The 51,374-nt window shown below is 34.1% G+C and overlaps 1 protein-coding gene across 1 annotated transcript; it reads left to right on the top strand.

The window, feature by feature from the left end:
* Positions 1–2,372: 2,372 nt before the first annotated feature.
* Positions 2,373–44,037, top strand: LOC117120084 (angiopoietin-1 receptor-like). Its single transcript, XM_033265084.1, has 10 exons — positions 2,373–2,559; positions 29,205–29,600; positions 30,771–31,016; positions 32,565–32,696; positions 33,404–33,544; positions 35,411–35,539; positions 37,676–37,819; positions 38,020–38,325; positions 39,832–39,899; positions 44,005–44,037. The coding sequence occupies exons 1-10, from the start codon at positions 2,493–2,495 to the stop codon at positions 44,014–44,016; spliced, it is 1,641 nt and encodes a 546-aa protein (XP_033120975.1). The 5' UTR covers positions 2,373–2,492; the 3' UTR covers positions 44,017–44,037.
* Positions 44,038–51,374: the final 7,337 nt, after the last annotated feature.

Raw genomic sequence — 51,374 nt, 5'->3', positions numbered from 1 at the left:
TATATATGGTACGCACCCATATGTAGTTAGTAACACACAAGCATATTGTATTTAAAATAATTAATTCTAGAACCCAAATGCTAACCCTAAATTTGCAAGATTATGCTTTTTTATCATGACCCCGATATCCTGAAGTTGATGCACATTGTTTGTCATATAGCTAGCATTTGAATTTCTTTGAAAATCACTGCATTTCTTTCGTTTTTTATTTTCCTTTATTTTCTTCTTTGTCAGCACAACTACCTCTTCCTCTTGGTCACCATCGCTACTGCTCCAATCACTTTCTAAATCGTTCTCTTCTTCTAAGAGGTCAATATATGTATGCTGTTATACACAAAAAAAGTAGTTTTTTGTTGATTGTAAACGTGACCTTTGACCCTGACCTTTCAAATTTAGATCATTGTGACCACTTTGCATTTCTGATAAAAATTGTTGGCTGTTGACTGTTAAATGTATATAAGAAGTAGTTTTTCATAGATTGTGACCTTGAACATAGACCCTGACCCTTCAAAATTTAATCACTTCCACATCTTTGGTCAAAGAACATTATGTCCAGGTTTGACGAGTTTTCGATAAAAAAATATGGACTGTAGGCTGTTCACAGACACACATACATACACACACAGATAAATAAATAAACATAAATTTACCCCTGAATAGGCCTGGGTACCCCTATTCAGGGGACACTAACCAAAAACGTGAAATTGTCCCTTTAGTAGGGGCCGGTTGTTTTTGTTCAGTGACGATATAGATTCTTTATAATTTTATCTTAATTGACTTAAAAATGAGTTAAATTGTAACTGATTCATAACAATAATTGGCAATTTAAAAAATAGTTCATTTATGATATGAAATCAACAGATATATTAAAACTACAAAAGACTAAAGATTTATTTTTGAATATTAGGTTTTCTATTGGATGCACTCTTTGAAAGTGTCCCCGTCTCCTTTATAGGGGTGTCCCCTTAATAACAGTTGACAGTGTGCTAAAAAATATATTCCCCTTCGTTTCACAGAAAAGCGTCCCCTTCATAAGGGTGTCCACTGGATAGGGATGTCTTAAAGGAGAGGTTATACTGTATTCTTAACACCAGTGCGTGTTAACTTATGGTAATTCGGTAAATGTCTTTTTTATTTAGTTCATTTCGGTTATAACTCAGCAATCAATTAATCAATTTACAAGGCACTATACCCGAGAGTTTTGCGGAGGTCAGATGCTTACTATTATATGGCTTATGATTGCTTTGTTTAGTAAAGAGAGAAAGTTTCTCCACTCGAGTGGAGGTGTTAAAATGGTTCTCTCTTAATAAATCTGGATAGGAAGTGGTGTGCATTTCTAGTTTATAGCCAAGAGTTCCTACTTTAGTATTTATATCTCTAAACTGACATCTGAGGGACTCTGTACTGCACATTTGTAATTTGTTACCGTAGGTCAAGTTTACTTCCTTATACCTGAATCGTTGTGATTTAGACATATTTAGGCGTACTTGAATATCAAAGTTTACATTACACGCCTTATGTTAATACCTTACCGTAACTTCCTTGTTTTACTCACCATGAATGGCAAGTAAAATAAGCTCTTGACAGGCCGAACGACTTTTCTTATTATTAACTTGTTAACTATTCTTCAAATGGGTGTATATAAAAATATAAGAATCTACGATTTGTATAGTTTTTCATGGTTCAATGATGCTTTCCCATACTAAATATTTGCTATTTTTAATAATATAATTATCTAACTGATAATTTGTTTAGAGTATAATATATAAATGAGAGCATAATCTAATGACTTCAGAGGAGTTTTGTTACGCAATATCTGATATTAGTTTAAATTTAATACATGTTTTCTTATTAATTCGTTTATTTTTGCCATACTTACCCAATTTCAATTTTGTGTACTTATTGTTTTATATTTTTTGTCCAACATTGCTCTTTTTTTTTTTTAAACTTTCCAAAGTTGATATTAAGATTTATCTATTTTTTATTCATTCCTAAAATGTAGGCTTATAACCAATATCATATTACATTTGTATACAAATAAATATATAAAGGGAGTCTACCCATTTCCATAGTGACAAGAACATTATGTACATTTATTAAAAACAATGTATTTGTATCTGTTCAATTATCGATTCATATAATACCTAAATTATCCCACATGCAAAGACCCTTGAAAATAAGTATAATTTTGAAAGTAATTTTCCAAATAAAAATACTGTTGTTAATTGATATTAGTCGTTTCGACTCCTTAATCTTATTCTGACTGGCAGTCATCACATATTTGCATATCTCGCTATCTCGTTTTACAAGTCCCCAGGCAAACAACTAGAGTTCAACAGTCAATAGGCCTAACAGGAAGAGAATTTTTTAATTCCTGCTGTAGCTTTAGTTTGTTAGTAGACAACTTCCAAATAACATTAATAGTGATATTGTTGATCAAACGAGCTATGAGTTAAGTTAAAGTTGCTTCAAGTTCATACAACCTGTTCATAATGATATTGCGATACATTAAATACGTAGGCCTAGTAGTAGTATTTATATATTCTATCGTCAAAGCAGGTAAGCAACACTTTCTTTTAACAGGGTAATCACAAACCATCATTCTTACGCAAACGTTGTAGTTAGCTAGGCCCTATGTCGTTCATTTCTAGACACTTCGTCTAGGACATATTATTGATCCTACATGCCTCAGCCCTTAAAAAAGAAATATACAACTTAATACGCTAACATAACACTTCTTTGTTTAGATGCACAAAAAATAATTACTGTAAATTTCGTCATACTTGTTTAAAAAAATTGCCATGATACTTCAATTTTGAGTAGAAGCATAAAAAGGCCGATTTCTCATAACTTGTAAAACATATGGCATAGAAATATGAAAATAACAATAAATGATGCAGAAGTACTACTTCCCTTGTATACTAGGTTCAGCCATATCGGAATTACATGTCTTCCCATATTCGCTGGAAAAATAATGAGTTATCTCATAGTGTTTTTCATGATATATGATTTGACGCTTATGTGGCTGTTACTTTGATTGAAATATACATGTAATACCAAATATTGCTGCAAAAAATATTAATGCAAAAAGTACTACGTTCTATTCACTTTCAATAGAAACATATACTCCATATGAGTTATTCATAATACTAATTCTTGTCCTATTTAACAACCATTTAAAAATAGTGAAACATTTTACCCTCAAACATTTAGGAGCGATGACCCAATAACGTGTTCATAACATATGTAAGAAAATGAAATACGAAAGGCTATAATTCCAATAAATGTGACCAATGAGTATTTAATCAAAACAGAAAATTGTCATTCTTTAAAATTATATATATATATATATATATTATATATTTCTGTCTTTTGTGCGATAACACTTTCAGTGACGTAGCACAGGTATCACAAGTGGATCACAAGTAAAAAGAATAAAAGAAAACCGAAATGAAAAAAGAAATTGAACTTAAAACAAAACTAATGAGTTGAAGAAAAACAATATGTACATAAATATAAAACTACTGCATCAAAAATAAAATAGCTTAAAACTTAAAACAAATTTGAAAAAGGAAAAGGCGAAAAGAAAAATTCAGTAAAATTTTGATTCAATATTTTGTCTAGAACTAGAAGAGAGTAAATAAAGTTAAATTATATATCGTTTAAATGATTTTTAAAAGACTTAGGGAAAGTTCATTATATATTGTTTTCATTTGTTCAATCAAGTTGTTATTAGACTTGTTCCTAGTACATTGAGGGTGATTATTGTTGTTAAAGATAAATTTATTACATAAATAAGATGGGCCTTTTCTTTTAGATATTTGAAAGTTAATAATAGAAGATGTTCATTCCATCTGTTGACCAATCTTTTCCATCTCAACTCATTCATGATTGTACGAATTGGAGTATGAATGTCAACATATAAAAGAATTCTTCCTAGCCTATTTTGAAGAATTTGAAGTTCATTGAAGTGATTATTGGTTGGTCTCTTAATGAAAATAACCTTAAGTTAAGGAAAAAGTTTTCTTAGCTATAAAAGGGACATAAAACCAGACCTCTGCGAGGGCCAAGGTTCCTATGCGGGCATTCGTAAAATATTGCACTACTGTATTTTCGATGATGTAGACATGGCAACTAACGAGGGAGTGCTCGTGTTAATTTGAGATGACAAACACACTAGCCTTTGCACAGCCATACGCAACGCATCTTCTTTGACATCTTCCTGTGGGTATATTTTAACTAGAGTTTTTGCTACAAAAATAGCTTGGTACCCCTGTTTAATTAGAAATTTATGAAGTTCTAAGACAAATCCATTCTTGATTAATTTAATATTTTTTTGGAAAAAAAATATAAAAATTTTCTTCAACTGTACTAATAAACACTTTCTACAAGAAAGTCAAACTTCAGCAAGAACAAGAAAAATATTCACATGTACGGTACATACATATAATTAATAGGCTAGGCCTAGGCATACACCATTAATTAATTGAATTATAGTAATAAAAACACTAACGAACTTTATAAAAATATATATAGCCTAGTAGGCCTATTAGTAGAAAATGTATATGTGCAGTATATAATAATTAGTTACTAGCCATATAACAGGCATTGTCCCTTTTTAATATTTTAATTGATAGTATATAGTTTTCTTTTTATTTTGAATGAAAAATAAATGCGATCGTTAATATCGATCTTGGTACAATGTAAACCTGTATTCATATGACTACTTATACAGAATTTTACTATATTATAGGCCTAGACTAGGACCAGGCCTCCTACTATATTATAGAGGCCTAGTCCAAGACCTTGTTGCAAATCCCAGCAAACATAAGCCTAGCCTATAATGTCAAGCACAGGGCTCGTGATCGCGGTACCCTGACCATTAAAAATTAGCAGACGCATTGGGAAGCGTTGTTCACGGCATTGGACTGCAGCGAAAAATTATTCCCCCATCATTAATGGAACAGGCCCACGTCATGCTTGGCTGATTAGTTTTGATTTACATTTCGCAAGTCTAGTGCCATACGCAGCAAACTTTCTAGAATCTAGTGTTGTTGTCAAATGCATTTCATAACCAGGCTGGTTTTTGATTTACGTTTTGGAATAGAATTTGGAGAGGGCGTTTGATCAAGTCAGACCTACGTTTTGAATTTGAATTACATTTTAAAGAAATTAGAACTACATTTTGAAAAATTTGAACTACGTTTTGAAAAATTATAACTTCATTTTAGGAATCTAGAACTACATTTTGAGAAATTTACGCCTACGTTTTGATAAATTAGACATTGAATTTTGCAATTACATTTTGATTTTAACATGGACTTTTGCTGCGTAAGGCACCCCATCTGAGCCGACTATATCAGGCAGCCCTCGATTGATAGTCAGGTAGACTTGAGCGTCTTTTTGTTTAGAACGGCCACGAAGTTACGTCATTCTCTAATCACCTTGTTTCTTTGACCCCTTCTCCACAGGCATGTAAAACGGCATGTCGTTCAAGTTCAATGAGAGGTATCATATCATACCTCCATGATTATAGAGGATAAATGGAACATCGGATAGTTTTCGTTGTATTAAACTAATGTAATTTAATTAATATTGAATTTTGTATGTGAGATTGTTTTTTTTTTTTAACAGACAGACAGCAATGATTACCTGATTTCAATTTGATCAGCGGTAGATGAGTACCAGCAGCACTTAGGCCTAGGTCACAGATATGAATATGTAATCTTACTATGATCTAACCTAAAACGACCAACATCGATGAGGCAGTTTCAGAACCATTACTTTATTTGTCTGTTGTATAATTTGTAATATGATTATAAGAAGGCTACAATAATATTCAATAAAGAAATTTATCAGAAAAATCAGTTTAATTCATGTTTTATTCCGTCCGTCGTCGAATGTACACGCCATGTCTACTACTACGCACTGGCTCACAGTATGTTATTTGCATATTTTTGGATGTTGCTTATTGTTACTATCAGCGATTCCGTGATGTTGGGTTGCGATATCTTCAAGCTAATTTGCATAATACAATGCCGTTAGATTGTGGACAATAGTCTTATTTGGTATTCGGACAAAGGCACGGTAACATGGATGACTTTGAAGATTTTAATTGGGATAAATGTTTTGGTGAAAATGAAGTTGATAATGCTGAAGAATGTACTGCCGATATGAACTAGACATCATCCTCAACAAAAACACAGGGGACAGAAAAACAATGTGAAAGTACATTTAGTAACCAGCTTATTCATTTTTATCGGGCTTGTATAAGTGATTTACTATAGAATATTTCATTTCATTTATTTATTTGACCAAAAAAGCAATACTGTACAAGAATTAGAACAAACAATAAAACAAATGGTCAGGAAAAACTAAAGTGACAAAAGTCACCTGACTCAGGAGTCAGTAATTCCAACATAAAATAAATCTATATATTATATACAAGACATAAAATACAAATAAAATAAGGAACAACAATAAGACTTCAAAATGGATAACAGTCATTAAAATGAAAGTTAAAATTTAAAAATTTAAATTTTAAAATAAAGTGGAAAATTAAGTAATAAAATACTTTAAATAAGAAACATAAATTATGCCTACATATATTATGATACACATTACATAATTTTATTATTTAATATCACAGACCCTATAGGGTATGTGATGATACCTTGGACCCTATAGGATCTGTGATGATATCAATACGAGCAAGGGGGTAGAAGGTATAATAAAAGGATTTAGACACGATAAAAGATAAGAGTCCCAAAATCTTCCCGAACTTTACAGGAACTGGACACTAGAGGGTGCGCGAAAATTGCTCCAGGGCATTTACAAGGCTATCCTCAGCCACTTATCCAATTAGCGAGGTATGCAGTGTTGTAGGTATATGAGCGCAGCGGGTGGTTTCGATCGTTTCTAATCCGTTGTATATAGGGTCTGTAATTTAACAAAAGGAAGCGTGAGATAAAAGTCTTAAATTTAAAAAATTTGAGTCAATATTTTATCTAAATAAATCTGTGGGTAATGCAACATCATATAATCGCTCTGTAGAAAATATTTAAGAAATTATCATTTACATTCCACATGTATCCAAAGTTATCTAAAGCGTTTCTTATCCCAACTGCCTAAACAGTCCATTCTATTTTCAGCCCACAATCTTTGCTTTTGTTAGCATATATATGGTAACCTTGTACATTATATAGTATTTTCTGTCTTACAGCATTTACATTTATGCAAAAAGTTTACAATTTTTATGTGTTGATAAAATTTAATGGGAAATCTCACAAATTTATTTTGAACTTTTTTTGGAGCATGACGGGCATTTACAAAATTTTATATGGACATTTCATCACAATTTACATCATGACCCCAAAGCTCTCTGCCATATTGCATTATTGGTATTATTTGGCTACTTAAAAGTTTAAAGCCCCATTCCTGGCAAAATTTCACTAAAAAGGATTTTTTTTAGAAAAACTGCATATGGATTACTCTATTTATTATTAAACAATTGAAAAATATTGGCTAAATTTTAGTCTTGCGCAAAAGAATAAAAATAATGAGAAATACAGACTGTTTCTCATAGGAGATTACCATTTTCTCGACGAATTCTTCGTTACTAGGCAAATTCAGAGGTTATAGATCGCATCCGCTGGAATGCTCTCGCTTTTATGCATACTATATACAGTCAAAAAAGTGCACCCTCTCTAGTGAAATTGGTTTTTGTACTTCATATCTCGCACACTGCGATCGATCGACTAGGCCTGAGATATGTTTGTTTAATTGTCAGTGGTGCTATACTGCCTTGTAAAGCCCGGCAGTTCTTCACAAATTGTATCAATAACTCGTTTTTCATTTTTTGTACCACAAGACACATTTTGCCACGACAGCCCAAAAATAATAACATATTTTTCCGAAGATGACACAAAATGAAATAATAAAATAAATATTGTCGTGTGTATATAATTTTGTATACTTTGAGTCTAATATTATTGTAACCTTATTTATATTTTCAGCCGAAATCACTCCCGATAGACGTTCTATATCCGCCAGTGTTGGAGATAATGTGACCTTAAGTGTAACCAGTATCATAAGAGATATTTCTGGTTTTCTATGGAAATTAAATAACAATAGTATACCTGAAGGAAATGGTAAAGATTCGTTGACCATAAATAATGTCAGACCAAGTGATGCTGGAATCTATGAATGCTACACAGGAGAAAGAAATGGAAAACACGCAATCATGAGATTGATCGTTAGAGGTAGACATAGTTTTTAAAAGATAGATCTACTACCATCTCCAACCCGACCCCACACTATAAAGCAAATAACCTAGTGTTCAAAGATATATTTGTGTCACACGTTCACACTAATAAATATAGAGACAAGTTTGTATGCAATATATGCCACTTTTATTATACCAACATTTCTTTTCCCTTGCATTCAAACTAATCGTATACACCATACAGTATAATAAAATAATATCTGTATATTAAAAAATAACGATATGAACGGAACGATTAAGTTACGAAAAACTATATGGTTAATAATTGGTATATTGAATCAGTTTAATAGTAAATATAATATCTGAATGGTATAATAAAATGCCTATATAGAGTTGTAATAATTTTTTAAGTAATAAAAATATATAAGGCCTTATTTATACATGAACAAAATAGTAACATAATATCATACACCTGTTTGGTGCCACCAGTGGCAGACGGTAGAGTATAATTGCAGGGTATTCTAGGCAGTGGCGTATCTAAGGTGTGGGAGAGGGGCGCACCCCCACCCAAAAAACACTCACCCCCTCCCCCTCCCTTAGTCACCCCAAATCATGCTCATGTGGTTAAAAATCACCTTAAATTTTATTTATTTATTAATTTATGTTTGTGTGATAACACTTTCAGTAACGTAGCACTGGTATCACTAGTGGATCACAAGTAAAAAGAATAAAAGAGAATTAAAATGAAAAAAGAAATGTTATTCCTGAATGTTGCAAGTTAGTGCCCATCACCTATTCATCGATCTCCCACTTCACCTAGCCGGCATGATCAGCTCCCCTTCCATTTCAAGACCCTTAGATTCCCCACTGATGCTAGAGCCTGCTAATAGGAAAAGTTTGTAAGCCTATATCATAATCAAAGATTGCGTTCTATAGACAAAATATAAATGCATGTTCTTTTATATACCAGCATGGTTGTTAATACATTTAAATTTAGATAATACAAGTTCCTTCTATACCGGGCATTATCAACGCTTCCATTACATTGTTAAATTGGCTATTCCAACACCACCACGTGGTTGGCACAATTGTATAGGGTACTGTATACTCCCACTTCCACTCACTGAATACGCGATTGGCTGATATTTGATACTGGCCATGCAAAAATTCTAAGCAGCTGAGAGTACGATGGAATAGGCTCGTCGAGTGTGACTTATCCTAAATACCAAAGTAGGCCAAAAATAAAAAAAAGTTTAGCAATCCCTTCGAAAAATTACGGTTTGTATAGAAGTCTGTGGCTAAGAAATGCTAAATAAACGGAGAAACTGTACAATAATATTATTAATTTTTTTTTTAGTTTCAGCCAGGATATGTGCTTGCTTCCCTTGACGGTGCACCACTAGGTGCCATAAGGGTCGGAACACATTGTAAAAAGAAAGTAGAAGGATATAGGCCAACACATACAGGCTTATGCTAAACAACAACCTTAATTATAATATGTAAAATCATCCGTCATTTACTACCACATACAATAAACAGGGTTCTATACTGTATTTTCTATACTGTGTATGAAACAATTACATAGGTCAGCTATGAGAGGTATTGTGCATGCTTTACGCCTGTTTTTTTAAACTTTAAAATTGAAAGGTTGCCCTACAAGAATGTATGGATCAAACTGTGATTTAAAGTGTCCTGTTTGTTACAATGGAGGAATATGCGATGATGTGACTGGATTTTGTGTCTGTCCAGCAGGATTTCAAGGTGAAGACTGCTCAGCAGGTAAAATAAAAAAAAAACATTAAAATGTGATTTGGCGGATATATGGGGGTTTTGATTTTTAATATGGTACCAAATTATTTATTTCATTAACAACTTGCTGAAGTATTAAAATCGGCAAGTAAATTTACTACCGGTACTAAAGCATGTTAGGATCGAGCAGTGTCATTTTAAATTGTACAAGTACTATTTGAAAGTCTTTTAAGACCATTTAAAAATGGTCTAAAATTGCCAAAAAGCAAGCTTGTCATGTAGCAATTCTTATGTATAAAACTCTATATCGTAATATACTTCTGGTGAATATTCATGATATTTTTTCACACCATGAATATAGTTTCGCCAAAATTCCCTTGTTAAAATTCATTTACCTAAAACAGAATTTTAAAAAAGTATTTCATAATATGTGGAATGCACTTTTTTGATAGTCAACTAAATGCAACTAACCTAAACAAATATAAGAAATCGATTTCAAAGTTGTAATTTTATGTTCAATTTTGATTTTTTTCGTGCTTAAGTTATTTTCTGAATAATGGTTTTACTTTTAAATTTAACATTTTAACATTTACATGTCTGTATTTTATGTATGGCCCCAGGGAAGAACAACCTTGTTTGAGCTTTTCTGTGTTAAATAAAGTTATAATGTTATGTGTATTTCTTTTTTTGATAAGATTTAATGTTCCTTTTCTAAATAATCAATTGTAGGTTGTGGAAACAATAACTGGGGGCGTACGTGCAGTATAGTTTGCTCTTCGAGTGGAAACTGTAAAGGGGTAATGTTCTGTCCTCCTGATCCCAGTGGATGTGCATGTCAAGCTGGTTTCAGTGGTGTTACTTGTGATAATGGTGCGTTGTAACAAATAATTAAAAATAAAACCAACTGTACCTTTAGCGATTTAATATACAAATGCATTTTATTCTATGATCAATGTATTGGTTTCTGGAATCCATCATAGCATACCCTATTCTGTACCCTCACCTAAGCCTACACCCCAGAGATTGCCCCATTAAGTTTTTTCATGTATAAGACTAGTATTGCATTTTTACGCAATATGTTGGCATTGAGCCATAGCGACTGGATCGAGAGACCATGCCGCAGGCGACCTATCAATGTGTTGTGATTCACTGTGATTTTTTACACGAGTTGCGTATTTACAGATGCAAAAATGAAAACCATCATTGGTAATATTCAACGCTATGACGAGAGGGAAGTACGGAGCTCATATCAGGAGCGGCTCGAGCAGTATTTCAAGACTAATAGTATAGCCGTGGAAAAACAAGTTTCAGTGCTCATCAGCTCACTAGGGAGACGAACTTACAATTTCCTTAGAGATCTTGTCAGCCCGGAGAAGCTCGGTGATAAAGGATATACTGATTTAGTTCAGATTTTAAATGAACACTTCAGCCCGAAACCGATCAAGATGGCAGGGTGTTTTCATTTCTACAAACGCGAACAGAAGCATGATGAAACGATTAAAGAATACTGCGCTACTCTAATGAAATTGACTGAACAATAGTATAATAAAATTCTGCATCCCATACGAATACATGTTTACATTGTCGAAATTAAGGATTTCATTTTTTTTTTATTGAAAATACAAAAAACAAAATTTAAAAAATTATTTTAGTATAATGGATAAATATGGATAAATAATTAATGGATTCTAAAATACTGTAAAACCTTGGAATTGAAGCCCAATGGGCTTAATATTAAAAAGAAGCCCATCTCAAAAAGAAGACCATGAGCTTCTTTTAAAGATAGCATAGTCATAGTATTTTTTTTCAAAGTAGTACACTGTATATAATTTCAAAATAACAAAATAAACAAAAAACGCACTTGGTTTATAGAGTATTTAGGTGACTTAATGAAGGTTATTACACTCCATGATACAGATTGATGTTATGTAACAACAGTGGCTCTATCTATTGTTTTATTTTATAGAAGTAAAATTATACCCAAAATTTCTAGGCTTTTTTTTTTGCGAGCTTTGGTTGGGCTTCTTTTTGAGGCTACATTTGCAAAGTAAGGAGGTGGGGGGAGGGGCTTCTTTTCAAAATGAATGCTGTAAATTTGAGGAATTCTACTTTAAAACAATAAAATAAGGGAACTGTAGCATCAATGTGTATTATGGAGGATATTTACCGGCTTTAAATCACCTAAACTACTGGATAAACCAAGCATGTTTTTCATTATTTTTTTTTTTTTTTTTTGCTTCTTTGAAATTCATTTAGGTCTACAGTTGATGTCAGAGTCTGTTGGCTCTCTGGATAGAGAATACGTAGTTTATTAATCTGTTCTTGTTAATTTATGTCTTAATAACTAATTTAATTCAACGGAATAACACCGTTGCCTTCCCTACTACCAGATCCAAGCTCAGAAGATTCAACAATGTTACACTATAAAAGAATCCCATGCTTCTTTTCAAGATGGGCTTTTTTTGGGGTGGGCATCTGTTCGGGTCTTCGGTCTTCGTTTTGTAGACACCCATATAGGGTGTCTATAAAACGAAGACCCTTGAAAATTTCACAGACGCCCAAAAATTTTCGTAATTTAGATTTTGTGAGAGCCTTATCTCACATGCTTCCAAAATAACTTTGAAAGTACGTACTATGTAAGAGACTGGTAAGGCAAGAGGATTAATAGGTAAAGACCAATTACTATTTGTGAAAGGGCGAAGCACAAGAGATGCCATTGGATTAGTCAGAGTCATATGTGAAAGGTCACTTGAGTATGGTAAAGATGTCTACATTTGCTGGACAGGTTATGAAAAGGCGTTGGATAGAGTAAAATCAATCAAACTTACGGAAATTTTGTCAATGGTGGGAATTAATTGGATATAGAGAAGAGCAATCTGGAACTTGTACAAATAACCAATCTGCATTAATCCTAGTGTAGAAGGTATTTTAACGGAACCAGCTGATAAAGGAAGAGGTTAGACAAGGTGGAATCTTGACCACGATACTCGTTCACTTGTATGTAGAATACATGAGGAGGGAAGTAGAGGATGGAAATTTTGGTGGGAGGGGAATGTGTATTTTGCTATCTTGGAAGTCTTATAACAGATGATGATCGATGTGAGAAAAATGTAAGGAGAAGAATTGGAATAGCAAAATCCAGTTTCAGAGAGAATATTGATATCTATGATTATTGAAATACCTTGTGTAAGCCATTTCGGCCATTAATGGAATAATAATATTATGTAAGATATTAAGTGTACTCACTATAAATATTTCATCCATCTCCCGCCTCTTGTTGTTGTGTATTGTTTGTCATTAAGCTGCTAACCAGCCCCAAAATCCATTGCTTACACAAGATATTTCAATAACCATGTCGTATATGGCCCTAACAACAGTGAATAGGTTGATGCAACATATATCAATATTCATAGAGGGTAAGCATACAAATGAATCAACAATTGTTTATATTTTATTTTAAACGATTTCAAAGAATGTGTTAACTGAAGGTTACATGGTAAATTGTTCCATAAATATAGCTCATTGTATATAAAAGATGTTCTTCTCAATAAAGGGGTATTTCTTTCATAAATAACATTTTTGACAGTTGAAGACCTTGCATCATATGAATGGTATTGCCAGAAGTTAGTAAAAAATGTATGAAAATGAGAGGGAAGCTCATTGTTGTTTAAACGAAATATTAACATGACTGTTTGAAGCTTGTTAAAATCAAAAGTATTTAGAGTATTGAGAGTATAAAATAGATTTTTAGAATGAGAATAAAAATATAATTTGGCAATTCTTCATTGCATTTCTTACCAGGATTAAAATAAGTTAGTTTACAGGAGCGCTTAGAGGCCTTATTGGCATAATTCACTAAGTATAATATATTATTTGTAGAGGTGTAATTTTGCCCACGATCTCCAGATCACTAGCCTGGCATCATACCTCTAAACCACCAAGCTTGCGTCTGATGGCCAGGGTTGAATTCGAGTCCAAGTAAGCAGCGGGTACTGCAGTGTTGATAGTAATTGCTATTGTCGTGATGGAATAATAGACAATAACTGGATTTGCGTCAGGAGAAACATGTATAGGTGTAATTTTTCCCTACCTGACGTGGAAATGTACCGAATACTCAGTACATTTGAAAACAACTGCAAAAAAAAAACACAAGTTGTTCTCGGGTGGGACTCGAACCCACGATCACCAGATCACTAGCCTGGCATCATACCTCTAGACCACCGAGCTTGCGCCTGATGGCCAGGGTTGAATAAAGCAAGTTTGACTGCAATCCTGTTGAATAATCAATAATTAATTGATTTTCTGTTTATCAATAAAGCTTGTACGGGAAATGATTATGGTGCAGACTGTAGTCAGAAATGTGAATGTGTAAATGGTTGCGACAACGCAAAGGGCTGTTTGAGTACTTCTACATGTAACAATGGATTCACTGGAGATACATGTCTTGGTAATTATCTAAATTTTTTATTTAATATTGCAAAAGTCTATACCAGATTGTGTCTATTAATCAGTGTTAATCAGCGGTATGGGTTTTATCTTGTGTTCTCGGCTATTTCTCAGTTTACCAACGTACCTGTGCTTGTCCTCGAATGGAGTTGGATTTTATTGATAATATTTATATACAATACTTCCTCCGAGTCCACCACTTTGCGATCCTGCCTAATGCAGTCCATCCATCACTTTCTTGGTCTCTCTGAAGGTATCTGGTTCTTTAAAGGGCCAACTTATTTTTACAGTTGGTATAATCGGCCAAAGATAATATCTGTTGCAAGTAACTTTTGAGTGCAGTGGCCGAAGCCCCCTGTTGGTGCAATGTTCTTGGAAGGTTTTGTTGGGCCATTTCAAATCCTATTTTCAATCATTTACTACAATTTTACTGAAATTATAAATTGATTTTTTTTTTTTGCTTGCTGAATTGATGGATAGAAAGTCTGAAGAAGACTTATTTCCAGTGGGGTCCTTTTTGATTGTTTTAAATCATTAAAAAACCCTAATACACTAAATATGTGGCGCCAAGTGAGGGAATAATCGATGTCACTGGCGGAGTCGGGGTAGGAATATATGGGAGCGCAATTGGGTGGGGGGAGGCGATGGCCGCTCAGAATCTCCTGAGGTCTAGTGGGCAAAGTCCCCAAAAGCTCTGACAATTTTAAAGATTTATAAATGTTATTTAGACCCCTAATTAATCTTTACAATCTGATACTTTGTAAAATTTACATAGAATATTTTTATCTGATGGAGGCTACAGAGTGGATCTTATAATATGTTTTATTCAATTTGTACCTTAGACCACCACTAATGACTATGCATACATTGATGCTTGATTTAGCAAGAATCCATGGTAGTGTAAAGTTGCATGAATATGAATAACTTTTAGGCAAGTGGCAACTTCTGATAAGTTCAGGGACAAGAGGTGGGGGGGGGGGGAATATGTTAATTTGTGTTGACCGGGGTAGGCCTGTAGAGAAACCATAAGGTAGAGTTAGTTGCATTGAAAAAGTCTTAATGGAAGGGTATTAGCTGTAGAGTATGATTTAGGCAAGGACATACCAGCTAAGGTGCATCAACATTAAACAAACAAGTTAATAGGCTTTTTGTTGAGCTCTCTCTGACTGGCGTCACCGTTTCGAAGTATCCTAAAAAAAATTTCACCTGTCGCAAAATATGAGTTTGGTGGCGTGGTGAGTAATAAAGTGATGCATAGTCGTAGAATAGTTTTATATAAGCAGACTTTACATATTTACATTTACTAATTCAAGCATATTTTGATCCATTTTTTCCATATTTGAACATCTTTGTCTCTGGCAATGCCATGGTTCCAGGGAGCGGAGGGGAAAAAAACACTTATTGATATAGATGGAAAAGGAGTGTTTAAGCCGCATTTTCTCCCGTTTTAAATAATACAAAATCTGTATCTTATTAACGTATAGTATGTTTCGTAAAATATGTTTTTTGTGTCTAAAAAATCAGTTGTACAACATATAAACTTGTTTTCCTCTGGAGCCTTGCTTCAAAGCATAGAACACTTTGCCTGTAAGATTAAATTAGAATGGGACTAGGTATAGTGTCCAACAATCATCAATTTCAATCAAATTCCCCGCATTACCATAAATTTTAAAAGAAAAAAAAATGTAGGCCCACTATTGTAATTTCGTTGAATTGCCTTTAAGCTTGGTGTTACTGATTAAAAAAACTAACAATCCCTACTTTATATGAAATTTATTTGTTGTTGCTTATTAGTATTTTGCCTTTTAACCTATATCAGTGGTGTAGCGAAGGAAATATTATTTGGCATCTGTTTCCTAAAGCCATTGCTTCTACAGCATTGTTGCTTATTAGTAGTTTGCCTTTTAACCTATATCAGTGGTGTAGCGGAGGAAATATTATTAGGCATCGGTTCCCTAAAGCCATTGCTTCTACAGCATTGTTGCTTATTAGTAGTTTGCCTTTTAACCTATATCAGTGGTGTAGCGGAGAAAATATTATTAGGCATCTGTTCCCTAAAGCCATTGCTTCTACAGCATTGTTGCTTATTAGTAGTTTGCCTTTAACCTATATTAGTGGTGTAGCGGAGGAAATATTATGAGGCATCTGTTCCCTAAGCTTCTACAGTATTGTTGCTTATTAGTATTTTGCCTTTTAACCTATATCATTGATGTAGCGGAGGAAATATTATTAGGCATCTGTTCCCTAAAGCCATTGCTTCTACAGCATTGTTGCTTATTAGTAGTTTGCCTTTTAACATATTAGTGGTGTAGCGGAGGAAATATTATTAGGCATCTGTTCCCTAAAGCCATTGCTTCTACAGCATTGTTGCTTATTAGTAATTTGCCTTCTAACATATCAGTGGTGTAGCGGAGGAAATATTATTAGGCATCTGTTCCCTAAAGCCATTGCTTCTACAGCATTGTTGCTTATTAGTATTTTGCCTTTTAACCTATATCAGTGATGTAGCGGAGGAAATATTATTAGGCATCTGTTCCTTAAAGCCATTGCTTCTACAGCATTGTTACTTATTAGTAGTTTGCCTTTTAACCTATATCAGTGGTGTAGCAGAGGAAATACTATTAGGCATCTGTTCCCTAAGCTTCTACAGCATTGTTGCTTATTAGTAATTTGCCTTTTAACATATCAGTGGTGTAGCAGAGGAAATATTATTAGGCATCTGTTCCCTAAAGCCATTGCTTCTACAGCATTGTTGCTTATTAGTAGTTTGCCTTTTAACCTATATCAGTGGTGTAGCAGAGGAAATATTATTAGGCATCTGTTCCCTAAAGCCATTGCTTCTACAGCATTGCTGCTTATTAGTAATTTGCCTTTTAACATATCAGTGGTGTAGCGGAGGAAATATTATTAGGCATCTGTTCCCTAAAGCCATTGCTTCTACAGCATTGTTACTTATTAGTAGTTTGCCTTTTAACCTATATCAGTGGTGTAGCGGAGGAAATATTATTAGGCATCTGTTCCCTAAAGCCATTGCTTCTACAGCATTGTTGCTTATTAGTAATTTGCCTTTTAACATATCAGTGGTGTAGCGGAGGAAATATTATTAAGCATCTGTTCCCTAAAGCCATTGCTTCTACAGCATTGTTGCTTATTAGTAATTTGCCTTTTAACCTATATCAGTGGTAGCGGAGGAAATATTATTAGGCATCTGTTCCCTAAAGCCATTGCTTCTACAGCATTGTTGCTTATATAGTAGTTTGCCTTTTATCAGTGGTGTAGTGGAGGAAATATTATTAGGCATCTGTTCCCTAAAGCCATTGCTTCTACAGCATTGTTGCTTATTAGTAGTTTGCCTTTTAACCTATATCAGTGGTAGTGGAGGAAATATTATGAGGCATCTGTTCCCTAAAGCCGGGCACTCACTACGCCCGACGGGTACCGGCCGACGTGATTCTATGCAGAACGTTGTCGCGCGCGTTACTGATTGTTTTTAATGACGGTCCGTTCAGACTGCCACCAAAGGTAATAAATAGCAGAAGATAGAGCAGCTTCCCAGTGGCGTATCTAGAGGTGAGGTGGGGGGGGGGGGTTGATGGGAGACGCGAAGGTGAAGTGGGGTGGGCTCAATGATCAGTTGAGGGCGCTAATTCGCAAAATATGGTGATTTAAGGTGATTTCTAACTACTTGACCGTGATTTTGTGGGGGAGGGGGCGCGAGTAATTTTTTGGGGCCATGCAGTCCCCCGAGCCCTCCCCTAGATATGCCACTGCAGCTTCCCAATATAGCGGAACATCCGTTCGAAATGCATAGTGGGTACACGGAGAGCAATTTTACCCCGTCTGCACGGCGGCACTATATATCAGTAATAAAAGCGCTGCCCAGGCTTGTTTGTTTCCTATAGTCTCCATATAAAAGCGCTGCCCAGGCTTGTTTGTTTCCTATAGATATAAAAGCGCTGCCCAGGCTTGTTTGTTTCCTATAGAGTCTCCATATAAAAGCGCTGCCCAGGCTTGTTTGTTTCCTATAGAGTCTCCATATAAAAGCGCTGCCCAGGCTTGTTTGTTTCCTATAGATTCTCCATATAAAAGTGCTGCCCAGGCTTGTTTGTTTCCTATAGAGTCTCCATATAAAAGCGCTGCCCAGGCTTGTTTGTTTCCTATAGAGTCTCCATATAAAAGCGCTGCCAAGGCTTGTTTGTTTCCTATAGAGTCTCCATATAAAAGCGCTGCCCAGGCTTGTTTGTTTCCTATTATCTCCATATAAAAGCGCTGCTCAGGCTTGTTTGTTTCCTATAGAGTCTCCATATAAAAGCGCTGCCCAGACCTGTTTGTTTCCTATAGAGTCTCCATATAAAAGCGCTGCCCAGGCTTGTTTGTTTCATATAGAGTCTCCATATAAAAGCGCTGCCCAGGCTTGTTTGTTTCCTATAGTCTCCATATAAAAGCGCTGCCCAGGCTTGTTTGTTTCCTATAGAGTCTCCATATAGTCCAATGGTCAAATTTTACCCTGCTCGTGGGAGGGCGGATGTTCCATCAATTTTAATGCAAATACGCGAAACAGCTCATTCTTCTGCTATTTAATTTCTTTGCTGCCACCGAAAATCAGCAGACGGTGTTGCATGTTGTAGCGCATAGAGTTCTTATGAATAGATTATGAATAGAATAGTTCTTATGAATAGATTAGGTAGAATTTTACTTTCTGTTGATATTAAGACTCCTGTTGATTATATTTTAAGTGCCCTTGGATGGAGTAGACTTAACGTGATTTGGAATGAAAAATTACTGCTTATGACTTTAAAATGCTTAAAAGGATATGGCCCTCAATACTTGTCTTCAAAATTTACCTTTAACAATACTACCCATTCTATCGATACTCAAAAAACTTGAATGAACTACCACACAAAGAGATGTCAACTTTTTCATTCCAAAATCATTTAAAATAGTATTTTCAAGTTTTGTTTTATTTTATTCTTTGTTTTATTTCTACTGTATGTTTCTCGTCACTGTACCACTTTGAAAATCAGTACTATAGTACTAAAAGTGCCTACATTATAAAGAAAGATTAAATAAATAAATAAATAAATACAGGCAGCGGAGTTGGATTCGTCGTGCAATGGTTGGTTGTACGACCGTCGTACGACACAGTGAGTGCCCGGCATAAAGCATGCGATTAAAGTGAGCGTTTAAGATGGAGGGTGGGGGGCAGGGGCCGCCAAAAGTCCCCCGGTGGGGGAAGTTATGGGTATTTGACAAATTTAAGTGAATTGCTAATATGACTTCATAATTGTTGTAATGTCCAAATAAAAGTCGAAGTTTCTTCCAAGTTGGCCTACGATCTCAATGAATTCCAAACATCATAAGGCTATAAGCTTATCCATGATCTACCTAGGCCCTATGTCTAGACCTAAACTAGGCCTAGTCGTCGACCTACCTTCGTTTTAGACTATATATCGTCATTACTAAAAAACATTTGTGAAAAATAAACAGTGTTTACATACCTCTGACTGGTATATAACTAAGGCCTGGCCTACGAAAGGCCTTTGTAGTGTGAGTGACTGCTCTACTGTTCACATGAGAATGAAGGTATAGGCCTATCTGTCAGTGACACAATCGGTTTAAGCTGATTTCAAAGCAATCATGCCGACGTGTTAATCCTGTTGTAAGCTTCATTACTAATTGGCCTACATCATTTAATATTATTCAAAATCAAACTGCTTAAGCCTAGTAGTATACTACAGAAACCCAAGCCTATGCTTTAATCCACTGGCTGATACTGAATAAACGAGTAGATTTGATGATAATAGTAATTATACGTAACAGCATAATAAAAAAAAAAGTTCAACACATTGGATGAATGTAATTACCGTACTCGTGCGAATAAGCGCTCGGGCGCTTGAAATATTTTTTTGCATTTTCTGAGGGATGCTTATTCAAACGGGGCGCTTATTTGAACGGGGCGCTTATGAATATACAGAGTGGAAATTGAGGGGGCGATTATGGAAATAGGTGAAAATCGAGGAGTTCTTATGGGAAATTATTAAATTTAAGAGGCATTTTCAATGAAAAAAAGATTATATAAGGATGGTGGTTAGAAAAGACAATCGTCCAGAGAACATAGCTTATGACAAGAATGCGTGAATATTTATTACATAACAGCAAAATAGCAGATGCAATTAGTGGTGGTGGGTAGTGGTTAGCTTGTTGCCATCGGCCGATTGAGATTAGCAAGATGGCAGGATCATTGTATTTTTTCTTGAAAACTCAGATGAGAATGTGCTAAAGGTCGGAAAAAAGAAAGAGGAGTAGGACTAGACATAGACAAATATGTAAAAAGAGTAAAGTTGGAAATATACTGTCTGTCCAGGAATCGGAGCTCTCATCTGTCAAAGAGAAATATCCTCATTTTGATATTGACCTAAGAAGAATGTGTTTCCACTCTACAGCTCAAAGCATGCCAACAACCACAGTCCCAGGATTGATTGGATTATTGATTTGCTAAAAAGAAAATCTTATGAGGGGGCGCTTAAGGAAATTTTCAAGTTAGGAGGGGCGGTTATTCGAAAGGGGCGGTTATTCAAACGGGGCGCTTATTCGCGCGAGTACGGTACTATGATTCAATTGAATTTAGTACCAATACCAACGTTGAACTATCCCTACTTCATTTGAACATTAGAAGTATTGATAAACACAAGATTACTTGGTGCATTAACTCATCGAATCATAACTTCACAGCTTGGTATTTTTGAAATGTGGCTAAATCGGACATCCACTCTACCTTTTATCGGTTATAAATTCTTTCATAAAAACAGGTTGGGAAAAACTGGCGGCGGTGTTGGTATTTTTATAAATGAAAATATTGTTGCAGAGCAGCGCCTCGATTCAAACGTCTCGAGTAACACATGCGAGACCCTTTTTGTAGAACTAAAAAATAAATAAAACACAATTTTCGGAATCGTTAGAGCATCTGACCTCTCAATCAGACACTTTAATTTATCCATAGAGGATTCTCTGATTAAAATTAATTCGGAGAGGAAAAATTGTCACATAATCAGTGATTTCAACATTAATCTGCTGGATTATGAACATCATAAACCCACAATTGATTTTATTTGACTGTATGATGTCCGATTCCTTTTACCGTTTTATCTCAAAACCGACAAGAATAACACTATGAACATTATAGACAATATATTCTCTAACCATGTTGAAACCAAGTTTTCCTCTGGTGTTCTTTCTGACATTTCTGACCACTTACCGGTACTGGTTCTGGTACTGGTACTGGCATTTATAATGCACCTCTTCCTTGCGGTTATAAAGCGCACTTCTTTTAACTGGTCATTGGGTCCACATGCTAAGTGTTGCTGCTGGTAATCAGTGCAGGAGCAGGCAACCCCACCAGGTTCCCATTTATACTCCTGTGTGGAGAGAAGCAATGCAGATAAAGTGTCTTGCTCAAGGACACAAGCAAAATGCACAGCGATTGAAACCACAACTTCAAGGCTGGGAAACTAAACCGCCAGACCCAATCAGAATAGATGCTTAGTGGACGTATTACCACTTCAACTTAACAATGTTCGATTAGATGTATTACTACTTCAACTTAACAACGTTCGATTAGAGAGAAAGGTTGAATATACTTTCCTTGCTGTGTTACTATAAAACCTTGGTTGAAAAAGCCATATAAAATACATTGCAAACAAATAAGATCTCAAAGTCCATTGGAGGAATTTCCAAAGTTAAAAAAATAATAACTCGGTGATGTTATGCTTCGGAGATCTAAATGTGTGCTTATGATTTGTAAATCTAGTTTTAAACGTGTTGTGTTTTAAGTCCGATGTACTCTTTGACGTCATCATTTGTGGTTACAGTGGCCTTGTAGATAATTGAAGATGCGATTCAGTTTCTGGATAGGGGCATTCATCTTTCTTTCGGCAGTTGCATGCATTAGATGGTTCGTTTGTGGGAGTGGATGGTGTTCGCCATATTTCTAGAACAGCTGTAGCTAACATCGACATCATTTTTATTGAATAACTTGAATAAGTGTGCTGCCTACAGGAAAGCGTTTTTTAACCAAGTTCAGGAAAGATCTGCCAATGTCAGTTTTTGCACCCTATTCAACATGCTCGACATAACCCTTCTATTACTATATATATATTATAACATAGATAAGCACGTGTGTTCAAAGTAAGATAGAAAAATATGGAGACAATGGTAAATGAAAATACAGACATCGAAGGTAGACTTAAGGAACACAAAAATATTTATTTATAAGTTTCACGTATATTTTGGTTGTTGCTCCAACCTCCTTCAGCGTGTAAGTGAAGACATAAGCAAATAGCTTAGACAGATCATCTCGTCACATTAACATAATAATAAAGGGTGTATATCTAAAATAACAAATAGTTTATACATGGCACTGTTAATGTCTATGAGAGTAAATAATTAAAGTAGAGAGCTAAACATAGTGGCCCATACAAAATGAATGAAATACACAGAAAAAAATTGAACTGTATAGTTAGTCCAATCTCAGAACTATAAGTGAAAAATAAAAAATTAATACAAAGTTAAAAAATAGAGTGAAATAAGCGAAACTAGGTATCAAGTAGCCCAATCTTAGGATGTTAAATACAAGATAAATAATGTAATAATCTGGTGGTACAGTCTAGGGTCTAAACAGGATAAATAGGTAACTGGCAAAATAAATGACATATTCAATAATAATACAATCCATATATATATATATATATATAAATATATATACAGTAGGCATATAAAGAGCACGTGTAAAAATAGGGAAATGGAAAAGTCCAATCATACATGCATATGCATGATAAAAATTGTAATAAGAGACAGTATATATACACTCTGGTACTGGTATTGGGTATTTATATTGCGGTTATGAAGCGCAAGCCTGAATAATTCAGGAAAACAATGGTAGGCATATATATAGCCTAAATATACATTAAGCGTCTTATCCATTATTATTATTATAAAAAAAGAAATCAGAATGGGAAGTGAATAATTTTTTTTAGCTAGCAAATCCCTTACATTTTTGTGATAATAAATATTACTTTTTGAATATTGGTAATATTTTCTAATTATAATGCATCAGATCACAAATCATGTCCTGATGGAACGTTTGGTGAGTTTTGTCAGTATACCTGCCATTGTGCAACGTCATCAATATGTGATAAAGATACGGGTAACTGTGCTGATGAATGTGCCGATGGATGGGGTGGTTACGATTGCCAGATAGGTAAGTCTGTTTATTAAGTCTTTGATGTAATACACAATTATATATCATATGATATTACGATGTGAGTTTGCGTTAACAAAATATCATAGGAGTGATGTTTTGCCGTACCTGACATGTTACCGTACCGAATACTCAGTACGTCCCCAAATACTAGCGAAGTACTTCCACCTGAATCACTCGCATTTTTTCCCTGTAGTATTTGGGGATGTACTGAGTATTTTGGGATGTAATGAGTATTCGGTAGGACAAAAACATCACTCCTACGATTATATAGGCCTATCATAATGAAATAATTTAATTTTGTCAGTAATTGTCACAATGTTGTGAACAGGATAAATCAGACTCTATAGAAGAAAGCAAACAACAATGTGTCCCAGGTTTTTTGCTTTTTATTAAGCAAATCAAACGGTTTTACAAGGTTTACCTGGCCTTAACAACGATAATAAATAAATAAATTGAGATTACAGGCATCGCACCAGCCAAAATGCTATCGCCAATTATTTAACCATTAATAAGCTATCCCAAATTAATTAACCATTAAATAAATTATCCTCAATTAGTGAACCATTAAAAAAATCCCCAATAACACCCCTCCGTTTCCACAGTCTGCTTTACTTACCTTGTTCTGTTCTGTTTCCGATAAATATCTCAATTCTCTCTCTGTACCACCCTCGGTATCTCAATACAATTCCGGGATGATTACAAATTCGGTACTATTACAAATTCGGTACCGTTACAAATTCGGTATCGTTTCAACTCTCTGTATTGTTGCTATTGTGATTTTGTTCCACCCGAGCTCCAAACTGTTTACTTTTATTTACAGCTACAAGCTATTTTGATTTCGTTCCACCCGAGCTCCAAATACTGTTTCCTTTCACAGCTACAAGCTTCATTGGTTTCAAACGATTACAACTACTCTCGATACCTCTACAAGCTAAAATATAATAAATACAAAACCCCAATAATATCACTGATTATCATCATATAATTATTGTAACATTTAACAATCAAGTTTTGCCTATATCATACACATTAAACCTATCTCATTCACATTGTGCTATCAGAAATAAACCAATAAAAAACCGAAAGGTCCACTGATTAATCTCGGATAAGAAAGTAGATTAATCTCAGATAAGAAAGTATAATACATACTCCAAGTATTGAAATACACGCCATCGTGTTGGGATTCAATATTTCGACATTAATTATGTCATCATCAGGAATGATGGCATAATTAATGATGATGACATAATTAATGTCGAAATATTGAATCCCAACACAATAGCGTGTATTTCAATACTTGGAGTGTGTATTATACTCTCCTAAAACAATCAACTTACCAGTGTCTGCATTACACTACCCTGTTCTGTCGTTTACAGTCTAATCGATGGAACAGTAAGTTCCATGATTTGTTTAACATGAATCTATTTCTACATGGTCAATTACTTTAAGACCATTCCCCAATACCTTTTCTGTCAGACTATCTAAATTGCATACTCTTAAATTATGCAAAAACTAAAACTATTCAAATTAGCATTGCTATGCATAAAAAAACACTTGGTTCCGTAAACAGAACCACTGTAACAATTAGTGTTTTTACTTGCTGTTTTTACTTGTTCAAAATTTTGGTGACATTATCTGTGATATATATATCATAACAATTTATAGATTAGACTGTTGCAATGCACGGTGAATGTTGGTGTTTTTAATACTCCTTTTTATTTACCAAAATTTTCATATTTTGTTTTATTCTTTAAATCAAATATATAATAGTACAATTCATTTTTTTTTTAATGTGCACGTTTTTGTATAGCATTGCCAAATTTATCAACTCCGCCGAGATTATTACGTGTGACAGATGAGTTAATAACAATAAGCTGGAATGCTTGGAACAGTTATAGTGACTATGGTAGCGGACCTGTTGATAGATACATTGTGCAGTATAGAGAATACGTTGATTCTGGGACAATGTTTATATCAGCGGGAACAGTGGTAGGAGACATTAATCCACTTCAATATCATATCACAAATCTAAAAGCCAACACAGCTTATGAAGTCAGAATTGAAATTGTTAAACATGTAAGGGATGAGGGGAATTTTTCGACATTTAGTCAAACAATCATAGAAAAGGTGATATAATGTAATATAAAATAATAATAATAATAATAATAATAATAATAATAATAATAATAATAATAATAATAATAATAATAAGCCATTAACAAAATAAACAAAAACAAAGTAAACTAGGTAAGCCTAGATACAAAAGTGATGCAGAAGTAATATGGAATATGACAATGTGTACATAAAATAATGATGCGGGAATACGGTGATATGAAAAAAGTCAAGTGCGTGTGAATGTGTAATCGCTCAGAATACCCATGTCATGGTTAAGGCCTAAAATGTGAGTATTGAATTTGATAATGAGATTGATCTCTGAGTGTCTTCTATGGTCAAGAGATGGAAAATTGTAAAACATAAAACAGCAAACGGCCACATAATGTAAAAGAATTTAAAATTAAAATTAAATCGGAACAGTAGAGAAAATCCGATCAGAATGACAAAATAAACTAAGCATCCACTGGAAGGAATCCCAATATCTGCAGACGGATCCGTTTCGGCCTTCCAGGCCTCATCAGTGCAGCTAGGGTACAGACCCAAACGAAACGTTCGACCAGCTTAGGTAGGGCCCAAACTAGTCCCACTTAAAATTCTTTTCCTTTCCTCTGAATCTAATATTAATTATTGGGTTCTCAATACTTTTTTAAAATATTAATTAGATCATCACAAAAGAACAACTCAACTCATTATATTTTACTACTTGCCTTTCGTTTGTTTCTTTTCTTTTCATTTCATATTTTTTTCTTTTCTTTCTATTCTTCTCTTTTCCTTCCTTTTCTCTTTTTTCTCTCTCTTTCTTTGTTTTTTTTTTCTTATATTTCCTTATTCTTTTTTTCACTGCTTTCCTTTTTTTTAATTTTTCCTTTCGTTTTTTATCTATTCTTTTCATATACTTTTTTTGTCTTCTTTTCCATTTTTTCCTTTCTTTCATTTTATTTTTCTTTTCTTTTCTTTCATTTCTTTTATTTATTTCTTTTTTGTTTCTTTCTTTTATCTTTTCATTTTCACATTTTTTTGTTTCTTTTCTTTCTTTTTTCTTTTTCTTGTTTTTTTTTTCTTTTTCTTCCTTCTTATCTTTTTATTTTCTATGCTTTTTTCTTTACCTTCTTTTACCTTATTATCTTCCTTTTCTTTTCATGTTCTTCCTTTTCTTTATTTTTACCTTCTCTTGCCTTACTTTTCTTTCTTATTTTGTTTTCTTTATTTCTTTCTTACCCCCCACCCACCCTTTTCTTTACTTTACCAAGCACTTTGACAGTGCTGTATTGCTGTGCCAGCTACTAAAGTCTAACTTGGAGAAAGAAAAAGAAAATAAGCGATAACTAGACAACCGCAACATTTAGAAAACAGTTTCTGATGAATTGATTTTTTGAGACTCCACTAGAAAATACTCTCAAGAATTGATGTGGTCTTTCTACACACTGTACATATTTTCGTCGAATGAAACGCAAACCTTTAACATGGGTGTGAGTTTTCACATCTTATAACATGAGCGATCCGGTTTACTTGTTGTTGACTGTAGTAGTCTTGTATTGATCTTTCATATATTATTTTGTTATGCCTTAGGTCCCTGGATTTTAATAGGCGGCCGCAGGCTAGATTTGCCCTTCGGAAATATACATTCTGGCACACGAGAAGGAAATAAAATTAATTTTTTATAAATTTTTAAAGAAATTAAAAGTCATACAGTTGAACTCCTATTAAGGAGACACCTTAAAAACTAAAAAAGTGTTAAATACTAACAAGAAAACGTAAAACTGTCCCTTAATGCACATACAAATCATTCGTAATATGAAATCAGCGGAAATGTAATTAAAACAACAATAGTTCCCAATATTATTTTGTGATGCAATGTTAATAAACAAATATTCTTTTTCTTAAATGAGCTTGCTATTGGATGGAAGCAGCATGAATGGAGTAACAACTTAGAATTATGTAGTGTGCATGTTATGGTATTGATTCGAATCCTATATGAAACTACACGAAAAACAACAAAAATGAAATCCCCATAGGGTCAAAATTGACAATATTGGCTTATATGTAGTAAAATAAGCAGTGGCTTATAATGATGATTACTCTAAGGATTCAGGGGAGAAAATTGTGGTTTATTGCTAAACAGGTCTCAAAATATAAAGTTCAATGAATTTTTCTTAATTTGAGACTCCTGTATTTGTTGTGATGCAAAGAAAAAAATTAAAGTGTTTCCTTAATATATATTGTAACTATTAACTCATATTAAAAATAGAAATTCGAAAATTGACTTGCATGTGACGAAAAGCAAAAGAAACAAGCATACAATTGAACAACACAATATGATAAAAAGCCAATTATACTGTACAATAAAATCAGTGACAAATAATTATGCAAATTTTTGCTCAAAATGTAAAAATGTTAAAATATAATTTAGTGGAACACACCTAAAATATATAAAATGAATGTTAAAATTTTTAAATTATGAAGTGTTTAAAAAGAAATTGGTTGAAAATTTATATTTAAAAAAGCATTGTATAATTTCTTTAAATAGTGAAATAGTGAAAAATGAAGTGTCTATCTTCTTTTGGCAAATTATTAAGTAATTCTTACGGTTGCAATAATTATAATGTAGTAACCAAATATTGTACTGTAGTACAATTAAAAATAGAATAGAATTTGAAACTGCCATTAACCTTCAAATTGCACCATCATAGAAACTGACGAGGCTGCTCTCTGTGCTTTTTGACAGGTGATATGATTCCCATCCATGCTGTAGCAAGGGAATTGTGGAGAATTATTCGGAATGATTTTTTTGTGTAGAGCTCGAACGCCTAGACTTTCAAGTTTTTCTGAATATCCGGTTTGCCCAGTAGGGTTTGAAAGGCCTTCCCACAGAGAACACCTTGTTGGACTTCAAAGACATTGCGTAAAAATAGATATTATGGGAGCTTGATTCTTTGCTCATTTGCACACTGTGGAGTCGGAGGTGCAAAGTCGAGCAATCTCAATAAAAGCTCCATTATCTAGCGGTATTATGGGTCTCGGAATTTTTTTCGGTTTATTTTTTCGAGGGATTGAAACCCCGACATCGAGGTTGGAAAACTAAACCGTTCCCGCTGCGCCAAACCACTTTCAAAACTGTTAACACATGTAAATTGCATAGGATTATCCAAAGGTATTCAAATGCACTTTCTAAGCCTCGCATAAAGAGACTTGGTTTATAAAGCATTATCCATCTTGTAATTGCCGAGTTACTTGCTGTTGGATGTGAATGAAATTTGAAAATAAATCTCATTATGCCTGACACACTTTATTTAATGTTATCATTTTATACTTGAATTATTATATTGTATTTGTATTGTTATAATATTATTATCTTCATTATGCATATTTTTGTATTTTTAACTATTATATTGTATACTTTGTGTTTATAAGATGAAATCCTGGATTTAACTATCTTCTTACCCAACCCAACTGTGAGTATAACTGACGACTCTGTAATGTCAACATTTGGAGGTTATACTGGGGGTGGAGATCAAACTCAAGAGATCTTACTTGGTAGAGAAACTGACACAGGTACTGGGCTCCAAGGAGATCCAGTAGAATGGAGTGATGATGATGATGATGATGACAACGATGCAACAGCCGTCAGGCCTGGTACAATGTTTCCTACTGATTCTACAGTATTTGCATATGATATTGGAACATTTGATGTACTTCGTATTAACATTGCTGGGAATTCCAAGAAAGAGAAAGTTGGAGCTTTCTATGCCAATGCTTCGAAAGATTCAAAATCCCAACATATAGCATTCGTCATATTGTCTGAAAATAGTGAGTTGAATATAATTACAGTATTGACTGTTGGCCTAAACTGCTTCTGTTGAACATCCGAATATTGCCTGTTCAATTTTAACATTCGCAAATCTTCCCTTTATGGCAATTTGGCAAATGTTGAAACAGATACATAAAGCGATAAAAATAGATAAAACTTCATCCATCACAAGACATCTGCAACATTTGTCTTCAATATGTTTAGAAATCAATTAAAATGTCTTAAGAATTGTAATTCATCTAACCTTAATAGGTCTGTATCTAAAGATGACTTCACCACACTGCCCAAAAATGTTTGTTTACAGCATCTTCCATCGTTAAACATTACAGTATATATTATTCACATAAATATTTTTTAGATAAGATCCTCCAATGTAAAAAAAATATATATCAATCAATCATTCTTTATTTTCCATCATAAATAAAATAATAACAAATATCTGGGTATTAATCTAAATTACGACTGATCACCTCCGTTAATACATTAGTTTTTATACAAGGATTGAATTACGGAGCTATAGGAAAAGAATTGTCATTTTTTGCCGTAATTTTCTCTATTGCGAACTGATCACAAGAGAGATTGTTGATTGTTTTAAACATGCATATAAGAACAAATGTGAGCTGTCGTGACAAATGAGTCTAGTGGTACGCCAGGTCAATTTGATATATTCAAGAAAATATATCTGAAGAAATATTTTGACAAAAATTGGGTTTCTTCAGTTATTTCTGATAAGTTTAATGTGTATATTTCATAGTAGTAGCAAAAGTTCTAAGTTGAATTACCTATAAAGGTATCATATTTTGAGGCACATTTTGTAAAGTCATTTTTCTGAATTGATAAGAAAACCAAGACAAAATGTATCAGTTGTTTATCTTTGAAGGCGATTTTTAGACATCTGAACTTTAAAATGATGTTACTCCAGTTTTGCTCAACCTAGGAACATGATTTTAAAGACCAAAATAAAGCATAATAGTATTCTATCTAAATGTATCAATAACTCGTTTTTCATTTTTTGTACCACAAGACACATTTTGCCATGCCAGCCCACAAATAATGACATATTTTTCCGAAGATGACACAAAATGAAATAATAAAATAAATATTGTCGTGTGTATATAATTTTGTATACTTTGAGTCTAATATTATTGTAACCTTATTTATATTTTCAGCCGAAATCACTCCCGATAGACGTTCTATATCCGCCAGTGTTGGAGATAATGTGACCTTAAGTGTAACCAGTATCATAAGAGATATTTCTGGTTTTCTATGGAAATTAAATAACAATAGTATACCTGAAGGAAATGGTAAAGATTCGTTGACCATAAATAATGTCAGACCAAGTGATGCTGGAATCTATGAATGCTACACAGGAGAAAGAAACGGAAAACACGCAATCATGAGATTGATCGTTAGAGGTAGACATAGTTTTTAAAAGATAGATCTACTACCATCTCCAACCCGACCCCACACTATAAAGCAAATAACCTAGTGTTCAAAGATATATTTGTGTCACACGTTCACACTAATAAATATAGAGACAAGTTTGTATGCAATATATGCCACTTTTATTATACCAACATTTCTTTTCCCTTGCATTCAAACTAATCGTATACACCATACAGTATAATAAAATAATATCTGTATATTAAAAAATAACGATATGAACGGAACGATTAAGTTACGAAAAACTATATGGTTAATAATTGGTATATTGAATCAGTTTAATAGTAAATATAATATTTGAATGGTATAATAAAATGCCTATATAGAGTTGTAATAATTTTTTAAGTAATAAAACCATAAGGCCTTATTTATGCATGAACAAAATAGTAACATAATATCATACACCTGTTTGGTGCCACCAGTGGCAGACGGTAGAGTATAGTTGCAGGGTATTCTAGACAGTGGCGTATCTAAGGTGTGGGAGAGGGGCGCAGCCCCACCCAAAAAAAACTCACCCCCCCCCCCCCACTCCCTTAGTCACCCAAAATCATGCTCATGTGGTTAAAAATCACCTTAAATTTTATTTATTTATTAATTTCTGTTTGTGTGATAACACTTTCAGTATCACTAGTGGATCACAAGTAAAAAGAATAAAAGAGAATTAAAATGAAAAAGGAAATGTCATTCCTGAATGTTGCAAGTTAGTGCCCATCACCTATTCATCGATCTCCCACTTCACCTAGCCGGCATGATCAGCTCCCCTTCAAGACCCTTAGATTCCCCACTGATGCTAGAGCCTGCTAATAGGAAAAGTTTGTAAGCATATATATAATCAAAGATTGCGTTCTATAGTAAAAATATAAATGCATGTTCTTTTATATACCGGCATGGTTGTTAATAAATTTAAATTTAGATAATACAAGTTCCTTCTATACCGGGCATTATCAACGCTTCCATTGCATTGTTAAATTGGCTATTCCAACACCACCACGCGGTTGGCACAATTGTATAGGGTACTGTATGCTCCCACTTCCACTCACTGAATACGCGATTGGCTGATATTTGATACTGGCCATGCAAAAATTCTAAGTAGCTGAGAGTACGATGCAAAGGCTCGTCGAGTGTGACTTATCCTAAATACCAAATTAGGCCAAAAATTAAAATGAACTTTAGCAATTCCTTCGAAAAATTACGGTTTGTATGTTTGTTAGTCTGTGGCTAAGAAATGCTAAATAAACAGAGAAACTGTACAATAATATTATTAATTTTTTTTTAGGTGCCATAAGGGTCGGAACACATTGTAAAAAGAAAGTAGAAGGATATAGGCCAACACATACAGGCTTATGCTAAACATCAACCTTAACTATAATATGTAAAATCGTCCGTCATTTACTACCGCATACAATAAACAGGGTTCTATACTGTATTTTCTATACTGTGTATGAAACAATTACATAGGTCAGCTATGAGAGGTATTGTGCATGCTTTACGCCTGTTTTTTTAAACTTTAAAATTGAAAGGTTGCCCTACAAGAATGTATGGATCAAACTGTGATTTAAAGTGTCCTGTTTGTTACAATGGAGGAATATGCGATGATGTGACTGGATTTTGTGTCTGTCCAGCAGGATTTCAAGGTGAAGACTGCTCAGAAGGTAAATAAAAAAACATTAAAATGTGATTTGGCGGATATTTCTTGTTTATATGGGGGTTTTTATTTTTAATACCAAATTTGGTACCAAATTATTTATTTCATTAACAACTAGCTGAAGTATTAAATTCGGCAAGTAAATTTACTACCGGTACTAAAGCATGTTAGGATCGAGCATCCTGTGTCATTTTAAATTGTACAAGTACTACTTAAAAGTCTTTTAAGACCATTTAAATATGGTCTAAAATTGCCAAAAAGCAAGCTTATCATGTAGCAATTCTTATGTATAAAACTCTATATCTTAATATACTTCTGGTGAATATTCATGATATTTTTTCAAACCATGAATATAGTTTCGCCAAAATTCCCTTGTTAAAATTCATTTACCTGAAACAGAATTTTAAAAAAGTATTTCATAATATGTGAAATGCACTTTTTTGATAGTCAACTAATTGCAACTAACCTAAACAAATATAAGAAATCGATTTCAAAGTTGTAATTTTATGTTCAATTTTGATTTTTTTCGTGCTTAAGTTATTTTCTGAATAATGGTTTTACTTTTAAATTTAACATTTTAACATTTACATGTCTGTATTTTATGTATGGCCCCAGGGAAGAACAACCTTGTTTGAGCTTTTCTGTGTTATAATGTTATGTGTATTTCTTTTTTTGATAAAATTTAATGTTCCTTTTCTAAATCATCAATTATAGGTTGTGGAAATAATAACTGGGGGCGTACGTGCAGTATAGTTTGCTCTTCGAGAGGAAACTGTAAAGGGGTAATGTTCTGTCCTCCTGATCCCAGTGGATGTGCATGTCAAGCTGGTTTCAGTGGTGTTACTTGTGATAATGGTGCGTTGTAACAAATAATTAAAAATAAAACCAACTGTACCTTTAGAGATTTAATATACAAATGCATTTTATTCTATGATCAATGTATTGGTTTCTGGAATCCATCATAGCATACCCTATTCTGTACCCTCACCTAAGCCTACACCCCAGAAATTGCCCCATTAAGATTTTTCATATATAAGACTAGTATTGCGTTTTTGCGCAATATGTTGGCATTGAGCCATAGTGACTGGATCGAGAGACCATGCCGCAGGCGACCTATCAATGTGTTGTGATTCACTGTGATTTTTTACACGAGTTGCGTATTTACAGCTGCAAAAATGAAAACCATCATTGGTAATATTCAACGCTATGACAAGAGGGAAGTACGGAGCTCATATCAGGAGCGGCTCGAGCAGTATTTCAAGGCTAATAGTATAGCCGTGGAAAAACAAGTTTCAGTGCTCATCAGCTCACTAGGGAGACGAACTTACAATTTCCTTAGAGATCTTGTCAGCCCGGAGAAGCTCGGTGATAAAGGATATACTGATTTAGTTAAGATTTTAAATGAACACTTCAGCCCGAAGCCGATCAAGATGGCAGGGCGTTTTCATTTCTACAAACGCGAACAGAAGCATGATGAAACGATTAAAGAATACTGCGCTACTCTAATGAAATTGACTGAACAATAGTATAATAAAATTCTGCATAGCCATACGAATACATGTTTACATTGTACCAATGTCGAAATTAAGGATTTCATTTTGTAGAATACATGAGGAGGGAAGTAGAGGATGGAAATTTTGATGGAGTTATGGTGGGAGGGGAATGTGTATTCTGCTATCTTGGAAGTCTTATAACAGATGATGATCGATGTGAGAAAAATGTAAGGAGAAGAATTGGAATAGCAAAATCCAGTTTCAGAGAGAACAAACAAATTCTTACCAGCAATATTGATATCTATGATTATTGAAATACCTTGTGTAAGCCATTTCGGCCCTTAATGGAATAATAATATTATGTAAGATATTAATTGTACTCGCTATAAATATTTCATCCATCTCCCGTCTCCTGTTGTTGTGTATTGTTTGTCGTTAAGCTGCTAACCAGCTCCAAAATCCATTGCTTACACAAGATATTTCAATAACCATGTCGTATATGGCCCTATAACAACAGTGAATAGGTTGATGCAACATATATCAATATTCATAGAGGGTAAAGCATACAAATGAATCAACAATTGTTTATATTTTCTTTTAAACGATTTCAAAGAATGTGTTAAGTGAAGGTTACATGGTAAATTGTTCCATAAATATAGCTCATTGTATATAAAAGATGTTCTTCTCAATAAAAGGGTATTTCTTTCATAAATAACATTTTTGGCAGTTGAAGACCTTGCATCATATGAATGGTATTGCCAGAAGTTAGTAAAAAATGTATAAAAATGAGAGGGAAGCTCATTGTTGTTTAAACAAAATATTAACATGACTGTTTGAAGCTTGTTAAAATCAAAAGTATTTAGAGTATTGAGAGTATAAAATAGATTTTTAGAATGAGAATAAAAATATAATTTGGCAATTTTTCATTGCATTTCTTACCAGGATTAAAATAAGTTAGTTTACAGGAGCGCTTAGAGGCCTTATTGGCATGAATCACTATACAAGTGTTAAATATATTATTATTATTATTATTATTATTATTATTACTATTATTATTATTATTATTACTACTGTTGTTGTTGTGCTATCACAGCCCATCGCAAATCTTATCGACTTTTCTATAGTAGGACACAGGCCGACCTAATTTCACTTTGTCAATATAAAGCAAGTTTGACTGCAATCCTGTTGAATAATCAATAATTAATTGATTTTCTGTTTATCAATAAAGCTTGTACGGGAAATGATTATGGTGCAGACTGTAGTCAGAAATGTGAATGTGTAAATGGTTGCGACAACACAAAGGGCTGTTTGAGTACTTCTACATGTAACAATGGATTCACTGGAGATGCATGTCTTGGTAATTATCTAAATTTTAAATTTAATATTGCAAAAGTCTAGACCAGATTGTGTCTATTAATCAGTGTTAATCAGTGGTATGGGTTTTATCTCATGTTCTCGGCTATTTCTCAGTTTACCAACGCAGCGAGTTGGATTTTATTGATAATATTTATATACAATACTTCCTCCGAGTCCACCACTTTGCGATCCTGCCTAATGCAGTCCATCCATCACTTTCTTGGTCTCTTTGTAGGTATCTGGTTCTTTTAAGGGCCAACTTATTTTTACAGTTGATATAATCGGCTGTTGCAAGTAACTTTTGAGTGCAGTGGCCGAAGCCCCCTGTTGATACAATGTTCTTTGAAGGTTTTGTTGGGCCATTTCAAATTCTATTTTCAATCATTTACTACAATTTTACTGAAATTATAAATTGATTTTTTTTTTCCTTGCTGAATTGATGGATAGAAAGTCTAAAGAAGACTTATTTCCAGTGGGGTCCTTTTTGATTGTTAAAATCATTAAAATACCCTAATACACTAAATATGTGGCGCCAAGTGAGGGAATAATTGATGTCACTGGCGGAGTTGGTGTAGGAATATATGGGAGCGCAAGTGGGTGGGGGGAGGCGATAGCCGCTCAGAATCTCCTGAGGGGTCTAGTGGGCAAAGTCCCCAAAAGCTCTGACAATTTTAAAGATTTATAAATGTTTATTTAGGCCCATAATTAATCTTTACAGTCTGATACTTTGTAAAACTTACATAGAATATTTTTGTCTGATGGAGGCTACAGAGTGGATCTTGTAATATGTTATATTCAATTTGTACCTTAGACCACCAGTAATGACTATGCATACACTGATGCTTGATTTAGCATGAATCCCTGGTAGTGTAAAGTTGCATGAATATGATTAACTTTTAGGCAAGTGGCAACTTCTGATATGTTCAGGGACAAGTGGTGGGGAAGAGGTGGGGGGGGGGGGGGGGAAATATGTTAATTTGTGTTGACAGGAGTAGGCCTGGTAGAGAAACCATAAGATAGAGTTAGTTGCATAGAAAAAGTTTTAATGGAAGGGTGTTAGCTGTAGAGTATGGTCCAGGCAGGGACATGCCAGCTAAGGTGCATCAACATTAAACAAACAAGTTAATAGGCTTTTTGTTGAGCTCTCTCTGACTGGCGTCACCTGTTTTGAAGTATCCTAAAAAAAATTTCGCCTGTCGCAAAATATGAGTTTGGTGGCGTGGTGAGTAGTAAAGTGATGCATAGTCGTCGAATAGTTTTAAATAAGCAGACTTTACATATTTACATTTACTAATTCAAGCATATTTTGATCCATTTTGTCCATATTTGAACATGTTTGTCTCTGGCAATGCCATGGTTCCAGGGAGCGGAGGGAAAAAAAACATTTATTGATATAGATGGAAAAGGAGTGCCGACTAATGTGTGTGATAAACTTATTTTAAATTTTGAATATTTTTATAAAGCATTGAAAGATTATTTTAAGGGCTGATTTTGATATTTATATTCATATACATTTATATATTTTGTGTCTGTCTGTTTTTTTGTTAGGAAATCCACTTGACAGTTGATTTAGTTCTCTTTTTGGATTTCCTGTCTCTCCGTCTTTTTTGTGTATGATATTTTATGTGAATTGTATTTTTTTTTAGATGAATAAATGAAATGAAATGAGTGTTTAAGCCACATTTTCTCCCGTTTTAAATAATATAAAATCTGTATCTTATTAACGTATAGTATGTTTCGTAAAATATGTTTTTTGTGTCTAAAAAACCAGTTGTACAACATATAAACTTGTTTTCCTAGCTTCAAAGCATAGAACACTTCGCCTGTAAGATGAAATTAGAATAGGACTAGGTAAAGTGTCCAACAATCATCAATTTCATCAAATTCCCCGCATTACCATAAATTTTAAAAGAAAAATTTCATTGAATTGCCTTTAAGCTTGGTGTTACTGATTAAAAAAACTAACAATGCCTACTAAGTTTTTTTATTGTTTATTTTTATGATTGTTTATTGTGATTATTGATAATTCTAATCCCTTATTAATAAATTGATGAATATAAAGGTAGGAAAATCTATCGTGATTACATACGTCTATCGTGATTACATACGTTATGAAATTTGGATATCAACATTTCAGATCACAAATCATGTCCTGATGGAACGTTTGGTGAATTCTGTCAGTATACCTGTCATTGTGCAACATCATCATTATGTGATAAGAATACTGGTAACTGTAATGGTGACTGTGATGCTGGATGGGGTGGTAACGATTGCCAGATAGGTAGGTCTTTTTCATGTGATTGAATTATTTTTTTCAAAATTTGCATCTGAACAAAAACGATTATATAACACTCCGTTACTATTGCTAATTAACGGTATGCAGTGCTCAATAAGCTGTTGCGAGTTGTGTTACTTTTTAGTTGCGAGAAAAAAAAATATTTCCAGAATTTCAAAATTGTATATGTTTTATCAATCCTCTAGCTTTACCATATAGGTACACGCCACCTAATATCGTTGACGTCGCAGCCATAAATATGACAATAGAATACGGTTGGAAATTTGGAGAAGATTATGGAACAGGGCCGGCTGCATCATACAGAGTCCTCTTTCGAAGTCACATAGACTCAGAATTTCATTCAATCATTACAAAAGATAGTACACATATAATAACTGGGTTACCGCCAAATAGCACCATTGAGGTAAAGGTTTGTGTGTGCAAGAATATCGGTGGTTCAGAAGTCTGCGGACCCGATAGTCAGGCTGTGTCACAAGCAACTATCTGCTTAGGTGAGTTATGCTTCAGACCATCACTATGGATATTATTTTGACATACCCTAGTAGCGCATTAACCAAATGTCAAGGTTAGGGTCGAGCCAGCTCCACCAATCAACGCCTCATTTTTTTCAGGTTGTACAGTAGGAACAATATCCATGACCTAAATGTATTTTAGTGGATTGACAAACTTCTTGCTTTGGCGTTTTTACGACCACGACCTAAATGTATTTTATTTGCATGCAGTGGGTTCGTCCTCCATTCTCCATCTACCCCTTACTAACAAGTTAAGTGTAAGCACTTCCAGGAAAAACTTTTTTTTACATGGATCTTGAAACAGGGCTTCGCTTTGCCTTATTCCCGGTGAATAGTCTGTCTCGGGACAAACCATAACCACAATGGAGTAACGAAGAGGCCTGTGGCACCTTGCTAAAGCTCCTTTGGGCCCTACTACCCTGGGGGCTGGGTCCGGATAGAAAGCTCAGTGGGTTGGGCAAACTACTTGCTTTGGCGTTTTTACGACCACAACCTAAATGTAATTTATTTGCATGCAGTGGGTGCATCCACCATTCTTCATTTACCCTTACTAACAATTAATTGAGCGTAAAGCACTTCAAGCATAAACTTTTTTTTTTTACATGGATCTTGAAAATGGACTTTGCTTTGCCTTATTATTCCCAGTAAATGGTCCGTCTCGGGACAAACCATAACCACAGTGGAGTAACAAAGAGACCTGTGGCCCCTGCTTAAATCTCCTTTGGGCCCTACTACCCTGGGGCTGTGTCCGGATAGAGAGCTCAGTGGGTTGGGCAAACTTCTTGCTTCGGCGTTTTTACATTTTATAGAACGTATTTTTTAATGTTCTGTGTCTTAAAAAGCCCGCTCGGGCAATGGACGCATGTGGCAATAGCCTGCTCCCTTAATAATAATAATAATACACATTTAAAGCGCCTATTAAAGAATAGAATCCAAACCGAAATTCAGACCGCATTTCTGATGTCCCTATTTTACAGACTGATTTGATTTTCTGATCGATTTGGTAAGCTTTCCTATCGGGAAAACCCCGATTCGGTGTGAGGCCTTTAGCCACTGAGAAATAGCTGTTACGTTACCGGCAGCAAAAGGTAGCCCCAAAAAAAGGTGTCGATTGGCTTCGCACATTCTCATGCCTAAATAGAAATCTTCTTGCTCTGGGCTTATTGCTTATTGCTCATTAACTTTTATTCTTAAAACAGAAAGTGGAAATGTATCAATATTTTGAACATCAAATCTAGTTATTTAAGGGCTAATATAATTATAAATTTTTGCGGAAATGTATCAGTATTTGAACATATAATTTAAAGGTGAAAATAATTATAAACATTCAATGTAGTATGTCAATTATAAAATTACTAGTTTCGAATGCTTCATGAATAATTTTATATAGTAAAATTTCAGAGCATTATTTAGGAATAAAGATGAACAACTGTTTAGGAATTGAAGGTACAGATCTATAGTAAATAAGTGTTGTTTATCTCACAGAACCATTGAACTCACCAACTATTACAATCCAACATATAAATTCATCTACATTAACAGTCAACTGGCAGGTATGTAGTTTGTATAATTTTTATCTTATCAACAGTCTCGGTAACAAAATTTCACAAAGGTGCTAAAATATAAGCCTTCGTCATCATCGGTATTCTACTTATTTCAGCATGTCCTTTTCCATTCCACCATACATTGCAACCTTGTGCCTTTCGCAATACATTGCAACCTTGTGCCTTTTTCTTTTTTTCTATTGCAACATCGCAACCCGATTCCAAACCGTCTAATAAACCCTTATTCTGCTAACCCTTCTCTTCTCTTTCAATTTTCCTTCAATTATGGCTTTCAGCAAACTGTTTCCCCTAAGTATATAACCAATCCTTTTCTTCCTGTTTCTAATCAGTTTCCCCCCCCCCCCCCCCCCCCAAAAAAATGACAATTTAGGGGTTTAAAAGGCTTATTCAATCGAATTTTAGTTTCGATTATATGTACAAAATACATATAATTTTTTTGAATTTTGTTTTCTCCCCGACGAATTGTGGTTTTTATCCCCGACGGGAGATTCTTAAATAATCCAACAGCTAATAATGAGATAATATATAAAAGAAATAGAAATACCCCAACTAAGGTTATTCAAAGTCTGTTTATTTCAATAATAAATTTCAACAAAGTACAAATGATATAAAAAGGAGATGGAATATTATTAATTCACTACTCAGTAAGAGTAATAATCTAAAATCTCCTGATAGTATTAATTTAAAAAGGTACAATGTCAAATGATCCAAATGTGATTACAAATTGTTTTAATGATTTTTTTTTTTTTGTTGAATATGGTCCCACACTGGCTAGCAAAATTCATAATACTAATCCAAATTCTCGTTTTTATGATTATCCAGCTCCTGTAATTAACTGTTTTTAAGCCCCGTTTATGAAACTTGGTTAAGGTTATTATGTCATTCAAAAATAAGGCACCACAAGGAACACTTCTTCCTTTGCTTTTTATACTCTATATTAATGATCAATTTATATGCTGATGATACCACAATTTTATATTCTAGTAATAAAGTATATTCTAGTAATAAAGTTGATTCTCTCTTTGAAGTTGTCAATCTGGAATTTAAGGCTGTTATTGATTATTTTACTGTTTAAGTGTAATGCTATTGTTTTTAATGGTCGTAATAAACCTTTCCAACCTTCTAATAAGATAGTTAAATTAAATAAATGTGGCTATGCCCTTAGTTGACAAAGTTAATTTTCTGGGTATTTCTATTGACTCTCAGTTAAATTGGAAACATCACATACAAAATATTTCTGAAAAAAATATCTAAAAACATAGGTATTATTTATAGACTTTTTAAACCACCGGACAGGTCAAGCCCCCTGTCGGACAGAGCTCGCCGGGCAGTCAGAACATAACAATAGGCCCACACAAAGCCAATGTCTGTCACAGTCTGAGAGTGCCATTTTCAGCCATCTAGAGATTGATATTCTTTTAAAAAAATCTCATTTGGGAGCGGGAACCCCACTCAACCCCTTCCCCCAGCTCGAGCCTACGAGCTCAAGTCCCCCTGTCAGACAACTTAGCCCCCACAGAAAATATATCGTAGAGCATAGTTGCCAACTTATACGGATTGAATCGTAAACAAACGACGCCCTTTACGCCTGCTACTGGCAGTGTACTTTTATTACCCAGTAATGCACCGCGCATGGTTTGTTTGTTTGTTTATCTGTTTTCCACATGAAAGTCCTGTCTGTACATCGTGATTCATGATTAAAGTGAGTCCGTAAAAAATGTTTTAATTTTACACCAAGCAACTGTCATGTACTCATCCTAAGTTAACAGTACTGTATGAGTATAACTTTTTGGTTAAATTATTAAGTCATACACTTGACTTAATTTAGTGTCCAAGATCAATCAAATCAGTAGTCTAAGTAAAAAAAAATGCTCTGATTGTGCGAGCGTCAAATGCTCGTCAACCTGACCCACAGGGCCTCACCCCTGGCCCCTGGGACCTCTCCCCTAGACCCCCAGCCAGACCTACGCAACACGAGTTCTCACAGATTTCTTTTGGGAAAAGTTGGCAACTATGCTAGATATAAGTTACTGTAATATTCTCTAAGCCAACAACTATCCTTATACTGTAGACAAATTTACCAAACTCCAAAAGAAAGCTGTTGGAATTATTTCTTTATCCCAACATTTCAGCCATACTAATGATATGTTTTCGTTATTAAAGTTAATAAAATTTGCTGATACAGTTGAACTTGCCTAAGTCAAATCCAAAATGCCATTGAAATATTGTTCAACTTAGATAAAATGTGACTTACAGATTGTTAATTAATGGAAAACACAACAATTTGGCATGTAAAATAAGATCGACTTGGAAATTATTCGACTTTTAGGCAAGTTTAACTGTATTAACAATCTTCAACAACGCACATTTACGGTATATATGATCTCGTTTTCAAACGTTTCCCGCTTTTTAACAATTAAATGCAGTATAATTTTGATTTTCATCATATATATTCATGAAAAAAATTCCAGGTAAAAATTCCAGTTAGACCAGTTGGAACTGGAACCAGTTACGTGTTGTGTTTTTGGACAATTCAACTGGTCCCAGTTCCAACTGGTCCCAACTCCAACTGGTTTTAAATTCCAGTTGGACCAGTTGGAACTGGGACCAGTTGGTGTTGTGTCTTTGGACAATCCAACTGGTCCCAGTTCCAACTGGTCCCAGTTCCAACTGGTCCCAATTTCAACTGGTTTTAAATTCCAGTTTTAACTGGAACCAGTTGAGTGTTGTGTTTTTGGACAATTCAACTGGTCTTCAACTGGTTTCAGTTCCAACTGGTCCCAATTCCAACTGGTCTTTATTGATCCAAGTTCCAAATGGTTTTCAATTGGTCCAAGTTCCAACTGGTCTTCAATTGGTGCCAGATCCTTTTTGTAAAATAACAATGGCTTTAATCAACTCCTGTAGACTTACAAAAAACACTGAGTTTAAGATATACAAACCATAATTTCTTTAATTAAAAAGTGGTATAAGTCTTCTGCTACACATACTGTACCTCAAATTCAAGCTTATGCTAGAGTCCTTCGCATTACAGTCCTGTATAAATCAGCATTTTTGTCCGTAATGTAGGCCTATTATATTAAAGCATCACTGGAGTTTATAACTGTATATAAAACAATAATCACATGAACCTTGTGTGTTAGCATGCATTAACCAGCATTCTTTGTATATTGAAGTAGCTGTCCACAAAGATGCTTTTTCATGTCCGATGGTAGCAAGCTAAATTAAAATTCTTGCTAAAAGATCAGATAGTGTGAATTCTGCAGGTGAACAAATCAAACTTGAAATATTGAATCATGTTGGCTTGTACTAACTTTTTTCGGAGTTTTACATTTGCTGAAAGATATAACAATAACAAAATCTGAAATAAGAATAATAATGGCTAACTTATACAGTATATAGAGCACATACCGTAGGCCTATATTCCGGTGTATAACCCGCACCTGTGTATAAGGGCCCCCCAAATTAGGACGCAAATATCACAATTTTTTGTGTCACCTGTGTATAAGCCGCACCTATTTTTAAGATCCAAACCGTTCCCATAATGTTAAGTTTTTAATTATTTTGAAACATTGACATTATTTATAAATGTTCACATAAAGAAATTTCATCTTTTCGGCCGATTATTAAACAACAAACAACTGGAAATGCGTGTAAACTGCTGGCTACCACCATGTTAACAACGTATTCTTGCTCTAGGCAGCCGGCCCTAGGGAAATCCCCATTTTTTGCTAGACTGTCGTGCTACGTTAAATTTTCAACATCAGTTTAGTTAAAAAAAATAAAACACTTATTGAGTATATTTATCTATTTTAAGCAATCATTCTATTATTATGTTGACTAATAACAGTTGGTATTAGGCTAAAAATATTGGTAATTCTAGGCCTAAGTCATTACTATTCACAGCCCACTGTGCGAAGCATGGACCATCACGCACCACGTTTTATAAACAAAACTCAGAACTGGAGAAATATCGTGGATGATGTATGCCTTTCTACAGTTAAATTCCAGTAAAATAATTATTACAACTTCAAGAAAACTCGTGTTTTTATAGCATAAATTAATTTCACAAGTTTTTATTCTAAAATTATAGCGGTATCAATAGTATAACGGTACAAGCAACCGGGAACCAGACGTCGAACAGCAAGTTTTACCAGCCCACGTGTGTTTTGTTGAGACATCGAAAATGAAGCTGCTCACGTGACCTCAAGGACCCAATTAACTCCCGAAAAGTAGTTTGTTATTGTTTTGAGCGAAGCGCTTTCGAACAGAAACAGCGTGTTTCAAAATTGTTTACGAGTGAACGTAATTATGAAAGTAATTATTTAGACAACCCAAATCATTGCTAATGTCGTAGAAAATGTAGTAGGAATCCTAGCACAGCACTGTAGTGAGTATAATTACAAATATTAGGCCTAAAAACCGGTCCTACCCTAGGCTAATTAATTGGGCTAGCGTGGGCCTAACCTAGACAGACGGCGCCTGATTTTCGCCGTGGCTCGCGATCTGAACTTGGTTAATGATCGGTGTATAGGCCGCACCCTAAACTTCAGGGGGAAAATCGCGTATAAAATTTGCGGCTTATACACCGGAATATACGGTATTATGGAAACCTCAATGTGCTTTTAAACATGAAAAAAACATGCCAAGAATGTAAAACAGAGCATATGCATTTCATTGTGCTGGGCATTTTAAAACCCTTTTTTGAAAAAATAAAAATGAATGAAAAATCAGACTATACAGGTCAATTATAAGAAATTAAGGGGCAAGGGAAAATGGCCTTTTGTCAAATGAAATACCTATGCTCAATTTTTTATTTTTAAAATAATCTTAATTGAGGTGATATATGTCTAGGAAAACGAATTAAATTGTATTAAATGTACCTTAATAAATGAAATTTTAAAAGTGTTATATAATTCTTCGAAATTAATGTATAAGTATGATATGCATAAAGTACAGTAGCTAAGATAAGTAAGAGACTAGCAGTTTTTTTTTTTCAAAAGTGAATTATCAGTTTACATTCCTGTTATTTTTTTTTTTAGTTTTAAAAACAGTTACAATTTCAATGTCCCTTATAGGCCAAATCAAAGGGTATAAATAGATTAGGAATATTTAAAGAAACTTCATAGCTGTGTAGAATGCCCGCGTTCATTTGTGTACTGACGTATGCCTGCTATTTACTTGGCAAGTAGAAAAACAGACATGACAATGGTACAGGACGTGGGTGGACATACAAATGACAGCAGGCATCTTACACTGGCTGCGTACTAGGGCCTATCATTTGTTTACTCTCTCAATGAGTACAGTTGGCTCTTTTGTTCCATTTGACCTAATTACGTACACATTAAATTTGATTACTATCTCCCTTTAATGAAAGACCGCTCCAATTAAAGACTACCTCTAAATAAAGATCACTTCTCTGTGGTCGCAAATTGACTATGTATAATTTTTATTATTCTAACTAGAGACCGAAGCTGCTAAAGACCATAAAAATCCCGGTCCCAAAAGTGGTCGTAGATTGGAAGGAGACCTGTATTTAATAACCATCATCAATAGTATTATACAGTACATATCATTTATTTAAGCATGTTGCTAATCAGAACTTAGGACCAGTAAACTTAAAACGTAAAGAAAACATTATATTCACCTATGACGAAATCAGGTAATTTTCTGTTCAATCAACTGCCACAGACACAGTAAGGCTTTCAAACAAACAAAATACTTCCCTACACCACAATACTTGATTGAGTTTTTAACTTTAGTTCCTCAAGATGCATTATAGGCCTTAGTGCCGACATAGGACTCAGGTGCAGACTGTGACCTCAGGCGTTTTTCTCCCATTCAAAAGCTACACCCTAAACTATTTACCTATATATTTTCCTATTTCTTAAACCTACCTACTATGGTATATTCTACCATAAAACTGTCTTATTTCTTACTATTATATACTATCTACTTTGTACACATAAATATTCTAATATTTTAATATTAATAATTAATTATTAAATAAGTGATTAAAAAACGAATTTATTTTTATGCATTAAAAATTAACGTAGGCCTATTTTTTCATACGCTACAATAAGTAGATGTTGATGCGTACATGCAGAACAATGTGTATAAATACAGAACAAAATTACATGCGTTATCTACACGTGCAAATTTTTCAAACCAACGAAAAAGAACGTTCATCATCATCATTCAGAACAAACAACAGAAACACATACAACGATGCACTCATGATTATGTTCATCCGATCATATTGTACATTTACACGTACTTCCAGGTAAGACATTTGTTTTAGTTTGTTTTCTAAACGTTAATTATTCTTTATTTCATATAAAGAGATTTTGGAAATCACGATTTCAAATTATTAAAAGTGTAGGCTGTGGCACCGAGACCTCTGACGATTAGTGCCCAAAATTGTTTACAAAAACGTAATGCAATAATAGCATATTGACTACTATTGTATATTTTCGGAAAATATTTCAGCCGCTCCAAATCTCTTTCCTATTCTTCTTTCTTCCTTTATTCTTTCACAATTTTGCATTTTTTTCTTCATATTTTTCATAGTTTTATACACTCACATATTCATTTGTTTTAGGACTGGTCTAGGCTAGACCTCGGTTATCAGTGCCTATTAATATATTATTTAAATATACAATTTTAATAGATAACATGGACATAGTAATTCATACTTAAACAATACATTAAATTTATATATTAATATGATAACGTTAACGAATAAATAACAAAAACTAAACTGTGTACATAGTGTATCACTACTGCAATAGGGTCATTCCGTGCCAACTCAACAAATTTTCAGAAAATCATGGCTGGGTACCGTCTCAGATTTTCTTGAAACTCAATGTTTGTCATCACTTCAAGATAATAATAATAATATTTAATAATATTTATTTGGCAATCATCAAGTACAATTTAAGCCCGGAGTGAGAATAGGCACAAGCCAAAACAGATACTGCACTCACTCCACCTTATACAAAAATGAACTGAACACCAATCAAGTTTTGTAATTATACAAAAACAAAAATATAAAAGCACTAAACAAAAAATTACAAACAAAATACAATAAAGTACAACTAATATAATCGGTAGACATAAAGATGTCTACCGATTCGTGAAAAAGGCCTATTAATTATGAGAACACAGCCTAATTACCATTCTCATAACTAAACAGGCTATTTAGTTTAGGCTATGAGGCAAGGCTGCAGTTAGCTAGGCCAACAAAGGCCCTATGGCCATATCCCTAAGGCTACGCTAGCCTAGCCTATCTATATCCTCACTAAGGATAAATAGCAGAGAGAACAGTGTGAACTGTCTACGCCTATGACTATGTTATGTCTATGCATTATGCACTAAATATGCCAGGCCTGGCCTAGGCTAGGTCTCTCCAGGGAGTTGTTATAGTGATAACAACTCCCTGGTCTCTCCAAGTCTTTCTTACTGCCACTAGCACTACCCACTACTGTATCATGCCTATTAAAGGGGGGGTGCGGGGATGAAACGATTGATTTTTAATTTAAAATAGAGGGATGGGCGACCACAATGACGGTGACGGCACTCGATTTTGGAGCGCGGTATTCGAAAACAAGGCTCGTGAACTGGGTTTTTGAAGAATCAATATCTTCAAGATATGTTTGCTGGTTTGGATAAGGAAGTCTTGGAAGTGGTGATCTTAATAGTGGCGTTAAATAGGTTTGTTTAATACCAACTTGTCTTACCTGTGTAGGCATAGCCTAGCATTTAGTGCAGTACTGTACATGTATGTAGAGAATACGGAATACTACTCTACTGCCTGGCGCGGCCTAGGCCCCCCTAGTTTAGGCCTAGGCATACAAACTATAATAATAATATTTTAAACATTAGAGGCAAACAAACAACACTATTTTAAATAAAGTACATTAATTTACATGTTAATTATTATATCCATGGAACTATCTAGGATCTACTACTACTACTACTACTACAGCATTACTAAAATGCCAGTTTTTTCGTCGTGGAATGTGGATGATACCTTGAAAACTAGCTCAAATTTGCGCGGAAAATGGCTTGGAAAAATGTGCAGAGATACATTGGCAATGGTTATACAGTATAGTTTAAAACTAATTTTCGGCATTCTGCTCGGAAATACAACCATACCTGCACTAGGTTTCCCTGCTGGATCAAAAACTAGTAGAGGGTCAAATGTCCAGCCATTTTGATGGTCAAAATACAGGGGCATTATTATTACTTACACTGTACATTAGAAAAGGTTGAGTATCAAGATAGTCTATTGTACATATATTGTTATTGTCTTCATTTTTAAACTAATTTTTATATTACAAAAAAGTATTATATTAATGAAGTAATAAATTCTATTCAAAATAATTAGGTAAAAAAGTATTATAGGTCGCAGCTATGTTACACTACTTTGCAATGCATTTGAATATGGGCTTTTCACAGTGATGGTTAATTAGAATATATAGATTTTCAACAAAAATTATTATTGATGATTAGTGCCAGAATGATTACTTCTTTATAAAGATATTATACTGTAATATCAATACTAATTATTTTTGAATGGTGTAAGAATAGTCACTCTGATTTTTTTTAACTAGCCTGTTCAAACTTTTTATTGTACTTCTCTTCTTACAGGAAATGCCGACATGATGGATATCAATGGCTTTCATGTGGTAGGATTTTAACAGGCTAAAGAAATCTGACAGAAGGGTCATCCCATCTTGCACTGTGTGGGCGATTAGGGACAAGTTCCCAGAAGCTGTGAAGACTGCCTGGGTTTTTTGATGCTATAGAAGATGATGAAATAAACTTTGTGTTGGAAGTAATTATTTATAAATTGTTATGGAAGATACCTGATAAGTCCATCCTCATTAATGCAACAGATCTTATGTAATTGATTCATTCTTGAAAATTCATGTGACAACTGTGCTCTGTTTTTTTGACAATTTCATCACTCATGAAAGGAAATTTTGTCCGCATAGGCCTAGAGCTTTTGTATATCTGGACCAGTCAATTGTGTGTAACCTTCCAGACCTAGTCTGTATTTGAAATTGTTGCTATTGATTCGGATAGGCCAGCAAAGTTGATTTCAAGAACATTTTGTTGTTAAGTACAGTACAATGTTTTTTGTATCTTCCCCACTCTCGTCTCATATTTTAACATTTTAAGCTAATACAGTATATAAATGTAACTTGTTCTTCCCTATTCTTTACATTGGTATAAACTACAGTACTGTAACTATAAGTCCATATATTTAATATTTTGATAATAAATAGTGTGTAAAATGCAGTGATATATATTGTAATACCTAACTGATTCAATGTTGCTTTATTCTGTGTACAGTAAAACAATTTTATATTAACTGTGAGAAAATACACTTGTAATAAATTATTTGCCATGTACAAGGATGATAAATTGTGTTTCAAAATATTTATTTAGTAACACCAGTAGTCTTGAATTTACTGTATGTACAACAATAACTAACTGAAGCACCAAAAATATGGATGATGTTGAATATCATCATGAAAGAAGAAATCTTGGCTATGGTAAATAATACAAGATAATCAGACATGATAAATAGAGCAGTGCAATTAAAAATTGCCTAAGACGACTAATAATATACTCTTAATAATTTCTAAGTCAATCTAATTTTACATGCCGAATTGTTGTGTTTTCCATTACCATAAGTGCAAGTGAAATTTTGTTAGGGTCAAACAATTTCTCAATATGACATAGGCAAGTTCAACTATATATTTTAAAATACTAAACAAAAAATGGTGTATAGCAAAAAAAATTGAAGCTTTGTCTTAAATTCCAATACAGTACCAAATTGATCAGCATGCAGACATAGGCATAATCCAGGCATTAAAAAATAAGCAGTTTCATAGAATAACTTTAGACAAGACTGTACAAAGCCATACATTAAAATAGTTGTTCCTGTATGTATTGAGACACATTTTCATACTGTACTATCAACTTCGCACATTACATATTTCAAAATTAATCCTCACAATTTGTTTTCTAAATCTCGGTCACATATTTGCCTCAAAAGGATTACTATTGAATGGGATTATAATACCATTTAATAATATTAAAGATATTTTGCAAGTGAAAGAGGTACAGTAATACTGGTACAGTATTTATTTATTTATAAATTTGGCATGCAATATAAACCAGATGCGCAAAAAACAAAAACTTAAAGTGTGTGGCATTTCAGTTTTTCTTCAGAAAAAAAAAATCACTAGATAAATCATTTTAATTTAATTCTTTTGAAATATTTTGGCCTCAATCACTTGCTGCAGAGCTCTGAGCATCGCCACCTTCTGCAAACCATGGATTGGACATGTCCATTTCATCATGTCCACACAGATGGAACTGTTTGCATCACATCCATTTGAGCCAGTCATTTGCTCCTATTGAGAAATAAGTATACAGTAGTTACAATAATGCAAAACCAGGTTTGTTAAAAAATCAAAAATGTTATCAAACATTGGCATTTGCTGCTTTATCAATAACATACCATACTGAGATAATTGTATATTTTATTTGAATTCCACATTTCAACAACAGTTGAAAGTTAGGTTTGGAGTAACATATGCATCATGTTATTGAGGCGTTATTGTTGTGTAGCCTAGCTTCTAGGCCTACAGTATATCAATAATAATCTTATTGTTACAGGAATTGGTGTTGGCTCTGATGATATACTGTAGTGTTATAGCACATCACCTTTATTTAGACAGTGCAGTTTTTAGACATTTAGGCCTAGACAGTTTTTCATAGGACCAGGCCTATATAGCTAGGCCTATAGCATTATTAGTAGGCCTAGGGGCCTAGGCTATTATGAAAAAATATGCACTAGCACAATTAATGTGACAAAGTCGCCATGGCATGACAAGTCTAGGCTAGTAGTAGAAACCTACTAACTTTACCGTCAGCTGGATAAGGCTGCGTGCGAACTCACCTGCTGCGGGACTGGAGCAGTGTCCCGGTCAGGAGTGCGCTACTTAGCTGCTGGGTAGGCCCTAGACACTGACTGTGCTTCCTAGGCATAGATAGGCTAGGCTTAATTATAAACAAACAAGTCATCGGACTGATATACGTTTATTAATTCAATTGAATTATTCCTCCATGATTGAATTGACGTTGACAAAACCTCTCTCTGTAACTGCGTACGTAAACGATCACAAAAACTCACGACTTCACACTACTTGACGTACGTATTGTCTAGGCTAGTTGCTCGATCGTCGGGACGATTTTTCGATCAGCTGCTCGCCAAAAATTACTGGTCTTGAATATTAATGAGTTGGTTAGAAAATGTTACCAAGCTACTGAAAAAAGTGATCAGCCTCGTTTTCACCTGATTTTCCCGTCTCATCACATCATGTTTTGTTTCTCTAATTATCGTTACATCTCAACATTTTGAATTTTTTAAGTATTTTTCCCGAA

The sequence above is a fragment of the Anneissia japonica genome, unplaced genomic scaffold (assembly GCF_011630105.1).
Source record: "Anneissia japonica isolate Jap-2015-1 unplaced genomic scaffold, ASM1163010v1 scaffold8210_len164512_cov191, whole genome shotgun sequence".
NCBI lineage: Eukaryota > Metazoa > Echinodermata > Crinoidea > Comatulida > Comatulidae > Anneissia > Anneissia japonica.
Note: the sequence above shows the minus strand (reverse complement) of the source record. Positions and strands in the feature narration are given on the sequence as shown.

Excerpts from the sequence above, each read along its gene's own strand:
- LOC117120084 (XM_033265084.1), top strand. The coding sequence starts at position 2,493 with ATGATATTGCGATACATTAAATACGTAGGCCTAGTAGTAGTATTTATA. Across the intron at positions 2,560-29,204 it reads ATATTCTATCGTCAAAGCAG|ATGAAATCCTGGATTTAACT; the intron begins GTAAGCAACACT and ends TGTGTTTATAAG. Across the intron at positions 33,545-35,410 it reads TGGTGTTACTTGTGATAATG|CTTGTACGGGAAATGATTAT; the intron begins GTGCGTTGTAAC and ends TTATCAATAAAG.